Genomic DNA, 72,089 nt, shown 5'->3' with positions numbered 1-72,089 from the left:
ATGAGCTGCATTGTCTTATTTTTTCTTAAAAATTAATGCAAAACATTTGTTGATGATGCAACCCTGACACAAATTTTTTGTAAATCTGGGACTACATGTGTTTAAGTTCCTGATTCAAAAAATTAACAAGTTAAAATCTCTTAGCGGTTTTGAAGAAAGAATGACATAAATATGACAGACCCGACTCAGGGCCCCCAGACCGAGCTACAAAACCACTATCACTCCTGGAAATGAGAGACAAGTAGAAGAGTCACACATATAATGGTTAATTAAATGTCAGACCATCAGCGCTTGCATTTGCATTTATGTATTACTCCATTTTGCACTGCTGCCTATCAATCAGTGAGAGCTGACTAAGAGGCTGGTCAGGACAATTGCAGTAAAATCTGCATAGCTCTTACTACAATGCTACTCTCTAAATGTCCAGGGATATATAAGCAATTGGTCAGAATAAACCTGAAAACCAGCGCTCCTTTTTCTGTTTGTACCTCTCTCTCTCTCTCTCTCTCTCTCTCTCTCTCTCTCTCTCTCTCTCTCTCTCTGCATACCTCCCTCTTCTTCTCTCACGCGCTCTTTCAGACAAACACTGTCTTCTCTCTATTTTTTTACTCCCGGTTTCGAATGCACGGTTTTAGGCTCATAGTGTGTGTGTGTGGAGTAAGTACAGGATATGTCGGATCTTGCTTCTATTAGTAAACATGGGGCATCTATCACACAGAATTCGCTGTATAAACTATCCTTTGCTGTAAATGGTGAACACAGCAGGCCCGTGTCTCCACATTTGCAGTCTGGTGTGGGGGATCAATATGTGAGGAGGGTAACTATGATTTGTGACCGTTCAGTGCTATATATCGCCATGTAACTTGACAGAAGCAATAGTGTGTGTGAAACCATGGTTCAGCAACATGACATCATGTAATACCGAGTGTCACACCGTGTCCTTTGATTTAGTGTTCGGAGTGTGTGTTTGTGGTCATTTAATACCTATATGAAAGAAATAATTTGGAGGTGGCGCATAGGAGAAACATTGATGGAGATTTACAAGATACTAATCTAGCTGTTTGCAGTTACCCAAAAACAAATAGGTGTGGACAGTGTAAACAGTCATTTTCTTTTGACACCTTTTACTACATTTGTACAGTTTTTGTTGCAGGAGAGAAGAAATGTTTAACATTTTTAAAGGACATATATACACACTCGAGGAGTGATGCATAATTGAGTAGTGATGCCTCCAGTATTCAGCATCAAAAATGAGATACAATAAACTGCATGTAGACTGTCTTAGAAACGTGTTTTCGTTGGCATTTCAGCAGAAGCGAAGAAAAATGCAGGACAGACCCGAAATCACGGTGTTTCGAAGAGAGGTCCGGTGCCCTCCAGAGTTCACGCAGGCACAGCTGTTGTTGTTTAACCGAGCTGTCTCATCACCAGCGAGGCAGCGCGTATTGATCCGCGCAGTGACATTGCTACAGCCGTGTCGTCCAAGTGAAGAAACTTCCCAAATTAGCCAATAATAAAGTGCGGGGAGTTGTAGGGAATGCCTCCCGGGACTTGTTTCAGGAAAGGTTGGATTCCTTTCCCACGAGGCCATCAATTCCGCTTCAAGGACCCAGAGAGTCACTACACTGTCCAAAGGCCATAAACAAACCCAGGAAAAGCGCAAAGCTGAGGGTAGACCATTTGGAGCACAGTGAAGTTTCTCAAACATTTCACAATCATTGCCTATAAAAGGCATGGGGGGCTACACCTGCATAGAATCAAAAGAACTTCTTTTGAAATACTACTGCTTACCATTTTTGTTTGCAGTATGTTTTTTAAGTGGTTAAAATAGTTTTTGTGGGAATCCAGCAAACGAAAAATGGCTGCTTTTGTTTGACTTTCCTGAGGATCAATGTTTTCTTGCTTCGCCCACATAGTTGTATTTAATATTGTTTGTGTTAATTAGTATGTAACTAATGTTTTGTACTGTACCCCACTATATGCCTGAGTAGTCACCTAATCTTTCACCTACATTTTCCCTGCCATTGTGCTACGTAACGGTTTTTGACATTTACCTTTTACCTAGTTAGGTGCTGCATAAATATTGTGTGGTTTTCCCAGAAACCTAACCTCATTAATTTTGCAGAAATCAGAATCACAGTATTACCATCTTCTGCAAAACAACTATGAATAAGGGTCATCCCTTCTGTCACCCTCGGCCGACATGACACAGCAAGGGCTCCTTTTGGGTATGTATATATTCACCATATCTTTTCTGGGGCAGTCAGAGGGGAAATACTTCCATGCTGATGCACTGACGCGAGACGCTGTGGTTCCTGCACATAGACACCCCAGCACCCTGTGGTCTGATATCCCTTGCCGGGTGTCCATCTCGAGACCAAGAAGGGGTCCTTCATTCTCTCACACCAGGTAATGGAATTGGCTACATCCTTGGGGGATTCTTGGCTCTACTCCTACATACATATTAAGTACACTTAGGTATCTCTAGTTAGGGTTGCATTGTAGGAGCGGGCATTATTACTGGCATGTATTTATAGGCTTGCGTATATTCATTGTTTTAGTACTATTCTAGAAATCTAACATCCATTTACTCGGTTGGTGCTTATAATCATTTATATCTGTTTCTGACTTATCGTTGTTTCAGCACACCTATTTTACACTAGAATAACACTGGTTCATGACTGCTTATTGAAAAGCGCCCTCACCTTTTATTCTGTGTATCTCTCTGAAACAAAGTGAGCATGAGTGACTGAGCAAAAAGTACTGTACTGTTTACACGATCCCTGATGGGACAGGGTTGTCATGTTTGATAGTTGCCAGGAACTACTCTCCTTGGTAAGACGAGTTCATAGTGGCACTCTGAGCTAGTTAATATACAGGCGAACATTCCCCAGTGTACAATTTCCATGTCTTTGCACAAAGGGGCCCGCAACGGGCCCCAAAAGTCAATTTCCACCAGCTTTTGAATTCAATGCTGGTGGGATGAAGCATCCTAATGTGGCGGACGGTGCCTGCTAGGCACCGTCACCATTCTAGGTATGCTTTCCGGGTCCGACAGACAATCGTAATGATTGCCTGTGTTCGGCTCGTGGCTGACGGGCTCTCCGTCCGCCAGCACTCTGTCCGCCATCCTTTTCTGCCAGGCAGAGAATAGTCTCACGATGGCAGTGAACCTGCCACCGGCAGGCTTCCAGTGGCAGGTTCACTGCCACTGTAATGAGCCCATATAGTTCTTACCTTCAAATCCATATTCTTGACCACAATATTCTTGCTGTCGATATTTCTCACTGACAATATTTAGAACTCGATATTCTTGTAGTTCAAAATTTCCAACTCAATATTTTGTCTGCAGACTCTTTTATTACTTATAAGTCACCCCTAAGGTAGGCCCTAGGTTATCCTATGGGCAGGGAGGAATGTACTCAAAGGTTAGGATATGTACTTTTGAGTTTTACATACCTGCTAGTGAAAAACTATTATATTTGTTTTTCTTTTCCATAGGTTAATATTGGAGTTACCAAGTTATACTTTACAAGTGTAATTTTAAATTGGGAAAATATGGAAATTTGGAGTGTGGTGTCTCAGCATTCACAATTTAAAATGACAACTGATGGTGAAGTCAGATTTCAATTGTAAGTCTGAAAATGCCTCTTTTAGAAAGTTGACATTTTCTTACTTTAACTATTCTGTGCCTCAACCTGTCTCCTAATACAAGTATAGGGTGGGTGACAGCTGGGCACTGTGCAGAGGTGTGACATTCAAATCCTGATGACCAATCACTAGGCTGATGGGTTCCTGAGCTAGATTTGGAGGGAAGAGCTGACACTTGCATCTGAATGGGGCTGTGCCTGTCCTCACACAAAGAGCTGCATACCCCCTTGTAGTTAGTCCGGAGCCAAGGCAGAAAAGACAGGGACCTTGGGTACTTCAAAAGCCTGCCTTTGAAGTTCCCCCACTTCAAAGGTACAACAGGGAATACATACTGGACCCCTGACACCACCAACTCAGTACACCTCTGGATCTGAGGACATTGTACTATGAAGAAAGACTGCTTTGCTCTGTTGACCTGCTGCCTGTTGCCTCGTAAATGGGAGTCAGATGGACTGGACCTGCATCTCTACATCCTCCAAGATTCTAAGTGACTCCAAGGGCTTTCTTCCTGTTTTGAAGTCTTAGGGCCATCAAAGACTTCCTTCAACTCTGCTTCCGGTGCTGGACTCTGCCAACTCGGAGTTCTGCCCTGCCAGGAGGTGCCATCCAGTTCTGAGCCTCAAAATTGGGTTCTACAGATGTTTTTTCTTCAAAATCATACGCTTTGCCTGCTTTGTGCTGGCCATAACCTATGAATGTGCCTTTGAAGCTGATGCAGCACCACTACAAGGACATCCGTGTGCAACTCCATGATGACACAGGACTGCGAGGCTCAACGACGAGGCAGCACCTTCATTGTACAGTATTCAACGACGACACAGGTTCTGACTGTGAAGCTCAGAAATGATACAGCTCCTTCCTCCTAAGGGGTTTGACAATGACGGCGGGCCCAACTGCATGACTCGGAATTAAAATATCTTGCTCTCAACATTGATGCATTATCGGAAAGCTAATGTTTGCAGCAGGGACTGCGTGGTTCCTGGACCCGACCCACACACTACTCCAGTCGGCCTAAACTTTTGGAGATCCCCCAGGCAAGTTGACCAGATGTCCCTGCTTGGCTCTTTAAGCATGTAAGCACTAAACTTCAGTTTAGTCTTTAAAAATTCTTATCTCAAGTTTTACTTTGGGGATTTTTATCGTTTTGGTTTTGTTTTACTCATAAAAATATTCTCTATTGTTCTAAACTGGCATGGAGTCTTTTTGTGGTATTTTCACTGTGTTACTGTAATTTAAGAATTGTACAAATACTTTACACAATGCCTCTTAAGTTACCTGACTGTTCTGTGCCAAGCTACAAGGGGGTGAGCACAGGTTAATTTGGGTTGTGTATCTGACTTACCCGGACTAGGATTGCGGTCCCCACTTGGACAGGGTGCGAACGTCGGCCAACTTGAGACCCAGTTTCTAACATTGGTTGTGCCCCTCAGAGAGGTTGGTGCACCACCAAACATTTTTGTAATGTTGTAGGGGGATGTAGGAAATGCAAAAGTCCACCAGCAACTTAAAAAAACAGTAAGTGTCCTGGATCATTAAATCTATGGCCCCAGAAGAACTTCTTATATTTTTCTAAAGCACTCCTAGATAGAGCTCTATGTTCTTCAGCTGGAGTGCAAAGCCCTTTCATGGTTCCTTTTCTGATTGCATTTTATGAGCTGAAAAATGTAAAAAGAAAGACTCCGACTCAGAATGTGGATTTTTTAAGAACATGATTAAACATTTTTACAGCAATCACTTATATTAAACATTGCTTTGTGTGAACTAGTGAAATATACATTTGAGTAAAGTTACTTGTGACTTTTGAACAAAGATGATAGATCTGCTTTCTATATGTTGATATGATCATCTGTTGATAAGGGTAATAGGGCCACTTCTTATACTTTAATTTTGTGACCCTTTGACAAAATCAGTAAGCTTGCCTAACTATGGCCAGGCCTGGCACCCAATCACATGTAGTACACTGTCAACGCCCAGGCTCTATGGGGGATAGGGGGCTTGCAGGAGGCTGGGCCCTGCACCCAAACCATTGCTGTGCATGCATTGTGGGGTTGGATGCCAGCAAGGGGTTTGGCACAGTGTCTGGCAGCAGGACAAGCCCTGCCCTCAAACACACACTGGGCAAGCCGAAAGGCTGTGCTCAGAGAGGTGTAGGGAGCTCTCAGGTGGTTGGGCCCTATGCCCAACCCCATACCGCACACTGTGATGGGCATCCTACCTTAAGTTAAAAAATCCAAAGGACTTTATTGAAAAGAAATAAAGGCTAAAGTGGCGTTATAAGTAGGTATGGTAATACATCTTATTTTACATTTACAAAAACCTTTAGAAATTCACTGAAATATCCAAAGGTTTACCATTTTAAACTAACAAAACCACTTAAATTCACCAGTTATAGTTATCTCACATAACAATAATTCATGTAAATGTAACTCCCTCCCTCACCATGCTCTGCTAATTGCCCCCCATACAATGTCACTCATAACATGTTCTGTGCATCATTGAAAACATCCCTGCAACTTCTGAAATGACATCTTTGATGGTAACAGTATACATGGGGGTGTAAGTTATAATTACTTTTGGGCACAAATTTGCTTGAAGTTGAGCCGTATCAGTCATGCACCATCATATATTGTTGAGGAAACCCATGTGAAGGGGGATGAATTTGACTACCTGTGGTCTGGATCATACAGAATTTACTATTCAGAAAAAAAGACTGTTACACCCGAAAATCGACTACATTGGCAAACACGTTTTGTCTATGTCTATTTCATTTTATACCTTTAAATGTAATTGTAAGTTATCTCTTTACAAAGTGCAACTTTGAAGATGATCTCCAATGAATCAGCTGAATAAAAGAAAATGTCATTGTTTTAACTGGAGTACCAAGATTGTGTGGATTTATTTAGATATTTTGTTTTCTCATAATTTCATGATTGCTTTCATTCATTAAGTCACTGGCTGGGAAACCAGTGATCTGGGAGTAGTATTGCTTGGCAGTTGTCTTGTTATGCCTTGTGTGTGTTTTGTAATATATATAATTATATTATGTACTGGCAGTCACCAGTAGGTAGTTATAGTTTGGACCTAGTATCTAGAGATGAAGTGTTTTTTTTGTTTTTCGAATAATTTTGGCTCTGTTTGGTGAATCTTCAGGATATTTTCAAAACTAGTTTTCCACTCACTTCAGCTGCTGTGTGGAATGTTTCAGAGTGATTTGTGATAAAGTGTGTGCTTATAAAAATGGGGGTCCCAAATTGCGTTTTAACCATAGGGATTTTAGACACAACTAAATCCCAAACTGCTGAATGGAATTACACCAAGTTTGGCAGAAAGCTAGATCTTGGTCCAGAAAGAATGCTTTTTGTAATTTTGTGTAAATCTGTTCAGTAGCTTTGGAGTGCTTAAGGACAAAAGATATATACCTAGAGATGCATTTCCACGTGCCAACAGCAAAGCCATGATTGGCTGCCACCACTTCAACCAGGCAGTGGTGGCAGCCATCTTGAGACTTGGACTCTGCTGAGTCCCATTAAAAAAGGCAAAACACTGCACCAGAGGGCAGGGTAGCAATACCCTGACCCCCCAGGCTGGTGGTGGGCGTCCCTGGTTATGGGCCCCAATTTTTTGTTTTTATTTTGCAGCAAATTTGGGGAGGGTCCACGGCAAAAAAAAATTATGCCCCCAACCCCGGATGGGCCAGGTCCCAGGATCAAATACTTGATTACAATATGAGGAATGAGAGGCACCTGTGTCTTCCCTCTCAGGGCTACTTTCCGCCCCAGGGACCACATCCCCTGGGGCCCGGCTACTAAATGCAAAGAGGGAGGGTGGCACGTGACACCCTCCGTAGGTCAATTTCAGCCTGGGGGCTCCATCCACTGGGGTCTGGCTGCTAAATAAAGGAGAAGCGTGGCACATAGCCCCGTCCTTGGGCCTATTTTGTACCCAGAGACATCATCTCCGGGGTCCGGCCACTAAATATGGAGATGTAGAGGGCAGGCTGGCCATCTGCCCTGGGCCGATTTTGGCCCAGGGCCGCTAAACAAAAGGGGAGAAGGCATGTAGTTCCCTCCCCAGGTCAATTTCAGACCCAGGCATTCCATACCTGGGGCCCCACCAGATACGTAAAGGGGAGAGGGGTACCTATCCCCTCTCCCCAGGCTGTGTTCTGCTCTGGGAACCACACCCCAGGGGGCCAGGCTGTGCATGAAATGGTAAGAGGGGTAAGAGGGGCTGCACAGCCATCCTCCCTGAGCCATTAATGGTCCTTGTGACCCCATCCTCAAGGGACCGCTCAGGCCCAGGGTCCTAGGCAATTTCATGACTCTCACCAAGCGAGAGCAAACACCAAGTCCTTTCCCAGTGGACGGGAGCACGAAGAATGCTCTTGTCAGGTGGGAGCTGACTTTTAATCTCTTTCCCTGCCCACAGTGGAGTAGGCAGGGAAACAGATGAAAAGATTGCTTCTGCCTGTAGGTAGCAGAATTTTTAGTTACTCACTGTGGATGGAAGTAATTCTGGCTCCTGTGGAGGTGGGAAGGCTGCTGGTGCCAAATGGGACTTAGGGCTCCCCCCATGGCCCCCAACTATAGAGTGGTGGGTGCCTGGGTATACAACAGTGCAACAGTGCACCCACCCTTTTAGGCTTGGCCCCAGGGGGTCCCTGAGGCAGAGATCGCATGGGGAGGGGGCTGCATGCCGTCTCCACCTTTGGACATTGGCGAGATCCATACGATGGGGTCCCAGAGCCAAAATTGGTCTGGATAGTGGGCTGCATTCCCCACCACACGTGGAGCATTGTCGGCCCATTGAGATTGGAGGCTGCTATTCTTCCTGCCATACCTGCTATCTCGCTGCCAGGAGGGGAACGCTGCTATCTCACTGCCAGGAGGGGAAACGCTGATGCCTCCCTTATCGCCCAGAGAAGTAAACATCTCATTGATTCTAAGATTGCCTTCTCCAGAGAAGTAAACATCTGATTGATTCTAAGAGCAAGCATCCAGCTACAGAGTGATTGAGAGGCAACGCGCAGCGGACGCTGCGAGCAGTGGGGGGCAGCCGTTGACTTGACGGAGGCACAGCTGCCCATACATACAGGTCCCGCACGTTGAGCGGCTGCTTCTTTGTATAATCCTTTGAATGACACAGTCACATACAGAATTTTTGAACAATTAACCTTGATGACTAAAGATAGTTGTTGGTCCTGAGGAGAACCCGTTATTCAGCCGGGTTCGAAACGCGTCGACCGACCCGGTCCCGGGTCATTTAGAAATTAGCATTGTAAATAGGAAGGCAATTTTCTCCATAGTAGGCTGAAAGTTGATACAAAAACTGTATAAACTGTTTAGGTGCTTTTCAATACGTTTTTTTCTGTTTTCAGTATTGACACTGGGACCGTTGTGTGTTGAGTGAATGTGGTTTGTTTGAATACTGAATGAATGTTTGCTGTCCAATCGTATGGGTAAAATGATGGTGTGTCATGTTGTAATTGGTTGAAGCTTATTACATATTTATGTTCTGTGTTTTTGTGTATGTTCTTTATTTATTGTTATGCACAAGGAATTACAATTTCTGTAAAATTAAATGAAGAAAAAATTAAGACAATGAAATTGGATGGTTGCAATTGCTAAAGTCGATTATCATGTTATGTTCATGAAGTCAGATTCAAATAGTGTTAGGAATCAGTCTCAGTATTGGCATTTGTGTTTATCTGTAGACAAAGTCGCGCCACCAAGTGGTTTGCTGTTGGTAAATAAGTTTTGTAAACTGAAGTGAGCGTGATAACCTAGGCAATGAGTAAGAACTCACGCAAGGGGGTAATGGGGCAGGAGTTGCTGGCACCTTAGATGCCTTTCTCTCTAGGGCTGAGTCCATGCTAATGCACGAGATCCAACTTACAGAGCAGAGGCTCTCCCTAGAACCAACAAATCCATTTTCATTACAAGCTCATTTTCCAGAGCCCAATGCAGTTGTAGCTATGAGTCCTAGAGTATCACAAAATATTGCATCCAACTCACAGCAGGGTACCCCAGAACCACTAACATCGGTCAATTCTCCCTGCTCAACCCTACCTCCCTCTCCACCACATACCGGCACTAGGCAACTGAAGTTTATGCAAGCCCCAAAAGGGAAAGATCAGTCAAAGAAGAGAAAAGCGCGTAGCGCCCCCAAAACGAGTCATCAGACCTCCAAGCAGGCTAAGAATAGGAATGTTGCACATGAGCAGGGAGGGCCTGTGGTGATGTCTATAGCCTCAGATAGCCCTAAGGGGGGGCGAGAATAGTTCTAGTACACTTGTGGTAGCGCAGGGCCATAATTGTTCCCAGATGACATTGGATTTATTGAAACAGCTTGAAGAGAGATTATTAGTACTGATCAACCCTGTATGGTAAAACTTGACGCAATTGCTCAAAGGTTAAGTACACCAGAGAAGCACCTATTTAAAGATCTACCCGCTATCCAGACAAGCAACTGAGCCAAATGATAGAGAATCAAGATTTCCACCCAGCTCCCAGGGAAGCGGGTTGGCAAGTCTTCCCCCAATTCCAATGGCGATGCCACGGAATCACTTATTACCGCCTGAACAAAATGGTAGTGTAGGACCACAGGGCCCTACGGGTAGAATTCAGGGCCGCGGAAATGTGCTGCCACTGGGAGCCTCTTTACACCTCCCACCTGAGGCGACCCCGTATACCATCATCCTAGCCAACGTACCGAAACTTCCACATCACGAAGAGGAGCATTGGTCCTCTCCCAAAAACAAGGCACTCCACTTCCTGAATAGTAGAACAGGGCTAGGAAACCACCTTTTTCGGGAATTTATGATTGTTAGAAGGGTACCCTGGGTTGGGCACTCACAAAAAGACTCAGATGGTGACTGTGTTGTGCTTAGCTTTAGGTCACCAAATATGGTCCGGTTTATACTGGATCAGGCAGTTTACTTTAGGCCAAGTAATGAGGATATCAATGTCCTCCCACTGGGTTTTTTCTACTGACCCGATATACACCAACGACTAATAAGTGATAGGCCAACAAGCAATTGGCCAAGAGATACTAACAGTGCAATCTTGGTGTCTTAATGATTTGATGTGCTTAGCACATTAGACTCCAATGATTGACTGCCCCTCTCAACAGACTTTAAGACTCCTGGAGCGGGGTTGTCACAAGGGCATGGTGATGCTGAAACCATAAGTCCCAACCATAGAGAGGAAATCATTGCTCTACCGTTCACTGGCCTATATGAGTGCAACAGTGAAACTAATATCATTGATAACAGGGTAGACCACATAGGGATAAGTAGCTCTTACCTTACGCCAAGGTCAGCTGTTGGCCCAGCATCAGGTCCAATGACCTTTAATGCAATTCCCAGAGATAGTGGGTCCCAGCTACGTGGTCACCCTAGCCCGGGTCTTATAGCACAATCTTTGCTTTCTTGGAACATCGCAGGGCTGAAGAATAAACTAAAGTCCCAAGATTGGCTAACATTTATAGATAATCATGATGTTTTACTATTCCAGGAAACCTGGCAAACAGAACCTCAGTATAGACTAGGATACCTAACTTTTTACAACTTAGCCACCCCGAGTTTGAGGGGTAGACCAATGGGGGCTTGACCATTTGGGTTAGACAGGATGACAGCTACCATGTCAGCCAGCTGGACTCTAAGAAAAGCAATATCCTAAATATTAAAATCCAAATCTCCAAATTTTAGGATCTCTATATTTTTAATATCTATGCAAGGGGTAAGCCTGGGGGTAAAGCCTCAGAGACTATTTCCTTGCTTGATTCGTATCTTGATCAGTATAATGGCAAGGGGATTACACTTGTAGCAGGAGACTTTAATTGTTGTTTCGAACCACTAGATAATAACGATATTGAACTAACATTGTAGGAAGAGCTTGTTTGGGATATTCCGCAATTGACCATACCTCCAATTAAGAAGTGGTCAGAAGCTGCATTACAGCTTAAAATTCTTTGCCTGGAATGGGGGCTTAGGGCGGCAAATGGAAGAAAAAAGTCAGATAAGCAGGGCGATCCCACTTTTAGCAATGGGATATGTAGCAGTCGCATAGACTATATCCTTTTTAACAAAGAGAATTGGTCCTCTATTAAGGATATGGTTGTATCAAAACGTGTGGAAAGTGACCATAATCCGCTTATATTATCCGCTGAGTTGTATGAAAGCAAATTGTCAGAATTTAGTACTGACACAATTGACACTTATCTTTCAAACGATACCAGGAGGGTAAAATGGACAGACTGTCTTCTTAAAGAGGACCATATAGCAGCAATGAGTGAGATGGCGGTAGAGGCCACATTAGAGCTTCAGAATTGTGTCACTGAGCAGGATATGATGTCAAAAGTTATTCCAATACACACTAATCTTTTTAATAAGCTTAGGGCTTTTTTTATTACGGAGGTACAAAAATCGAAGTGTAGGCCTAAAGCCAGGGTGGAAACATGGTATGGCAAAACATGTAGGGATGCCTATAAAACTTTGGCTTCAGCAATAAGATCAAAAGCCAGGGACCGGATTCAAAATGCAAGGGTGATGTACAAGAAAGTACAACAAGAATCAAAGTGGTCTTGGGACGAACAGTACTGGTCGGAATTGTATAATGTTAGTAGAGACAGGAACATGGGTGTATTTTGGGACGTGGTGAAATGGGGGAAGGGGTGCCCTAGGGACCAACCACAAAACTATGTTCCCCCCGATTTGTGGGTCTCGCACTTTACGACTCAGTTTGCCTGCCCGCCTTTTGATAAGGTGTTGTGCTCTGACATTCCGAACATTCCCCTAGACATTACTCCACTACATTTTAGTTTAAATGAGGTTGATAGAAAACTTAATTCTGTCCCAAAGGGTAGAGCGCCCGGGTTGTACAGTGTTCCTGCTGACCTGTTTATACATGGGAGGGGAGTGTGGGCACCCTATATCCAGTCCCTCGCAAATGCTATTGCAAAAGGCTCCTCCATACCAGACACTTGGAAGGGGGCCAATATAATCCCGATTTATAAGAAGGGGGATCGCTCAAATCCAGCCAACTACAGGCCTATAAGCCTGGTAGACTGCATCCAGAAGGTGATAGCTAGGCTCGTGCTGTCTAGGATCCAAGCCTGGATGAGGAGGGAGATATTCTGTCCCCTCTCCAGGCCGTGTTCCGTACCCACACGAGCATTTTAGATCAGGTTTTTAGATTTGTTTTAATTTACTGGCGGGTGGTGATCCTTAGAGGTGGCACTCTTTTCGCGGCATTTGTCGACCTTAAGTCGGCATTCGACTTGGTACCGCGTTCTAAGATGTGGAGTGTTTTTGTAGAACAAGATATGCCACTGGATGTACTTGCTTTTTTAATTAAACTCCAAGACGCAAATTTTGCACAAGTCCGGTGGGGACAGCAAGGCAAAGTTACAGACAGGTTTCCGATTCGTAGAAGGGTACAGCAAGGGTGTGTCCTGGCCCTAACACTGTTCACATTGTATATTAACAGGGTTATCGAGTACTTTAAGAGCCACCCTACCAATGCTCCCAAATTGGATGGAATACCGATCCCCCCGCTAATGTTTGCAGATGACACTCTGTTAATATCCAAAACGCAGCAAGGCCTACAGACGGCTATTTTGCGCTTTGAAGTGTTCTGAAAAGATTATGGCCTTACTATCAATGTGACCAAGTCAAAGTTTATGGTCATGCACAAGCAAAAGCTTGTGAGAGGGAGGTTTGCTATCAATGGTTAATTGCTAGAACAGACCCAACTCTTCTCTTATCTTGGTATTACATTGGGTTCCAAGTTAGAATGGAAACCCCACATTAACCAGTTGGCTACCAAACACGCTCAGTTAGCAGGTACTCTAATAAGGGAACTGCGTCTCTCGGCCACCAAACCTATTGCCCCAGCGATGAAAATGTATAGCACCAAAATAAGCGCATCCATACTTTATGGGGCAGAACTATGGGGGTTTAGTAATCTAGCGCAACTCATGAGCTCTCAAAACAAGTTTGTGAGGGGATTAGCTGGTCTTCCTCCATCTATGCCACTTTTGCCCCTCTTCTATGATCTGGGCCGCCAATGACTAGAGGATGTGGCACGTTTTAGACCTGTGGCCTATTGGAGGAGGCTCTGGGTTACACCGGAACTCTCCCAGTACGCCCAGGCCCTCCTCGAAGTCCGAGATGCAGATACGGCCAATAGAATTCCATGGTTGAGAGAGGTTAAGGCTGCTTACACCGCCATGGGTCTGAGCTTATTGTGGGAGAACCCTTCTGTTAATCCTTTTCTGCCTCGAAAGGCTTTCAGGGAGCTATATTGGTCAATGGTGTCAATGCGAAATTTCATAACTTGTATTGGCCCATCACTTACAAGAAACTTCTTGAGCTCAAACAAGAATCTGTCTATGAGGGCTATTAGGATATTATCACACTTCCCGAAGACCGGAAACGGAACCACCAATATAGGGTGGACACCCTTCCTGTTAATTTTTTCACCGGCAAATGGCAAGCTAAGAATAATATATTCTGCCCATTGTGTCGTTCTCAGCTGGAAAGCATAGCCCATATCTGGTTTATCTGCCCAGAGTATAAACATCCCCGGCACAAGTGGCTGAAGCCCATTTGTTTGCTGAAGGGTATTACTACTGGGGCAGAGGCATTAAGGATTCTCCAAACTGACTGCTCAGAATGTATTGTAATTGCTGTCGCAAAATTCTTACACTGGATGTGGGCAATTCGGAGGAGAAAGCTACGCCAGAACTAAAATGGTTTTACCTAAATTCCGTGTATAATCAATTCTGTGATGCCAATCGATTTCTGACCTCGGACCTTTTTATACTTAATTTATTGTATAGGCTTTTATATCTTGTCTTAAGAATAACTTATTCTTACTGTATGGATTAACTTGAAGACATAATTCTTTGGTAGCGATGCCCTGTCACTGATAATGTATTGTTTATGACCCTTTTAATATGTATAGTTTTTTTTTAATGTATAGTCTTTCATGATATGTGTATCGAAATAAAGATTTATTTGAATTGAATTGAATTGGATTCCTGTTACAGAAATTGGCCCAGAGTGGGGGTGCTGTGGGCCGCCCTCCCCCATAATTATAGTGGTGGTGGGCCACGGGAGATGGGGTGTCTGCCATCCAAAAGTAGCCTGTGGAGGGAGGTAACATACTGCCTCCCTTAAAAAATTTTACTGGCCCCGGGGTTTGAGTTACATCCCCTCCACAAAATGTACCAGCCCTGAGGGCCAACATTTGCCTGGGCCCGGTGGGATGGGGTCCCCAGAGCCAAAATCGTCCTGGGGAGGGGAGCCTTTTGTCTAACTCCCTGCAGCACATGGTTAAAAGCAATGTGCAACATAGGGTTAGCTGCATATGGGGAGTTGGTTGCAGGGTCTGGTCGCTGCCCATGCCCTGTGGCCAACCCCTGGCCACACCCCAGCCAGTCCCTGTAGCCAACCCTCCGCTATGTACTGCCAAAAGCTGTGCATTGCGGAGTTGGATTATTGTATGGTAATTAAATATCACTTTATGTTAAAAACATAGAAATTCACTGAAAAAACTAAGCTTGGGCGAAGTTGGTGGAGTGCCACTACGCGGAGTTCCAAAGAGTTAAAAAAAAACCTATGTGGAACTCCGCCCACTCCGCTCCTCTCCACTCTCCCTAAGAAAGCAATCGAAAAATCACTTACATGAAGTGGCATCACAGGGCTGCACTCCTCCTTGCCTTGGTCACTCTTTCCTCCTTGTCCTCACCGTCGCCCTCCCAAACCCCTACATTGTATGTCGTGCAAGAACTACACTTCTGGATCAAGAGTAGACTCTGCCAAGAGGAAAAACTGGAGCACTGTCAGGAGGAGTACTGGCTCTTCACTGTGTTGTTTTGCTGGGTTTTCCTGCAGTGCTGCTTCTGTCTTGGAGAGGACAAAACTGGACTTTGCTTTGGTATCCTGCTTAAGAAGATTCTCCAAAGGCTTGTGTGTGCTTGTCTCCTGTTAAGAAGACTTAGGGCTATGAAAGACTTCACCTGTAGCACCTCTGGACTCCCCTTCTGGGAGTTCTGACCTGCCAAGTGGTGCCAATTCCAGTTCTGGGCAATTGGAGGTCGTTCCTTCTGCAAAAGACTCAAAAATGGACTCATTGCCTTTCCAGATCCTCCTTTTCGGATGCAGCACTGCTGTGCCAGAGAATTTTCATGTACCACCACTGTACGGCTGAAGAAATTGGCACAGTGCCTATCTGTGGCTGAAAGAACCACCGCAACCTGAGTCCGCAGCTGACAGAATCTCTGACGTCCAAGACTACCGTGCTGACTCCGACATAAGCCCTGCTGTGTGGCTGAAAGAATCAACACATCGCTAGTCCGCAGCTAAAAGAATTGACACAGCTCCTGTTTTGCAAGTGCTGCATCATCCTCCCGGGTGGCTCGATTTTCACGCATCGCACCTGTGAGCCCAAGTTTCCAATGCATCCCAGAAAAGAGTTGCCTATAAAAATCGACGTATCACTTCTCCTTCATGCAGCAGAACTGATGCATCCATTCTTCAGGAACTCCAGAACTGACACATCGCTGTGTTTTCAGGCACTTCCCTCCTTTGCAGTTATTTTTTTACTTGGATTTTGACTCATCAAAGGTACTTTGTGCTAAAATCACTGCATCCTTAGAGTTCTATGGACAGAGTTGCTTAAACCTTTTTCAAGTGATATCTTGAGTACTGTATGTTGAATTTTAGGTGTTTTGGTCTTGTTTGGTTTAAATAAAGATTGTTTATTTTTCTACACTGGTGTGGTGTCCATTTGTAGTGTTTTCACTGTGCTACTGTGTGTGTTAGGTACAAATACTTTACACATTGCCTCTGAGATATGCCTAACTGCTCGTGGCAAGCTACCAGGGAAGTGAGCAAAGGTATCTTGGGTGTGTACCCTTACCCTGACTAGAAGGATGGGTCCCTACTTGGTCAGGGTACTCGCAGGTGGTCTTCCCCTCCACCTGCGATCAGAGCCCAATCTAATCTCCTTCCGCAAACAGCTAAAAACCCTGCTTTTTTAATAAATCAGACTAATAGCCAGCTGCTCATTATACGCCTGTAGCGCTAGGATGCCTCAGGGTAGCTACCACGCTCTACAAATGATCTTTTCATTTCATTTCATTTCAACTAGAGACACCCATTTCTAACATGAATTTTTAAAGATTGATGTAAAAACATATCCCCAATAGATCAAAGCACCAACCGCAGAGAAACTGGGTCAAAGTTGAAAAGTATGGCAAACTGCAATGGAGCGTGAGTCTGAAACAAGAAGTGGATTGGGCCTGGTTGGTGCTAACCTTTAGACGTAGAAGAAATTCTGAGAAAATGTTCTGAAATGGTGAATTTCAGTTGGGTAAGTCTGCAATCAGTGTCCAAGGAGGGAGCGTCAGCGTCAGGGACTCACTTGACAAAGTCGCAGTGAAAACGTCTACGTTTGGCCTTAGTCTCTTTTTTGGAAGCTGAAAATCTCCAGAGGGACGTGGCAGGAGGCTGTAGCCAACATTAATGCGACTTGAGTGGATAGACAAGTAGGTTATTCCCTGTCTTTTCCCAGATCTTAGAGCAGTTTTAGCCCAAAATAAAATCCAAAGTTTTGGATTTTGGTTATCTGAGCACCTTTAACACCACAACCAAAGGTCAAGGACTGGAGGTGTATGACTTGGTTATGACTTACTCAGGCTGGGTCCAGATAAGGGTTCAAGATGGTTGGCGCATTTCCTGTTCATGATCTCTTATCAGAAGGCCAGCCAACTAACCCTTACAGTCACTCTGGTTCTTCTGGATTCAAGTGATGAAACAGGGTTCAAGCAGCAGGGCAGGCCTCTCAGGGTTCAATGAAGTTTCCAGGCAGCATAGTAATCCTTTAAGGTACAGGAAATCTTACAGAGTACACAGCAGACAACAACAACAGGCAGTCCTCTGGGAGTCCTTCTGCAGGTCCAGAAAGAGATATGGAGTGGATCTGAGAGTCCGATTTTTATATGTGGTGCCATCTTTGATTTAGGAGAAGGTTCTAGAGAATTCCCATTGACGAATTTGAAGTTTCCTGACTGCCCTTCCCTGGCTCAAAGCTGGCTTCATGAACAATGTATGGGTGACAAGTCCTTTATGTGATGGCAGAGCACAGCCTATTCACTTGCAAGTGGGGCTGTGCCTAGTTCTTCCCGCCCCATCCTGCCAGTTGATGACCCATCCAGGCTCACCCAATACCTCTATTGTGTGGCTGAATGGGGGAATAAACAAAGTCCAACTGCCAACCACTCCCACTCTTGTGACTTAGGACAGGCTGCAGGCACCAAAAAGCTTGGGACAAAGCTTTCTAAAAGCGTCATTTTCAAAATTGTAACTTAAAATCCAACTTTACAATTAAACAGGAATTTTATTTACAATTTCTCAGACACCAAAAATGAAATGTTCACCTGTTACCAATCAAAAGTTAGCACTTATACTGAGGCAACCCAATTCTATCCTATGGGGGAGGTAGGCCTCACAGTGATGAAAAGCAAAGTTAGGAGTTGTTCACTACCAAGACATGTAAAACTTAAAATTATGTTTAACCTTTCAATAACTGTGCACCTTGTCCTATGGGCTACCAAGGGCCTATCTTAGGAGTGACGAAATTCAATATAAGGGGAGTATAAAGCTTGGCAACGGGGTTATAGTGCCAAGTCGTATGTGCAGCTTAAAACTGTAATCAACCTGCAATGGCAAGCCTAGGTTATGTTTGAAAAGGCTGCCTAAGTGTGTGGCACAATAAATTCTTCAGCCTCATTAGTAGCATTTAATTTACAGTCCCTGGGTATGTGATATACCACTCTCCAAAGAACTTATAGGTACATTAAATGTGTCAATCAGGTGTAAGCCAATGTTACTATGTTTTAGGGAGTGATAACAAGCACTCTAGTACTGGGTAGCAGTGGTAAAGGGCACAGAGTCCAGCAAAATGAATTTCAACAAAAAAATGGTGGGCAAGGCAAAACGTTTAGGAGAAGACCACCTTAAGGCTGACAGGCCTAACAATGAGAGACCACCCTAGGCCGGTGAACCTACACATCCTAGCACACATCAATATAGGGAATACATTGACAGTTGTTGATTCATATATCACATGAACAGCTATCCCATGCCCACTCCCCTGTTAGCGGGCCTGTTAACTCAAAAGCAATTTCTAATAAGGTTATACTGGTGAGACCTATTATCCGACAGAACACTTCCTCTACGAACCCTTAGATGGAAGGTAGTATGTCTGGGGAGTGGGGGTAGGGGTAAAGTTCTCAGAGAATTACTTGAATGTCTGAAGGTTACAACCATGATGCTAAATTATGATGAAATGATGACAAATGTATGCCAATACCTACTGATGTTTTACCAAACATGATGCTGCAGAAAATCCCTGTTGTTGTATTTGAAAAAGAATTAAAAATAATAGTTGCAGAATTTTCTTTTTTTGAGGAGTGACTTCCCATACTGCCAGTTTTTCCTTTTCTGTTTAATGGGGTAAGCCCCCAAATGTTCCTTTTTTAAATGCACTTACCTTCCTGTACCTAAACCCACTCATAAACTCTAAAATCACCCTTACCTCTACCCACTTCTTAACCCTTAACTTCCTTTATCACTACACATCCTTAAACTGTATAATCATGATTTACTCCCTTCACCTCTAGTAACCCTAACCCTAGATTCACCATTTCTTCCCTTTACCACTACCCATCCCTTAATCCTAAAATCCCCTTTAACTCCCTCTACCCAGGCATAAACATAAAAATCACTGTAACCTCCTTTTACCTCTACCTACCCATTAACCCTAAAACCACTATTAACCACCTTTACTCTTCCCATTCCTTAATCCTAAAATACCAGTTTGCTCCTTTTACTTATATCCAACCCTTATCCCTAAAATAACCTCTAACCCTTTTAACTCTACCCACACCTAAACCCTCCTTTTTATATAACATAACAATGTATGTTATTTAAGAAAAATACATACTTACCTGCATGGTAAAGTATATTGAGGTAAAGGATGTGTTGTAAAGGTAGAAAATGAATAGTTATACTTACCTGTCCAGTAAAGGCAACGCTGACTAAAACCTCCGGAGTAAAGTTAACAGAAAGGCTGCTCACCCACAGAATATACCATTAGCACATACACTTACCTTACAATTCAGAATTCCAAAAAGGGTCATTGAAAAGCGCTGTCTAGGTTATTGCAATTACACAACAAGTATTTAATATTATTACACATCAAGTACCTTTACCCACATAGGTATCACACTGCTCAGTATAAAAAGTTCCAACACGTTTATGCTCATGTACATCAATAAACTCCCAGAGTCTTTGCCTCAAACACAAAAAATAGAGAAATGTGGGTCCCGAGTTACATGTTGGCGGTAAGGATACTCCATTGCAATGGCAACAGAGTATCCTTACCCCTAACATAATTGTCCACTCGCCCGATTTAAATATGGGCGGATTTGGTGTAACCAAAGCGGAGACTACTCTGTCTCCACCATGGTTAGACCCCTCCAACAGAGTAAGGGCCATCAGAGGTTGATCTCTATATCTGCCTCCCACGGTGAGAGGGGCTTTTTTTATTTCAAAAAGAATATCATGTTTTCTACTCTGCGTGCTATTGCTTCAGATCAGTAGCTCTGACCCTTTTCCTTTCTAACATTGACAAAGTCAATGCTCTACTAGCTAACCTGCCTAAATCTGTCTTCTCTGAAAGCTGTTCTTCATGCTCCAGGGTCTCTTGAGATGAAAACAAGGAAATTTAACTATAGCGCCTCCATTATGAAAGACTTTCCCTGTTTCCCCTTTCGATAGTGACTTACCAAATGTGCCATGAGCCCTAATGCAAGCAAGGTAAATGGTGTCTCACAGTCCCATGCTGAGTAGTAAAAAATAACTCATTGTTAGCCCTTGGTGTCACTGCACCTGCTGGACTATTGCTAGACATGCCACTATCTTTGAAGCCAGAGCCAAAAAACGGGTGCTTTACACATAAAGGGGGTCTCTTACAGTTTGACAGTCTGTTGTCAATATGACAGGGCAACGGAGGTATGCGCGACCCCCATGGCTCCTCAGAAGGCATTCTAGGTTTGCTTAGCGGTTCATGCGATCATTCAGCAAACATTTTTGTTTCTAAGAAACAAACTCCTACAGTAGTATCAATTGAACCTACAGGCTTTTCGTGTCAGTTCTGAAAAAAATGTCAAACTATCTACCTTAAATAGAGGAATAGTCAGAGGTCTTAGATCGCCCAATGTCTGTGGGGCTTATGTGCTCTGCAAAGCCAGCAGGGGCTTCGCTGGTGGAAACATGATGATTCATCGAATTCTAAATTGAGAGGGCCTGCCATAGGTTTGGTGGACAGGCTACTTTCTCAAACTTTGACTAGCCCTAAAAAGGACGTTACATCGTCTTATCTATTTGAGAAAAATTGCACATCACATGGAAGAGTCACTAGGAGTAAACCAAACCTCAATTGAAAAGATTTAAAATCTAAACCAATCCTTTAACACCTTGACCGCGGCGCCGTAGCCGCGCCCTGTGCTGGACATTCCAGAACAGGGCGCGGTCGTGACGGAACCGTTCCGTCATCAGCACAGCGCAGCCGTGACTGATGACGGAACGGTTCCGTCATCAGCATCGAAGGGGTTAATGTATAGTGAGTGGCAGGAACACCTAACCTGAAAAACCAAGACTCAATCCAAAGTTAGTATTCAGGAGACACTTGAGACCCCACATTTCCAGATGCCTAAAGACTGATACTTGTAACTCTTTTTTTCACTTCCTGATCCCTGTTTTCTTCCGAATGTTATGTCAATTTTTCACTGGATTTTAAGTGATCAGCTGACCATCGGGGTAAGTCAGCGCTTTGCAAATAACCTTAATAAAATATACATTTTACATTTAAAAAGTTGGAGTAGTTTGTGCACACCTTGAAGCTTACATACAAAGAGATCAGTATGACATTTTAGAAGCCAAAATGGTATAATGTTTTAGAGATTGGCCATGGCACCTGGAATTTGTTGGGTACACACAGACTATGCAGACTTTAAATCCACATCCACAGAACTCAGAAATTGGAGGAGAATGAGGTCAACATTATGGATTCTCTACTAGAATCTTGAACCCAATAATATAAGTTATCTGGAATGTTCTGTTCTGATGTAAACTTTGCAAAGGTGGAATTGTTTCACACAGGGGAATTCAGTTTCAGTTTCGAGATCAGTGTTGTAGTTGTATTTGACTGGGCAAAATTCCTGAAAAAAGGGAATATTGCAGCAATTGGTGAAAAGCTGCCATGATATCCAAAGGAATGTACAAAACCTTTGCAAACACTCAGAAAATTGTACAATACTGTAAAAACAATATGAGAAAACTAGTACAACTTCTTAAGTGAGTTTTGGTGGCACATTGGAAGGCTGAGAGATCAATTTACGGAGAGGTGTTGAGCAAAAGTTAATTGATGGGCAGATTTATCAATATTTCATGCAATACCGCAAGATACCTCGATGTGATGTGCTGCACTGTGTGAAAAGAAGAGGGCAGGAATGTACAATATTTAACATAATATGGTGCATTACTGTTTTCTCCTTCTGCTGGTGCAGTTTTGGCCGCCTAGCGCCAACCCACTCACCCTTGCATCAACAACTTTCTGCACAAAAACACTCCTTTGAAGCTTTTTCAATGTGTGCTGCAGAATGCAGCATTTGTAGAAAGAGGAAAAAACAAGGAGAAATAAAGATATTTCTCCTTGGTCCATCTCCCCTGGAAGGTGTAGCATTTTGACGTATTTCTAGGCCAATCACTCATGGTAAATCTGGGAATGTACCAAAATCCATGAATCAGTGCATGGGAACAGCCACGCTCCACATATGGAACACATCATTGGGGCAGAGTAATGCAAGGAAGCAATTTGTACTGCCTTGCGTTATTCTGGATTTATCAAGCACCGCAGATCTACAGAAGGTAGCCATGCGTTGCTTGATAAATCAGTCTTTACAGTTGTATAGCCCTTGCATTACCTTGCTAAATCTGGTCCTTAATCTGTGGCCTATTTCTGTTATAAGATGAAACACACCATATTCAAAGTACTCCCACACATGTCATTGAACATTGGGATGAAAGCAAACAGTCAACATTGTTAGTCTACTATTCTTTTGGAATTTTATAAATTTTTCGGACATAATTGTAAGACAAGGTAAATAGCTTGAAAGCACAAAAAGGTTATTCACCTCATTTAGAAGCAGAGATTGTGCAGATTTGCTCTTGGTAAAACATCACTGGAATTTCTTTTGGAGGCGTTAACATGCAAAAGGGGAGTACACCAAGGGGTATATTCACAAGAACGTGTGATAACTACCGCAAGAGTAGTGTAATGCAACTTTCAACATCGCAGCCTATCGCGGTAAAATAACCCTGTGTCAATGTGGAATTCACAACAAGGCGATAGCATGCGATAGTCTGCCGAAACTGCGGACAATGTCCGCGATACAACCACCTCGATGGACACAAAAACACAGACCACAACGCCAAAAAACATGCGATGGGCCAAAGCACAATGAGGAAACCAGTGATAAGCAGCACCGGGCCTGCATCACACACCTGGCAGGCGGGAAAAATCACCATAAATGTAGAAAAAACACCCAAACACAAACTGACCAACCCCCAAGCACCGTGGAGGCATGGACGAGCACAACCCCACAAGCACCCCGGACGACCAGCCCAGGACCTTGGGGACAGGTAAGGGCAAGGACATGAGGAAGAGGAAGACAAAGTTCAGTCCGCAGGCGAACAGGAACATAGTCACGGAGGTGATGGAACACCATCAACAACTGTTCGTCACCTTCAACGTGTCATTGGCCAGCAAAAATAGAATATGGCGGGACAACGTGGACAAGGTGAATGCCGTTGGGAGCACAAGAAGACAATGGACGAGGTCAAGAGGCGATGGAATGACATCAAGCGGCGGACCAAGGAGAAACTCTCCGCCAACCAGAAGGCAGCAACACAGACTGGAGGGGGGGCCCAGTGCCACAGCTCATGCTGGATGACATGGAGGAGCTGTTGTCAACAGTCATCAGTGTGGATACTGTGGCCAAAGTCTGGGGATCGGAAACTGCTCTACAGGACACAACACAACCGCAACAGGGTGAGTAACCACCAGGTACTGGGGGGACGGGTGGAAATGGGCACAATGGCACACATGCACAATCAAGCAGAGCACATTGCACACCCACAATGACTCTGGATCCTCACCCAGATTTACAGACTGTCACAATGTACAATGCCAAGCTGTCTGAATGTCAACATGTACCATGCGGTGACATACATGTGGACACATTGGAATACACCATCTCCCCTTCACTTTGCAGGGGCACCGTCAACACCTTCTACAGAGTGCCCCAGACACTTTTCACTGATGATGAGGAGGCAACACCAGCATCAACACCCAAGCCATCCAAGACATCATTGACCTCATCCGCCACTCACCTCCAGGATCAGGGCAGGCCAGCTACATCGAGGAGACCCCACTCACTACCCAAAGTACCCAGCTGGAGGCACCCACAGCCCCGGCACTACCCCAAGACCCCCAGGAACAACACATGGCCTCCCAACGCCATGTGCTGGAGTGCCACAGGGAGACCGCAAAGCAGGTTCGTTTGGGCCTTGGCAACATGGCAACCAAACTTGACGCCATCCTTGGGTGTGTAGCCCCACTTAATGGTCCCCAATGAGCCCTGACTGACATCGCTGGAGTCATGACGCGGAGAGAAGAACACCTGTCCGTTCAGAGTGGCTCCAAGGATACCAGCCGTGAGCTGGCACACATTCGGAGGCTCATGGAGGACAGGGTGTGGATAGAGGTGGAAAGGATGGCAGCCACCGCTGCACATCAGCGGAATGTAGCTGGGGTCTACTATGCCCTGCTGATCCTCATCATGGGATTGCTGTACAAGGCGTGGTGATGGAGTTGTCATTGGCACACAGTGCTGCAGCTGGTACAGCACACATCCAGGGACAAGGATGGGATTGTGATCAGAAGGGCTCAGTAGCATTCATTTCCGCCACCTGGCCTGTTCCTCGTCGGTCCCGCTTATGGCCTCATGACTTTCCACTGACCCCCGATTCACTCAGATGCACTCACCTTGGACAGCGACATGGACCACCACATCCTGTTTGATGACCAATGACATGGCGACCAGACTGCAGACTGCAACCCTCCTCTTCCGCAGTACTTGTCTCCCATGGATGGACTGACCTGGCCCTCCATGGGCCTAATGTGTGGTGTATTCGGCAGTGCCCTGTACCACTCCAGCTGCGGAACTGCACTGGATGTGCAATAAACATCCAGTGACGCACTGCTGTGTCATGTCTTTCATCATTCATGTATGTATGTGTGGATGAATGTAGGGACAGTGATTTCCCTTCGTCAATGATGCTCATCCTGTGTGATTCCAGTCAGAGGGTGCTTCATATCGATGTGTACACGAGTCCCATGGACACCACAACAGGGACACACGCACCAGCCACTTTCTTGTCCGGACATGGACTGAACCATGCCCAATGCCCACAAGTCATTTTTGCAAGCCCTGCACTGTTCTGACATATGGCAGGCCAGACCACTATGCTCACGCTCCCAGGGGGGGGCTCATTGCTACCCATCGCAGGCGTACTCGCTGGTGTTGTGCTGGTCACTGGTCTAGTTGTCAGCATGTTACAGCCACAACCTGAGGGCAGGTTTGCATGCACATCACACCCACACGGCACATGTGTCGCAGGCCATGTGACCCCACAAATATAAGGGGCAGACGACATCACATACCCCTCTGCTGGTGTTGTCTGGATGACAGAACCGAGGCCTACCACCATGTGGTGCTGACTGGGTTTGAACAGGGTTTATGGCACACGCTGCATTGCGGCCGGCACAGGCACCCCGCCACGGGAGGCTGACTGGGCTTGAACATGGTTTGTGGCATACGCTGCATTGCTGCTGGCACAGGCACCTCGCCACGGGACAGTGACTTAGGGTGCACTGAGTCATTGACACCTTGAGCTGCTGAACGGGTCTGCATCCTGCGATGATGGCCCGTCCAGGCGGTCCGGACTGCTCAGGATTAGTGTGCCTTGCTGGACCGCAGTGTAGGCTGCGCCAGTGGGCTGAGAGGGCCTACCGCCACATGGCTTCACTTCCAGGATCACTGAGTTAGTATCACCCATTGGGCTGAGCGGCTGTGCAGGCTGCAATGTTGCCAGGTGCCCTGGTATGTCCCATCCCATGTTGTAATCAAGACCTAGCACCAAACGTGAGACCTGGTGGCCTGCCCAGCATGGCTGCATGGTGTGGAGGGTGCCATGTCCGTGGGGCTCAGGCTTGTGGCTTGCAGCGGCACATGGTGGGAACTTCGGTCTACACGCCGGTGGCAGAAGGTGAGCAGTGAGGCCTGTGTTTGCATGGGTGGGCATGCTCCGATGGGTGATGGGAGGGGCTGGGAGGCCTCTGCCTGGGTGTGCATGGACGGACTGGTGATGTTATTTTGTGCAAGTGTGTGTACTGTGCCAGTCATGTCTCTGGACTCTGTTTCAGATGACGGCTCCATCTCAGATGTGTGACCTGGTGTACTGCTCTACGTACCTGCACGTGGTTGGAGACACACTGGTAGCAGCAGGTGAGCAGTGTGGCCTTGGTGCGCAGGGTCGTCTCTCTCTCTCTCTCCCCTTCTCCTCTTCTCTTTCTCTCTCTCACTCTCTCTCCCCCTCTCTTCTCTCTCTCTCTCTCTCTCTCTCTCTCCCCCTCTCCTCTTCTCTCTCTCTCTCTATCTCTGTCTCTCCCCCTCTCCTCTCTCTCTCCCTCCCTCCCCCTCCCCTCTTCTCTCTCTCTCTCTCACCCCCTTTCCTCTTCCCTCTCTCCCTCCCCCCACTCTTCCCTCTCTCTCTCTCTCCATATCTCTTCTCTCTCTCTCTCTTCTCTCTCTCTCTCCTTCGCTCTCTTGCTATCATCATTTGATGTATGCAGGACACACTTTCTCATCATGTTTTTTGTCTTGCAGGCTGTGATTTACGGATTATGTTGAGGGGAGCCGCCATTTATGTCTTCATTTGATTTCTGTGTTAATTTCAATAAAGTTTCATAGTTTGCTTCGAAAAGTGAATGTGTGATGCTCATTTCTGTGACGACACAGGCATGTCACCAGTTGTGATTGTGCAACATCAGGCGGATTATTTTGTACATGTTCCGGTGTAGCTGATGTGGCATGTCTTTGGTCGGGGGGTGCCAGGGAGGGGTGGTCCTGGGTGTGGTGTCGGTGTGTGTTGTGGCCCTCCTGGGTGTCCGTGCTGCATGTTCAGATGCTCTATGGCATCTGTTTGTCTTCAAGTGTGGATGTGGGCTGTGCTCCCTTTTGTGTTGCAGGGTGTGGTACGACTTTACAACAGGTCAGAGCAGGTGTAAATTTCCTACTGCTAATGCGCCTTATTGCGTGTTTTGTGGTCTTATCGCCAGTCTGGCTGATCATTGTGAATGTTGAGGTGTGGTGTTGTCGCGGGTTTTGTCACAGGAATGCCTACTCTGCATCTCATTAGCGATAGTTGTGGGGGTCCTCAGTGGCGACGTTTTTTGTGCCTGCTATCGCGGGAAAACTGGTGCTGTGGGCTGTTTGCACCAGCTTGTGAATGGTGTGGTAAATTTATCACAACTTTGGCTGCGATAAAGTGCCATTGATTCAGTGATAGCTCCTTGAGAATATGCCTCTAAGTAGGGGCTGATTCACCAAGGCATTTAAGGGTATGTAAAAAAGCGCCCCTGTAGTACTACTTTCCATATTAATAAGTCGTTTTTTAATAAGGCCCATAAAGTGCACAGGGCGCACTGTCAATATGTCTTCAGGGCGAGTAGATGGGGTTATACGCTTGAGATGTTTAATGAATTATTAGATTATGCAAGTCAGTGAATTGTGTGCCCACATCGTGATAACTGTTTTTTTTGTCTATTTGACTCCAATCATTTTCCAGTCACTCGTATACCAATCCATCCACCCACCCCCACACCCAAAACAGGTATTTACAGACATATTATAATGGTACATTTAAGGTTTCTCGGTCTATTTGACTACAGTTTTTTTCAAACTACTCGTGTACAAGCCATCCACAGACATTTACAGACATGTTACTAAGGTAAATTTAAGGTTTCTCAGTCTGCTTAACTACAGTTATTTTCCATCCATGTGTATGCCGTCATCCATCTGCATTTATTGACCTAATCTTAAGCTAAATGTGTATGATTTGTCGCAACAAATAAAATGTGTTCATGGTAATCCTCCTCGTTATTGTTTTAGTAAACTGTTTTGGACTATTGCTATTAAACCTGCACACTCTTGTGTCCGTTTATTTGCGAGGCCTCTGTTAACAGTATCAAAACTCTTTCCTATGCTACTTTTGGAATTAAATGCTGAAGAAAGCTAGGTGACTTCGAAATGCGCAATGCAGCGGGAATGCACCCAACCTTAATGGGTATTGTTTGAACAAGCTAAAAATATCAGCACGAGGAGCAGCCCGTGCAGTCAAGGTCTCTAATTGATTTGGTGATTTTTCATTCCAATAATGACCTTGAAGTCGGTAATGCCCGGATTGCCCCCAGACCATGTCATCGGTTTCCAAGTCAAGATATATTGTCTGATCAATTACAAGAAAGCAATGGAACATCTGATCCTACCCTTGAAATGAACCAAGAGTACAGGTCAGCACACCTTCCTCTGACACTTTGACATATAGTTGTGTGCTTCAATGAGAAGGCGAGGAAAGCAGCAACGATTTATGGGATCAGATATTCAAATGGGAAAATTCAAATCATTTTAATAAGAATGGCAGAGGCATTCTGCCATTCATCTTTCGGCAGAAGGTAGATGTCGCAACATCCGACTTCTAAACTCTGTAAGCACGGGTTTCACACAAAAAGCAAACGCGCATTTTGACTGCTTTAAAAGAACATATGAAATCTTAAAGCCGCAATACATCTATAGCGATATGCATTGCATTGTTTTTTTAGGATACTGGACATCTGTACAGAAATAATTGCATTGTTTACATCGACAAGAATGAGGGTCCTGCAGTGTCCTAAAAATATATCATATCTTTCCAGGAAAATGACGGAGAAGGTTCACTGGCAGTCCCAAGTATTAATCTATACATTTAAATATTCATAATTAAGATGATTAGACAATCTTTCAATTCGGTTTCATGGGCTCTTTTCGTTTTCGGTTACAAAAAGCAAGAAGGTGAACTGGATTGCTATATAATGTGCTGTTGAATATTTAAAGTAGGCATTAGTGTTGTGTAATTCGTGCTGGATGACGAACTCAGAGAAGTTTTACCTAAATTTAAGACCAGGGCATTTTCAATTTTTTTTTCATATATTGTGTGCAATTGTACAGCAGCCATATAATTAAAAAAAATCATTTAAAAAAATAATAATTTCAGACTCAAACCGTTCCCGTTTAAGTGTGAAAAAACCATAGTATAACCGGAGAAATAAGAAATGAATATCTCAATGAAAGGACAATAGGCGTCTGATTTAAATACATATATTACTACGAGTGTTAGATTAGACTGTGGAGAAAGGAAAATGCTCTTTCAATGATCGAAACAGAACTGAACATGCCAATACAAACTTGACCTAGTGCTGTTCATATGATGACGGAAGCAGGATAATTCTACTTACTAAATTGCTGTTCTTAATAAGGTTCTCAACAGCTAGCCGAGAATGTGTATTTGAATTTAAGAGTTAATAAAAAAAAATTAAAAATGTGTGCAATCTGTTCTGCTTCGAGGCATTTTGACACAAGATGGACAATGGTCTCTAAGGGTAGTAAGTGACTGGAGTTTGAAAGGGAAAGGTATTAGTTGGCTGGTGCGAATGGAAGGGACCCACATGGGTTTGTTATGTGCAATGAGCGGGATTGTAAATAATGTGTCTATTTCTATGCTATCCATGAAGGCCTACTTTGAAATGTACACCCGTAATAAGTGTAATTCAAAATTAATAAATAAAGTTCATTAAAAAAAAGATGGAAAATGGTCCAATAAGAAAATATCATGTAGAGATTGAAGAAGTCTCAGGGCCTTATTTATGAAAAGTGACGCACCGCTGCGTGAAAACAGCGATGCGTCACTTTTCACTGCGCCCTGCTTGCTACACCAATGATGCGTCATATTTACAGTATGAAGCATCATTGCGCAAGGAGTTACAGATACGTCAGTATTTCTGACGTATCTGTATGGCGCATTGCTGCAGTGTGTCACAAAAGTGACGCAAATCCAGCAATGTATCCTTTCACATGGGGCAAGCCCCATGTGAAAGGGCCTGCGTCAGTCTTACGCCTGCTGTGAGGCAGGCGTAAGAAATTGACACATTTGATGTGTCCTAGAAGTGGCGCTTTCACGGCATCACTTCTACGACCCTTTCTTGCGACAAAATGCCCCCCCTTGCATACATTATACCTGGCACAGGTATAATGTGGCGCAGGGGTTAATATGGCGCAACAAGACTGGTGCGTCACAAAAAGTGACGCACTAGTTGCGTAAAAGTGACGCACAGCCTCATAAATGAGGCCCTCAGGGAGCCAAATAGCAAGGCATCCAGGAGTAGTATACCACGTGCATGAAAGAAAGGTAGGCTCATATTGCACAATCTCTTAGTGACAGAACAAGACCTACTGGCATTTTGGGAAAGTCAACGATACCAACTGTGACACATACTGAGGAGGGAGGGAGGTAGCTAATTTGATCAATCTTTAACACCTTCACTGCGGCGGCTATTCCGCTTCAGCGCTAAGGGGGCGGGGGAACGCGCAGCGCTTACAAGCTGGTGACGGAACCGTTCCGTCACCAGCCTTGCGTGAGCTGTGCTGATGACGGAGCGGTTCCGTCATGGCCCCGCCCACTCAATAGAACGCGCCACGCAGGCACGAAATCAGCGCAGGGCAGGCGCGTCAGGCGGGCCATGACGCCACCGTGGCTGATGACGGAGCGGTTCCGTCATCAGCGTCGAAGAGGTTAAAATGGAGGCTTGGGATGCACCATTCATAGAAAGGAGTAGATGTTTATGAAAACCTGGGGGCCAATAATGAGATACATCGCTAGAGACATTCGAGAGGTGAGCTGCCACAAACAATTGCAAATTCTACATATAATCTAAGAGGCCCCTGTTGGGAATGCTAACAAGTATTGATCACGAAAGAATACAGGAAGGGATAGAAAGGGGAACCTTCTGGGAAATAAAGGCAAAGCAACACTGACTTGCTGAAAACAGCCAAAGGGTGGGAGCGCATGGGGGTACTGAGCAGGGGAGGAGCTGTTTTCAGAGTTCTTTGTTATCTTGCTCCTTTTGTACGAGATTAACCTGGCAGTAATGTCTGCGTATTGCTGTACTTTTAATGCTAAAAGGAAAACATATTGAAAATAAAAAAAATTACGTTTGGAGTAACATTCAGACAACTTCATGAAGTTGGTTTGATATGCTTGCAAATATGTTTCGTTCAAATACTTTGACACTATGCCAGAAGATCTGAAACATTGCCATATGATGCAATATTTAAAAATTGTGTGCCATTCCCATATTTAATAAAAAATTCATGTTATTTTCGTTTCTGATATTCATTCAGTTTTTGTGCTTATATACAGCTCGTTTTGTGATAAGTTTTAACTTTCTTATTGTCCCGTAGTCATTTCTAAACAGCTTTCTACTTTCTGGTGCAAGAAAGGCAGTTCACTTATGGGAAGTTGTTATAACTAAATCATGTAACTTAAAACTTCAAAGTAGCTGTTGTGGGAAGACCTCGCTTGGCAACCCATCAGGACTTTGCAGTCAACTAGCAACCCCTATATCCATTATCTGTTGTAGTACGTCTTTGTGGAAAAGGAACCCACTTTACTTTATTGTAAAGGACTATAAAGGAGTCCTTGTTTCACATGAGTTTTTTTTTTGTTTTTTTTTAAGTAGCTCAAGTTGCATGTCTCTTCTGCTTCTCTCTCTCTCATATACAGGGTGCTGTGAAAGAGGGACCTGACATTTTATTTTCCCAAGTCTCTTGTGTGGAAAATGTGGATTTGTTTAGTCATGTTCCTGAATCACAAGATCTGAAAGTATGGACAAGAGGCTTGTGGTTTCCACATACTCCAGAAAAAATAATCTTAAAGAAACCTTAGAGAAATTGCAGGATGTGTGTTGAAATTTTGCACAAAAATTACGGTTTCTTTATGCCCAGTTACAAAGACATATGTGTATGAGGATGGAAAACCATATAATTATTTCTTTAGGTCTCATGAGTATATTTATAGAGACATATTTAATTTCCCAATTAGTATGAGACAGGACAGTCAATCGATTTTTCAACAATGTCTTTTAAATTGGACCATCTGATGCAGATCACTTTTGGTAAAATAAATCTTTTTATAGTGGAATATTGCAGAAATCTATACATTTCATTGTTTTTGTATGGATAAGGAAAGTGTTTATGGGTGGTGGATGACCCTCACCTTGAATAGAACAAAATTTCACAGTAATGACTCTCTGATTTTATGAATTTTATCACAGGATTGTACATCCGTCAGCCTGTATCACTGAGGGATGAGTATTCTCTTGAAATGTCTGAGCATAGGCATGTATAACATTTAAATTCATGTATATCAGTGCTAAAACAGACCTGGCATAAGCAAGTTTTGTACAACAGCTTTTATTGGTAGTCCTGTTTTGGTCACTGAATCTAACTCGAAAACTATACCAACTAATAAATGTAAACAATGTTACTTATTTTCAGGGGCTATAGGATGCTTGGACCCTTTTTCTTCAAAGAAAACACTGTGCGAGGCTGCATTAAACATAGCCAATTCTCATACTATAGATTAGTTTATCTTAAAAACCTTCAATCAGTTCAGTAAGACTTTATTTCGACGATTAAAAATCATCATAAAAATTCATCATAAAAATTCATTACACAAAATCATCGATTACATTTCTGAACCATAGAACATTAAAAAACATGGTTTTGTACATGATAGCTCAACCTCTCGTGTTTCTTAATTTTACGGAAATTTTTAGAAAACTCGTAATAGAGCATAGGGTACGCATATCAGTTGCTCTTTGCAGAAAAAGTATGCAGTTTTGGCGTGGCGAAATGTTAACTCTTTTAAAATATCTACAAGGAATCTACGACGAGGGGTTCGATAAAAAGAACATAAAAGCACAAAATGAAGGGTGTCCTGCGGAGACCTATTGTCGCAGCCGCAGGCACCCTTCTGCTCAATTGTTGAAGTGAAACCAAGTGGATAAGCTAAAATAATAGGTAACAAATTGAGCCTAAAACGGCACATTAAAAATCTATCTTGCTGGTTGTACATCAGAAATAGATAGGGTTCCATACCCTCCCCATTACTTGCTGAGCGGTGTGCCACTACTGATGTTTTTGTTAAGTCAGAGTATTGTCTGCCCAGTTCATACTTTTCGAATAACAATTTTTTGATCCGATATCTACAAGAGGTGTTAATCGAGGTCGGATCCCTGAACAATGGCTGGTGGTCTATACTCCCTAATGTGTCCTTCTCATACTTTAACCATGGGATTTGAAGGCACTTGTCTTTTTGTAAGCAGTCTCTGGCTATTATCCTGCTTAGCTCTGCTTCCGGATTTACCCAGATTCGGAGCCAGGTCAAAATAGGTCTCACCTGTACCTGGTCAGTGATATATGGGATCCCAAGTTCCGTGTGTAAAATTCCTGCTGGAATACTCTGTGGGGTCTTCAAGATCCTACGTAGGAATTTATCTTCCTCTACTTGTAGTTGTTTTACATCCCTGAAACCCCGGACCTCTGCCCCATACATGGCCTTTGCAGTGCTTACAGCTCTGTATAAATTAATTATTTGTTCAGGTGACCAGCGACCCAGCCTGTGGGCAAAATTTAATATGTCACCGTTTGCAGAAACCAATTTTCTACATCTCTCCTCCATTAAGGGAGCAAACTTCATCTCCCCATCGAATAGTAGACCCAAATATGAAAAGGTGGTTACGGATTCTAGAATATGGGCCCCTATTTAAAATACATATTTCTTAGGGGGTTTTTTCCCCGCCACCATTACAAAGGATTTGCTCAGGTTCACGGAGAGATCTAAATTCTCCATGAACTTCACAAAACCATCCACAAGATGTTGCAAACTCAGTGCTGTTCGTGCAAGCAGGACCGCGTCATCCGCGTACAGCAGTACTGGTATGTGACGCAATCCTGCTTTGGGGCAGTCAGTCTCCAGGGCAACCAAAGTCCTTTCTAGGTCATTTATATACAGTGAGAATAAAAAGGGAGCAAGGATACACCCCTGCCTCACTCCGCTAGTGCACGGGAAGGGATCAGTACTCCCCCCTCCGCGCTATAGCGGACCTTAGCAGTGGTGTTCCAGTGTAATTCTTTTAGAATGTTTATAAGTGCAGGATCAATTCCCAAGTTACTCATCAGGACCCAGAGTTTAATCCTATTTACATTGTCAAAGGCCGCAGCCAGGTCCATAAATCCCATGTAAACTGTTCCGTTGCTAGCCTTTGTGTATTTGGCGACTAATAGGTAGAGGTTGAGGCATTCATCACTGGTTGATTTACCCGACCTAAATCCATATTGTGTATCTACTAGGGTGTGATGCTCTTCTGTCCATGCAGTCAGGCGGTTTAAAACTGCCCTACCCAATAGTTTAGCTGACACGTCTATCAGTGATATCGGTCTAAAGCATTGAGGATTGTCCCTACTCCCCTTCTTGAAGATAGGGATAATCAATGCTGTAGACCAAGATCGCGGGAGCCCAGATTTTATCGCTGCATTTAGCACCCTAGTCATAATGGGAACCCAGAGTTCGATATTGCTTAAGTAAAGGTCTGGTGGCGTGCCGTCAGGCCCTGGTGCCTTATTTCTAGTTAGACCTTGAATGGCCGCGGTGATTTCTTGTAAGGAAAATTCTAATTCAATGGGACGTGCCCCGTCCCAATCCTCGGCCGGAACCGTATCGCAGGGGTGGTTGTAAAGGCCCTTAAAGTGAGTCACCCACTGTTCGGGGAGTATGTTAGTACTAATCACCGGGGCACTGCTGTCTTGAAAGCAGGACCTGTTGATGATTTTCCAGAATTCAGTGTAGTCCCTGTTTTCCCCTGCTTCCCTCAGGTCGGCCCAAACTTCCTTTTGCAGCAAGATCTTCCTCTGTTTGATCTGGGTATTGTAAATACGTCTACAGTGGGCTACTTTCTGCTTGTCCCTCGGGAGGGTCTTAAGGCAGAGTTTTAAATCTCTCAATGCCCAGGAACAATTAGTGTCAAACCAACGTTGGTGAGTTATTTCTTTTGTAGGGCCTTTGGTTTTCAATAGTCCATCAGCCACTTTGGTTAGGGACTCGAATGCTGAAACCACCTCCCTACCCCCTACTGTGGATTCCAAACAGACATCTATTTCTTTTTTTCCTCTTTCTATTAAGGTTTTATAAAATTCTTGGGCATTAACTTTTGACCATCTTAAACGTCTCCCCTGGTCCGTTGGCCGCATCTCAATGTTAGCCCGATCGCTCCTTGTTGAGAGACCATTATACAGGATCTCAAGAATTAGGGGATTGTGGTCACTAAATGGGCTCCAGTCCGTTCTCACCACTCTAACCTGCTCTTTTGCAAAAGTAGATATTGTCATAAAGTCTATAATGGATGAGCAACCTCTGCCCTTAAATGTTGATGTGAGCGTACCATCTTGTTTCGGGGTCACTAAGTCTATTGTACGCGTGAGAGCATAGTTGTCTAACAACTTCATTAGTAATTTTCCCTCCTTATTGTGCTCGAAGTGCGGTTCGCTTTCTATTGGGCAAGATGACCAATCAGGGGTTACAGGGAGGAGCTTTGGGCAAAGGTGGCAATTGAAGTCACCCATGATCACGACAATTGGTTCCGCACCCCCTTTCCTTTGCTCGATTTCCTCATTTAATCTAGTCTCAAGCTCCTGGATAACTACATAATCCCCATCTACAGGCCCTGAATTGTAAAAATTTAAGATCAGCAACCTCAACCCTTGCCCTTGGAATACCACTGCCTGGAGTGTGTGTGATGCCCAGGGAGGTTGTGTCCATGTGCCATTTAAATCAAGATCAACAAACAGGGCTAACCCTCCCTTTGCCCTGCCCGACCTGCCTTCTTGTGCTGGCACAAAAAAACATTTATAACCATCTAACTGGTATGGAGAGGGATCAACTGCCCACGTCTCCTGAAGTGCTATTATGTGGGACCCACTGATGTGCTTTCTCCAGTCCTCATTATCAAATTTCCCCCCCAGGCCCGCTATATTCCAAGACAGTAGAGAAAGCCCTGCCCTAGTTACTTTTGCTCCCTTTAGATCCAGATCCTTAGGGCTGTACTCAGCCTTCTGGGTCAACTTGACCCCATTGTCGCCCTCTCCGATTGGTATTAGGGATTCCTCTGTCCTCTCTACTTTTTGATTTTCCCTAGCCCCCTTTCCAGTATGTTTAGTTCCCACCCTTGTGGTCATCTTCTCTAGATCGATCCCTACTGGGGGTAGTCAGTCATTCTCATCGAGGGACTGTAAGGGACTGAATCTATTTGCCCACTGTTGGTAATCGCGAGATGGTATAAGCTGACCTGGTTGATTGTGGATTCTGTCCCATTGTCTAGGTGCTGCCCTTCCTGTACTCCAGTTGGGGTAAGTCGGAGAATGGGTGATCCGTCTCCTAGGGTAGAAGTAGCCCAATGGTAAGGTGCGTATGGTACTGGTCTGGTTTCTGTTTGGATTGCCTAGTATGTACTCCACTAGGTTCGGGTCTCTAAAGTTCGCCACAATACAGTCCCCTGTGATGTCGTTTCTTCTGCCACCTACCCAGTTTACTCGTCTTACGTGGAGGATCTCCCCGCATTCCCCCCCCCCGTTCAAGGGCCTATGTATATTCAGCCATTTGGTTATATTGTTTCTTAGTTCTATGTGAGAATCTTTTTCTACAGCCCTAAGTTCAGGTACCCCAGCAAAGACAATAACATAAGGGCATGCTTCCGGAGGCAAATTTATGAGTGGTAGAGGGTTTTCTACTCTATCATTCCGCGGGTGGTCTTTATAGTTTGCATTAGTTGGGCCTTGAGAAGTGAGATTCCCTGTTTGCCCCATTTGCGTGCGTGTTCGCTGTTGAGCCGCATCTATATCCTTGGTTCCATCCTTCTGGTTGTTTCCCCTCTCTGGGTATACTAAAGGTGAGGGTGAATCATGTACCTGTGCGATCGTACATTGCATATTACTGACAAAATTGTTTTTACATTGATCAGTTGTCGTATTGGTAATTGGGTTGGGGTCTGGTATAGGGTTACTACTTGTGGGGTCCTTAGGCTTTCCCTGTTTGATCAATTTGTTTGCTATTTTGTCTATCCTGCTAACAATCGGTTTTAATTGGCTGGTAATAAAAACTTCCAGATGTTGTTTTAGGTCTCCGATTACCTCATCCATCCATCGTGGTGGTCCTAAGTGGTGTGGGACTACTTCTACTGTGATTGACTCTTCGCTATCTTTTGAGCGGTGTGCCATTGTGCTTGATTTATTTTTTCGTGATTGGCCCTTCCTGCACCCCCGTTGTTTAGGTTTTTTACGTGTGATTTCATTGCTGTTCCTGGTGACGTCTGACCCTGTTTGTACTACCAGCTGTGCACAAGGGATACCCTCGATTGAATTAACCAGTGTGTCCGTATGGGAAATTACAGATGTATTTATATCCCTAGCTTGTGTGGGTGTGTCTAGGATAGGTAATGGAGAAGTGGACAGACTCCTCTTCATACGCTCAATCTCCCCAGTAACTTTCCTCAGCATCAAATCAATTGCAGTAGGTTTTGTTTGGAGAGATTGTGCTACATTTTGCTTTAAACTTAAAGAGTTTGGTGTACCAGATAAATGTGCTTTACTTGTAGCCGAACGCGTTTTTAGAAGTTTAGACATAGTGAGACATGGAGGGAAGTCCTAGAGCTTATATTATCACCTGACACTGACCCTCCTTAGAAGAACAATTAAGTACTTTCTCTATATTTAGTAACAGAGTGTAAAAAGTATTTAGCTCCTACCCTTCCCCTCAGTATTTGTATTGGCCTGATCAAGTATTTCAGCAATATGTAGGCATCATGGTGTCCTGCCGGAAACAAAAGGAATCGATTTAAAGTAACTTGGGGGGAATCAAGAGTCAAGGGGGGTGGCCCAGCCCGGCCTCTTCTGGCCCCTGACGGCCACAGACGGCCCGCCCTCTGCCCGGGCTCAGCCCGGCGCCACCCGCGCGCATCCCATGACGCCGAGGTAGCCGGAGACTTTAGGAGGGAAGTCCTGGGCGTCAGGTGGTGTCCGGGTCAGCAGGGAATGCTGGGAGTGGTAGTTGTTCCCCACTCGGCAGCCGTGACAATGACTACGGCGGCGGGGGAAAGTGTAGCAGGCTGTGGGTCCCCTGGGCGGCTGCTCTGCAGAGCACAAAGGTGAGTGCCCAGAAAGCCCAGTGCTGGTCCCAAATGGCCGGTTACCCCCGCTCCACCGAGGTAGCCGGAGGCTTTAGGAGGTGTCCGGGTGGAAGTCCTGGGCGTCAGGTGGTGTCCGGATCAGCAGGGAATGCTGGGAGTGGTAGTTGTTCCCCCCTCGGCGGCCGTGACAATGACTACGGCGCCGGGGGAAAGTGTAGCAGGCTGTGGGTCCCCTGGGCGGCTGCTCTGCCAAGCACGAAGGTGAGTGCCCACAAAGCCCAGTGCTGGTCCCAAATGGCCGGTTATTAGTATGAGACAGGACAGTCAATCGATTTTTCAACAATGTCTTTTAAATTGGACCATCTGATGAAGATCACTTTTGGTAAAATAAATCTTTTTATAGTGGAATATTGCAGAAATCTATACATTTCATTGTTTTTGTATGGATAAGGAAAGTGTTTATGGGTGGTGGATGACCCTCACCTTGAATAGAACAAAATTTCACAGTAATGACTCTCTGATTTCATGAATTTTATCACAGGATTGTACATCCGTCAGCCTGTATCACTGAGGGATGAGTATTCTCTTGAAATGTCTGAGCATAGGCATGTATAACATTTAAATTCATGTATATCAGTGCTAAAATAGACCTGGCATAAGCAAGTTTTGTACAACAGCTTTTAGTGGTAGTCCTGTTTTGGTCACTGAATCTAACTCGAAAACTATACCAACTAATAAATGTAAACAATGTTACTTATTTTCAGGGGCTATAGGATGCTTGGACCCTTTTCCTTCAAAGAAAACACTGTGCGAGGCTGCATTAAACATAGCCAATTCTCATACTATAGATTAGTTTATCTTAAAAACCTTCAATCAGTTCAGTAAGACTTTATTTCGACGATTAAAAACCATCATAAAAATTCATCATAAAAATTCATTACACAAAATCATCGATTACATTTCTGAACCATAGAACATTAAAAAACATGGTTTTGTACATGATAGCTCAACCTCTCGTGTTTCTTAATTTTACGGAAATTTTTAGAAAACTCGTAATAGAGCATACGGTACGCATATCAGTTGCTCTGTGCAGAAAAAGTAATGCAGTTTTGGCGTGGCGAAATTTTAACTCTTTTAAAATATCTACAAGGAATCTACGACGATGGGTTCGATAAAAAGAACATAAAAGCACAAAATGAAGGGTGTCCTGCGGAGACCTATTGTCGCAGCCGCAGGCACCCTTCTGCTCAATTGTTGAAGTGAAACCAAGCGGATAAGCTAAAATAATAGGTAACAAATTGAGCCTAAAACGGCACATTAAAAATCTATCTTGCTGGTTGTACATCAGAAATAGATAGGCTTCCATACCCTCCCCATTACTTGCTGAGCGGTGTGCCACTACTGATATTTTTGTTAAGTCAGAGTATTGTCTGCCCAGTTTATACTTTTCGAATAATAATTTTTTGATCCGATATCTACAAGAGGTGTTAATCGAGGTTGGATCCCTGAACAATGGCTGGTGGTCTATACTCCCTAATGTGTCCTTCTCATACTTTAACCATGGGATTTTGAAGGCACTTATCTTTTTGTAAGCAGTCTCTGGCTATTATCCTGCTTAGCTCTGCTTCCGGATTTACCCAGATTCGGAGCCAGGTCAAAATAGGTCTCACCTTTACCTGGTCAGTGATATATGGGATCCCAAGTTCTGTGTGTACAATTCCTGCTGGAATACTCTGTGGGGTCTTCAAGATCCTACGTAGGAATTTATCTTCCTCTACTTGTAGTTGTTTTACATCCCTGAAACCCCGGACCTCTGCCCCATACATGGCCTTTGCGGTGCTTACAGCTCTGTATAAATTCATTATTTGTTCAGGTGACCAGCGACCCAGCCTGTGGGCAAAATTTAATATGGCACAGTTTGCAGAAACCAATTTTCTACATCTCTCCTCGATTAAGGGAGCAAACTTCATCTCCCCATCGAATAGTAGACTCAAATATGAAAAGGTGGTTACGGATTCTAGAATATGGGCCCCTATTTAAAATACATATTTCTTAGGGGGTTTTTTCCCCGCCACCATTACAAAGGATTTGCTCAGGTTCACGGAGAGATCTAAATTCTCCATGAACTTCACAAAACCATCCACAAGATGTTGCAAACTCAGTGCTGTTCGTGCAAGCAGGACCGCGTCATCCGCGTACAGCAGTACTGGTATGTGACGCGATCCTGCTTTGGGGCAGTCAGTCTCCAGGGCAGCCAAAGTCCTTTCTAGGTCATTTATATACAGTGAGAATAAAAAGGGAGCAAGGATACACCCCTGCCTCACTCCGCTAGTGCACGGGAAGGGATCAGTACTCCCCCCCGCGCTATAGCGGACCTTAGCAGTGGTGTTCCAGTGTAATTCTTTTAGAATGTTTATAAGTGCAGGATCAATTCCCAAGTTGCTCATCAGGACCCAGAGTTTATTCCTATTTAACATTGTCAAAGGCCGCAGCCAGGTCCATAAATCCCATGTAAACTGTTCCGTTGCTAGCCTTTGTGTATTTGGCGACTAATAGGTAGAGGTTGAGGCATTGATCACTGGTTGATTTACCCGACCTAAATCCATATTGTGTATCTACTAGGGTGTGATGCTCTTCTGTCCATGCAGTCAGGCGGTTTAAAATCGCCCTACCCAATAGTTTAGCTGACACGTCTATCAGTGATATCGGTCTAAAGCATTGAGGATTGTCCCTACTCCCCTTCTTGAAGATAGGGACAATCAATGCTGTAGACCAAGATCGCGGGAGCCCAGATTTTATCGCTGCATTTAGCACCCTAGTCATAATGGGAACCCAGAGTTCGATATTGCTTAATTAAAGGTCTGGTGGCGTGCCGTCAGGCCCTGGTGCCTTATTTCTAGTTAGACCTTGAATGGCCGCGGTGATTTCTTGTAAGGAAAATTCTAATTCAATGGGACGTGCCCCGTCCCAATCCTCGGCCGGAACCGTATCGCAGGGTTGGTTGTAAAGGCCCTTAAAGTGAGTCACCCACTGTTCGGGGAGTATGTTAGTACTAATCACCGGGGCACTGCTGTCTTGAAAGCAGGACCTGTTGATGATTTTCCAGAATTCAGTGTAGTCCCTGTTTTCCTCTGCTTCCCTCAGGTCGGCCCAAACTTCCTTTTGCAGCGAGATCTCCCTCTGTTTGATCTGGGTATTGTAAATACGTCTACAGTGGGCTACTTTCTGCTTGTCCCTCGGGAGAGTCTTAAGGCAGAGTTTTAAATCTCTCAATGCCCAGGAACAATTAGTGTCAAACCAACGTGGGTGAGTTATTTCTTTTGTAGGGCCTTTGGTTTTCAATAGTCCATCAGCCACTTTGGTTAGGGACTCGAATGCTGAAACCACCTCCCTACCCCCTACTGTGGATTCCAAACAGACATCTATTTCTTTTTTTCCTCTTTCTATTAAGGTTTTATAAAATTGTTGGGCATTATCTTTTGACCATCTTAAACGTCTCCCCTGGTCCGTTGGCCGCATCTCAATGTTAGCCCGACCGCTCCTTGTTGAGAGACCATTATACAGGATCTCAAGAATTAGGGGATTGTGGTCACTAAATGGGCTCCAGTCCGTTCTCACCACTCTAACCTGCTCTTTTGCAAAAGTAGATATTGTCATAAAGTCTATAATGGATGAGCAACCTCTGCCCTTAAATGTTGATGTGAGCGTACCATCTTGTTTCGGGGTCACTAAGTCTATTGTACGCATGAGAGCATAGTTGTCTAACAAGTTCATTAGTAATTTTCCCTCCTTATTGTACTCGAAGTGCGGTTCGCTTTCTATTGGGCAAGATGACCAATCAGGGGTTACAGGGAGGAGCTTTGGGCAAAGGTGGCAATTGAAGTCACCCATGATCACGACAATTGGTTCCGCACCCCCTTTCCTTTGCTCAATTTCCTCATTTAATCTAGTCTCAAGCTCCTGGATAACTACATAATCCCTATCTACAGGCCCTGAATTGTAAAAATTTAATATCAGCAACCTCAACCCTTGCCCTTGGAATACCACTGCCTAGAGTGTGTCTGATGCCCAGGGAGGTTGTGTCCATGTGCCATTTAAATCAAGATCAACAAACAGGGCTAACCCTCCCTTTGCCCTGCCCGACCTGCCTTCTTGTGCTGGCACAAAAAAACATTTATAACCATCTAACTGGTATGGAGAGGGATCAACTGCCCACGTCTCCTGAAGTGCTATTATGTGGGACCCACTGATGTGCTTTCTCCAGTACTCATTATCAAATTTCCCCCCCAGGCCCGCTATATTCCAAGACAGTAGAGAAAGCCCTGCCCTAGTTACTTTTGCTCCCTTTAGATCCAGATCCTTAGGGCTGTACTCAGCCTTCTGGGTCAACTTGACCCCATTGTCGCCCTCTCCGATTGGTATTAGGGATTCCTCTGTCCTCTCTACTTTTTGATTTTCCCTAGCCCCCTTTCCAGTATGTTTAGTTCCCACCCTTGTGGTCATCTTCTCTAGATCGATCCCTACTGGGGGTAGTCAGTCATTCTCATCGAGGGACTGTAAGGGACTGAATCTATTTGCCCACTGTTGGTAATCGCGAGATGGTATAAGCTGACCTGGTTGATTGTGGATTCTGTCCCATTGTCTAGGTGCTGCCCTTCCTGTACTCCAGTTGGGGTAAGTCGGAGAATGGGTGATCCGTCTCCTAGGGTAGAAGTAGCCCAATGGTAAGGTGCGTATGGTACTGGTCTGGTTTCTGTTTGGATTGCCTAGTATGTACTCCACTATGTTCGGGTCTCTAAAGTTCGCCACAATACAGTCCCCTGTGATGTCGTTTGTTCTGCCACCTACCCAGTTTACTCGTCTTACGTGGAGGATCTCCCCGCATTCCCCCCCCTTTCAAGGGCCTATGTATATTCAGCCATTTGGTTCTATTGTTTCTTAGTTCTATGTGAGAATCTTTTTCTACAGCCCTAAGTTTGGGTACCCCAGCAAAGACAATAACGTAAGGGCATGCTTCCGGAGGAAAATTTATGAGTGGTAGAGGGTTTTCTACTCTATCATTCTGCGGGTGGCCTTTATAGTTTGCATTAGTTGGGCCTTGAGAAGTGAGATTCCCTGTTTGCCCCATTTGCGTGCGTGTTCGCTGTTGAGGCGCATCTATATCCTTGGTTCCCTCCTTCTGGTTGTTTCCCCTCTCTGGATATACTAAAGGTGAGGGTGAATCATGTACCTGTGTGATCGTACATTGCATATTACTGACACAATTGTTTTTACATTGATCAGTTGTCGTATTGGTAATTGGGTTGGGTCTGGTATTGGGTTACTACTTGTGGGGTCCTTAGGCTTTCCCTGTTTGATCAATTTGTTTGCTATTTTGTCTATCCTGCTAACAATCGGTTTTAATTGGCTGGTAATAAAAACTTCCAGATGTTGTTTTAGGTCTCCGATTACCTCATCCATCCATCGTGGTGGTCCTAAGTGGTGTGGGACTACTTCTACTGTGATTGACTCTTCGCTATCTTTTGAGCGGTGTGCCATTGTGCTTGATTTATTTTTTCTTGATTGGCCCTTCCTGCACCCCCGTTGTTTAGGTTTTTACGTGTGATTTCATTGCTGTCCCTGGTGACGTCTGACCCTGTTTGTACTACCAGCTGTGCACAAGGGATACCCTCGATTGAATTACCCAGTGTCTCCGTATGGGAAATTACAGATGTATTTATATCCCTAGCTTGTGTGGGTGTGTCTAGGATAGGTAATGGAGAAGTGGACAGACTCCTCTTCATACGCTCAATCTCCCCAGTAACTTTCCTCAGCATCAAATCAATTGCAGTAGGTTTTGTTTGGAGAGATCGTGCTACATTTTGCTTTAAACTTAAAGAGTTTGGTGTACCAGATAAATGTGCTTTACTTGTAGCCGAACGCGTTTTTAGAAGTTTAGACATAGTGAGACATGGAGGGAAGTCCTAGAGCTTATATTATCACCTGACACTGACCCTCCTTAGAAGAACAATTAAGTACTTTCTCTATATTTAGTAACAGAGTGTAAAAAGTATTTAGCTCCTACCCTTCCACTCAGTATTTGTATTGGCCTGATCAAGTATTTCAGCAATATGTAGGCATCATGGTGTCCTCCCGGAAACAAAAGGAATCGATTTAAAGTACCTTGGGGGGAATCAAGAGTCAAGGGGGGTTGCCCAGCCCGGCCTCTTCTGGCCCCTGACGGCCACAGACGGCCCGCCCTCTGCCCGGGCTCAGCCCGGCGCCACCCGCGCGCATCCCGTGACGCCGAGGTAGCCGGATACTTTAGGAGGGAAGTCCTGGGCGTCAGGTGGTGTCCGGGTCAGCAGGGAATGTTGGGAGTGGTAGTTGTTCCCCACTCGGCAGCCGTGACAATGACTACGGCGGCGGGGGAAAGTGTAGCAGGCTGTGGGTCCCCTGGGCAGCTGCTCTGCCGAGCACGAAGGTGAGTGCCCAGAAAGCCCAGTGCTGGTCCCAAATGGCCGGTTACCCCCGCTCCACCGAGGTAGCCGGAGGCTTTAGGAGGTGTCCGGGCGGAAGTCCTGGGCGTCAGGTGGTGTCCGGGTCAGCAGGGAATGCTGGGAGTGGTAGTTGTTCCCCCCTCGGCGGCCGTGACAATGACTACGGCGCCGGGGGAAAGTGTAGCAGGCTGTGGGTCCCCTGGGCGGCTGCTCTGCCGAGCACGAAGGTGAGTGCCCACAAAGCCCAGTGCTGGTCCCAAATGGCCGGTTATTAATATGAGACAGGACAGTCAATCGATTTTTCAACAATGTCTTTTAAATTGGACCATCTGATGCAGATCACTTTTGGTAAAATAAATCTTTTTATAGTGCAATATTGCAGAAATCTATACATTTCATTGTTTTTGTATGGATAAGGAAAGTGTTTATGGGTGGTGGATGACCCTCACCTTGAATAGAACAAAATTTCACAGTAATGACTCTCTGATTTCATGAATTTTATCACAGGATTGTACATCCGTCAGCCTGTATCACTGAGGGATGAGTATTCTCTTGAAATGTCTGAGCATAGGCATGTATAACATTTGAATTCATGTATATCAGTGCTAAAACAGACCTGGCATAAGCAAGTTGTGTACAACAACTTTTATTGGTAGTCCTGTTTTGGTCACTGAATCTAACTCGAAAACTATACCAACTAATAAATGTAAACAATGTTACTTATTTTCAGGGGCTATAAGATGCTTGGACCCTTTTCCTTCAAAGAAAACACTGTGCAATGCTGCATTAAACATAGCCAATTCTCATACTATAGATTAGTTTATCTTAAAAACCTTCAATCACATTAACATTACGAAGCTTAGTTAACGCATATCGCAAGTCAGTCTGTAACGACATATTATACACATGGTTCGGCTGTACCCCAATTTTAGGGGAATCCTATTTATTTCTTAGAAGCACGGATAGAGGGGGTGTTACACCTGGCATCTTTGGCGTGGTTTCCCCTGACTTTTTGCCTCTACCTCCTGTATTTTTGACGCTGTGCTGTATTTCGTTTTTGCTGGTTTAGATGCTTTGGGCACTTTACAAATGCTGATCAGAGCTCCCTGGGTAAATTGTTAGTGTGATTGGTTATCCATGATTGGCATATTTGTGTTACCAGGAAGTCCCTAGTAAAGTGCACTGAGTGTGTCAGGGCTGGTGATTCAAATGCTTCTAGTGGGCCTGCAGCACTGATTGTGCCACCCACATGAGTAGCCCTAAAATGGTGTCTCAGGCCTGCCACCGCAGAGCCTGTGGGCAGTTGCTAGCTGCCATGCTGACCTGGCCAGTGCCCACACTGACCAGGCCTAACCCCTCCCTTTCTATACACATTGGTCACCCCTATGGAAGGCCCAAGGTACCCCCAGGGCAGGGTGCAGTTTATGTGAAAGGTAGCGCATGTACTAGTGTGTGTAACATGCTCTGGTAGTGAATTACAGCCATTTTCGTTTTTTATTATTGAGAGGGCTAGCTTGCACATAGGCTATAATGTTTACCTGCATATCTTCCCATAGGAGCAAGTTAGAAAATTAAAGTCTGGTATCCCTGAACTCAGAATTTAACAACATATCTTTAGGAAGGATGTTTTTTAAATCCTGTGTTTGAGAACAGCACTTTTAGAAAGTGGCTGTTCTCTTGTCTGACCTATCTGTGTGCCTTGGCCTGTTTTTGAATTGACTGTCTGGTTTGTGAGTGACGGCGGCTGGGGAGCCCCCAGGAGGCTGCATCAGTCAGCCCTAGGCTGAATAGCTACATCTGCATCTTGAGTGGTGGGAGGGGATAACACCTGGGCCTGAATAGGGCTGTGCCCGCCTTTCACAATGCTGGTTCCACCTCCTGCTGGGCGGCTGATGACCCTACCTCCCTCTCTGAAAGGAAAGAAGAAGTCATGAAAACAAAGTGCTCCAGGACTGACCAGAACTGGTTCTGACTACGCCAAGGCCTCTCTGCCTCCAGAGAACAAAGGAAAGACTGGTATAAAAAGGGCTATCCAGACTACAGAAGATTAGATCATCCTGGAATCAAGAAGGAATCTCTGCCAAGGAGAAAGCTGGAAGACTGAAGAGGAAGGACTGTCCTGCTGTGTGCTTGTGGACTGACCTGCAGTTGCTTTGCTGCCAAGGAGAGGGGAAGGACTTTGCTGTGTGCTGTGTCCCCTTGCTTGAAGAGATCTCCAAGGGCCTGAGGAGAGCTGACCTCCTGTTAAGAAGTCCCAGGAACAAAAGTACTTCACCCCCAGCTTCCCCCCTGAATTCTGCTGAGTGAGTTCTGCCCTTCCTAGAGTGCTTGATCCAAATGTGGGGCCTCTGGAAGTTGTTGCCTGCTGTTTGGGAAGCTGAACAAGGAGAAATGAAGACAATCTGTAATTTTCACGCATCGCTTGCTTGCGGAGCGCACCGTCCACAGTGCGAAGAAATTCCCATCGCCGCGAGGATCGAAATTGTCGAGCCAACACATCGTTCACATGCAGAACGCATCGCACATGTGCAGGAAGATTCTTGTTGCTGCGAGTATCGTCGCAGAGCCTGTCATCGCTGGGTGAGATCACCACTTACTTGCGGACCACATCACATCGCTGCGAACATCGTCGCAGGGCCATCACATTGAGGGGCCGCGAGATGAGAAGATCGACACTGAGCCGCGCATCGCCGCCGCAAGTGAGATCTTCGCCGTCCCGAAAATCGCCGCATTGTGCCTGTGCGAGACGCTTCCTACCGAACCTGCACACCGGAATCCATACAAGGTATCGCATCCCTCCCCATACAGACCGGATTTGTCACAACACGCCCGCTGCATCCAGTGGGGCTGTCGCATCGTCTCCCCAGGTTCTCAGGAGTGACGCATCGCTTGTTTTTCAATGCTGCAACTTCCACTTGGAACTTTTGTCGCATCTACAGGTACTTTGGGCTAAACATGACGCAACTGTGGATTATTTTGATGCAAACCCTAGAACTCTTTTAAAATCATATTCTTGAACTGTGTATGGTGGATTTTTGTCGTTTTGGTCTTGTGTAGTTTAGATAAAGATAATTTATTTTTCTAAACTGGTGTGAAGTCCATTTGCGGTGATTTCACTGTGTTACTGTCAGTGTTGGTAGAAATACTTTACACATTGCCTTTGATAAGCCTGTCTGCTCTTGCCAAGCTACCAAGGGAGTGAGCAGGAGTTATCAAAAGAGTGTATCCCCCTTGCCCTGACTAGAAACAAGGGTCCCTATTTGGACATTGGTACCTACCTCTGCCAACTAGAGACCCCCAGATCTAACAGGGGGGATTTGTCTATGTCTTTTAATTGTGAAGTGTACTATTTTTCATAATTGCATACACTGCCCACTGATCATAAATCCTCACCATACATTTTTGAAAATCCCTTTTAAAAATACAGACTATACAGGAGAGACATCTCTGCAGAACATTTGTCTAATAGGACGTTACTATCAGTTTGGGTCAATTTTTAACAGCTCTGAGAAACTTAGAAAGTTATTAATGTGGATGGAATATATTCAGGATAAAATGAACATTATTACATTTTGTCAACTGTCTTATTGAGCGATGTCTTAATAAAAGTATTGTTTTCTTCGGCAAATTAGAGTAAAATTGTATATTCACTTATTCTGCATTTTCAAAGCAATCCATTATTGCATGGTGGCAACTCCTCCTTATTTTCTGTGCATAAAATTGCTTTTGTCAGATTTGTGATGGATCTGATATCAATAAGATAGGCCCTACTAGTGAAAATTGGAGTGGGGATACTGACTAGATTTTCTGAACTCCTTGTATTGAGATACTTGGCTACCATCAAAAGCCTGCAGATGTGTCAGTCCTTGTTGGGATGCAACTACCTCACCAACACATTCTGGTGGCATCAACATAGGGGCCTAAGTGCCAGAGGTCCCTCTGGCTTAATAAGAAAGGCGAGTCCCTAAGCTAGCTGAACTACCAGTGTGGCTAGCACAGAACGTGTGCTGAATTTCGATGGGCACAGATGGGCTTTCCTTTGGTGCAGATTAGGATGCATGTCTTTGCCCCAGTGTGCATTAAATAGTCAAGGCTAGCTATGAAGCATGCCTTCTCATAACACTAGAGAGTGTATAACCAAAATGGCTCCTCTAGGTTGCGTCAGTCAAAATAAGGAAAATATGGCATCTGATTCTCTCTGCAAGAGGCAGACCAGGGAACTCAATCAGAGCGCCACATAACAATGATAAAATGTAAACAAACTACTTTAAAAAATTCACCCCCTTGTCCTGGTATAAAAATAAATATTCCCCATATTTAGGTCAAGTCAAAAACATCAGGTGTTTTCAATTCTTAACAGGACTGAAACTATGCCCAGTCGTGCATCAAATAGTCAAGGCCAGACCTTCCACCAACACTGGAGTGCGTCTAACTAAAAAAAACTCCTCTGGGTTGGGCCAGTCAAGAAAAGTGAAAATGGTGTCTAAATCCCTCTGCAACAGGCATTTTGGGTTGGTCAACCAGTACCACATACATTTTTTTCAAAAATCTAATTACACAGATATTAAACAAAAAAGAAAAATGCCCAAATCATATGGTGATTTCCATATTGACATTACCATGTCTACAATTGCGAAAAAGAGTTCTGCCTTTGCTCTATTGCTCTCAGTGAACCACCCTCATCCTCACTATGGCTATATCCTCTTGGAATATTGTAGCAGCCACTAAACAGCCTCTTGAGCTGATCTCTCTCAAAACTCTAGATAGTTTAAAACTGTGCAGCTAGTGAGTTGGTTGGTATGAGATGACAACTTCCTATCAGGTTGGCTCTGAAATCGCTGTTCTGGCTCCTTGTGGCAGAAAGATCGACGGTCACAACTCTTTTTCCCTATACACAAGGTGCTCACTGGTTGCCGCGGGACAATATTGTACATCAAATTGTACCTTATCTAAGACTCAGGTTGGTCAATTGGTGTCTTTTGTGTTCCGGACCATTTATGTCCAGGTAATTCTGTGATTAATCCTTCCCTGTTCACAGTGCCTTGCTGTGGAATTTCTGACCTTTGCTTCTGGGAACCAGTAAATAATGATCTCCATTTCAGATGTTCCTTAATGTCCCACTTCTTCAGCTTGACATTTGGTTATCCAGTTGTCTTTTCTACAGACCCTTGCAATCTCTACATCCTTACTGTTCAAATGCCTTATCTCTCACCTGACTGCTATGACTCTTGATCTTTTCATGGATTTTGCCTTCGTTTGGAACACATTCAATCACAAGTATGTACTGGAATAATCCATTCTTGCGGATTGAGTGACTGGTTTCACAGTACCACAGTCTTGCAAATGTACTATTGTGCCCCCTCCTACACACCCCTATGCAACAAAAGTGCACTGTGGTGGTTAAGTTAGTAGTGCTTTACCACAAAGTCACATCTGTTCCGATATGATTCTTCCCAAGATGGTGAGTGACAGAGCTTCTTCTTCCTGGCTATGGTATGGCGCATTCATGCTCTCCCTCTGCACTGGTGCACTAGTCATTGCAAAGCACCACGGCCGGCAACCTTATGCCATGGGTGCATGGTGGGTGCATGGGTGACTGTTGGCAAGGAGGTTTGCTTTTGTGCAGGAAGGGCACCTTTCTGCTCAAAAACAACCACCTGAGGCTATTTCTCCTTTCTTTATGTGCTGCAGAACGTAGTGCACAAAGAAAGATGAAAAAGCGAGAAGAAATAAACATATTTCTTCTCATTACTTCCCCTGGAAAGTCATAGCATTTTGACATTATCCCAGGTTTACTAGTGTTAGCAAATCTATGAAGGCACCAACAACTATGGTTGCATGTGTGGGAACACCTATGCTCCACCAATGGAATGCATTTACTGGGCAGAGCACAAGACAGCAACTTGCTCTGCCTTGCATTAATCCAGATTTACTATACCACACAGGGCCACACAAGGTGGCTCTGCATGGGAAAGTAAATTTCACTTAGGGGCTTGTGTTGTCCTTGTGTCTAGGAAGTTGAACCAAGTGCAATGGAACCCCTTGATAAATCTGACCCTGGGTTTCTGGTATACTGTCCAAATGCAGTCCTTCTGTGTTTTGCATGGATCTGCTCATTTTGTTTACCCTAATCACACTCCTAATATCTGTTATACTCATGTTCTCTCTCTCTCTCTCTCTCTCTCTTTCTCTCTCTCTCTCTCTCTCTCTCTCTCTCTCTCTCTCTCTCCCTCTCTCTCTCTCTCTCAAATGTTTATTACATCTTACATTTTATCCCTTACTTTATCCTCTAGTATTGTTTTGGGATTTTAAAATTAAATGTTTTTTATGAGGCAATTACTTTTGCAGAGTTTTTTCTCATATTCTCCCCATATTAATATATAATTTTGGGGATTCTGCAATCCCTGTAAAAAAAAAAACCCTCTCTAATTTCTTTATATTCAGTGACTTGTGATGCACCCAGCTGCAGATTATAAAAAAAGAGACATCCGAATTCAACTGTATTAAATTACTGCAGTTGAGTTCTGATGTCACAATGCCTGCTGCCAGAGCCAGCAGCCGAGGAAAATGGCAGGTGAGGGTGATTAAAGGAGCTGTTCAAAGTAACCAAAACAAAACATTGTTTTAGCTTACAGTGATAAGAAGAAAGAGCATGCGTATGTGTTGTACTCCTTAGTTAACAATAGAAAATCTAGAATCTGTTTACATGTTTCCACACATTCCAAACTACTACAGCTTTTTGGTTTAAAAAAAACCCTGACTTGTATTGAACTGTCTATAATATATTTTTGCAACAAATATATAACAGGTTTCTGATGTGTTTAATTTTGCACTAATGGTTCTATTTACATGTTCATGTTTGCAAACATGCTCTCTCGTTCTTTACACACAAACATTTTAAGTGTTTTTTGGAAAGTTGATGTGCGACCATGTATTATATGGGATTAAGTACACCTGCGTAGATGAAAAGGACACTGCAAGTCACCTTGGAGTTCCAGGACCTTATAAAGGAGCTCAGCCTGAGGCCTTGTCATCTATATGGTTATGGAATTTCTCAGTGACCCGCAATCTTCTTAAAATGTGTGTCAGGGAGTACATCATCCCTTATATAATTTGTTGCAGTTGTCACTACTTTTTTAAGATGTTACCTTGTGCAATATTTAATCTTCTCAGTTGTACCAGAATATGTCCTTACCCATAAACACCTGAAACCTGAGTCCTTGAGCGTTCATCCACTAGATTTCGGCAGTCTATGCAAGTCCTCGTGTGCGTGGTGCTGCTAATATGTATTTTTTTTCATCAGGCGTTATAACTCCGAGCATTGCAACCAACATCACACTGAATTCTGAAACTTGTACTTTGGATTTTGCAAATATTGTTAACAATCAAAGTGTTGTTGGTGAGCAGGCCAGGACAGCTTAAATGCATAGCCTTTAATTTGGACCGTTTGGCAGGTATGGCTCAAGTTTGTTTTGATATGAGGAAATATTTGTTTTAGTCTTTAACGAGTCTCTCTCTCATCTTGTACTCACACACTTCTCACACGTACAGGTCACTCACACTTGCGTTGGGATGCTTAGCATATTTTTTATTATGGATACTTACTTAGGAACAGAGTTTATTGTTAAGTAACATTTTAGAGATATTCCTAAAAATGCAGTCAGTTACTGATCTTTGACAATTCTTGCTAACTGATGTCTTCTTTAATAGCAACACATTGTGCTGAGTCCATCAGACACAAATAGATAAAATGCATATTCTTTTTCAATTAATGATCTTTTAGTGCATCATTAGTCCGTTTCCAAAGCATTAATAAAACATTAATGAAGGTCATGAAAGGTGGTGGCAGCCTTTCGACCTTGAAATCTGTGCTCGAGGGAAAATAGCATGCATTGACGGCACAGAGTCCCTGTTTGAAAGCCGTAGCTGACCCGGAGATTCACAGTTCGGCAGCCATCTTGCCGTGCTCCTCTATAATTATGTTCGTTTAGAAAGAACACTCCATTCCAGGGCACTTTTTGCCCCTGGTGAGTCAGACGCCGCCATGAGTCACGCAGACAAAAAGACTTGCAACCTTCAAGAAGCAAATATTCATTTAATCGCCCCATCCCTTCCCATTCCATTCTCCATGAGCAAGAGCCTATGACGTAACTGCAGTGGGTAGAAGAGGAAGTGAGGGACTTCGCTCAGAACCACTTGAGAAGTGTCCTGCGTGCCCTCGCATGCCCTTGGCAGTCCCCCATACCGGCCCAAGCAAAGCAATGAGCACAGCTGGAACGTCAAGGGCATGTATCTAAAAAGGCAAATGTAAGGCCACACTTTTAAAGAGAACCCCCCATATTACCTGGAATCGAATCTAGACTAAGCATACTGCCTCACGTGTAAAATAGAAACAATTGGAGGAGTAAGATACATGCAGATGATAAGGTATGAAGGCGAGGCGTTTTAAAATATATAATATTATTTTCAGTCAAATAAATTAAATTCGGTCAATTTCTGGCAGGACACTCTATTCCAATGCAATATGTACTGAGGCGTGGAAGGCAGGCAAAATGGTGATAATTTTGCGCATGTCTCGTCAACTGAAGTGCATTGTAAGTATAGTTCTTTGGGCCACCAATTTCCTCTTAACACCCAATGGCAGGGTCAATAAACCAAGTAAGTTGTAACACATCCAACTGTCTTCCATGTTTTTAATGAAAACAACTCCCTCACATCGAAAGCAGTGCCAGATGTGACCACTTGTCTCTTTCTTCTTAGATTAACACCAATTACCGCATTTGACATTATCTATAACACTTACAAATAAACTTCATGAATTATTCGTGATTTCTGTAGACAGTAAAGGTCAGCTTGTTGTGGGTGTACCTAGCGTTAAGGCATGGACTTCGGTAGCGGGACAGGTGGAGGCATGTACTGGGGAAGACAGACTTTAATGGATTTGCGTTAATGCGCATCTCTGTTCGTTAATAAGAATCTCCCTAAAATTGTTGGAATCTCCAACATTGACCAATAATCTCAACCAATCTGGTTTCAGCTCAAAACACCAGGTAATTGCTACAACTCCTATAAGTGGTCATCTAATGAACTTTTCTGCATTGTGTTTTTAAAAATACTACGAGTTAACTTCAAGGTGTATAAAGGTGGTTACTGAGAGAGGTAAACAAGATGTTTTTATCATAGTTCCTGCTTTCATACCAAGAAGATAAACTGACCTTTATGTCAAAATATTTCCTAGAATAAGCGGTATGCTTTTTACTGCCACATAGGTGATCACGTTGCAATTAAGACTCGAGTGTTTTGAGTGCCGATTAATTTCAGGTAATGATTTTCTGGATCACCAGAGGCATTGGGCCATTTTAGCATAATTATACTTTGAATGCCAAGGTCAGGATCGATAGGAGTTAAAAGACCATCTGAAAATGCTTTATTTATGGAACCCATATAGGCACACAGACTTCCCTCTTTCAAATGTCAGAGCTTCATACCCTCAAGGGCACGTTATTATCACCTTCTGTAGCGCACAATAGTTTAATATGTTAACATTGACAATGGCTTCAAATCTAAATTAAAAACAAAGCTTGCTTGATCTTAGTTTTAGAAGCAGTCATTGTATTAGGAAGTGAAGCAGATCACATTCCAGCCTTGTGATAATGGATGAAAGCCTTTGAATTTGTAAACTCTTTGCTGTTATAAGTACTTGTCGAGGTTCACACTTGGGCACTAATTAAGAAATTGTGTAATTCGATGCTACTGGTAATTAGCCCTTGCATATTGCATAATCCGCAGTGTGGTCAGTGGTGGCTCCTCGAGGGAGTGCTGCGGGGCAGTGGGCGGGGTGGGGGGTAGTTAACTCCGGATTTGAGCCAAACAGAGTTAAGTAAAGAAATAAATTAATAAAGCAAATTACATTGCGCGCTGCATCGCCGATTTGGCGTTGCATCACGTTCAATGTAATTCATTTTATTTATGTATTTATTTACTCAAATCTGTTAGGCCCAATTCCGGAGTTTACTACCCCTAACACTGCCCTTCCCCCGCCCCGCCTCACCAGCCTGCAGCACTCCCTCGAGGAGCCGCCACTGTGTGTTGTACTGCAGTGCATTTTGGCAGTCTGGAGTTCAAATTTACAAATCTTCCAATCGCACACAACCTGGATTCTTCAGGCCTAAATCACATATCTAGTTTAAGGATTTCCTTATAACTAGTGATGTTTTCATGTAAAGTCTGGCAAAAATGTCACATATATGACAGCCTAAAAAAAGGATAGCATACTATTAGAATGCTAGTGCCTAATTTGAGTCAGTGGTTGCAGGGTGGGTCCACCCTGCACTCATTTTTCAGGACCGGCCCTTTTTTCCTTCATCAGACTTTGACTTAGAGGAAGAGAGAGAATAACAAAATGGAGAGTGGAGGAACAAGTAAAAGATAGAAAACCCATGACAAATGGAGAAAGCAGGAACCTGCAAGAGTCAATTAAAGGTGCCGGGAGTGTACATTGATGGATTAAAGAGGAATGAGGTGGAATCAAGGCTACGCATCCCTGACCTGTCACATTTTCTTTCACAAATTAAGCACTGCAGAATACTGTCAACATATTATTGAGTTTTAAAACTTTGCAGCCAGAATATCAACTTGAAAAATGTTGTGATGGTATGCATACAGAGGTAGGTATGGATTTATTATTCTTACCCTCTTATATATGTACAATAACTATATATATCCTTTGTAGTGGTGGTTGCTGGTTTTATTTGAAATTGATGGGGCAGAAAAAATCATTGTTGTGCTTCTAGATGGCTTTAGAAATTATTTGTTACATAAATATCTCTTAATACTTAAAATTGTTGTATTTCACATCTTTCCTTGAAATGTTAACTTTACACTGTTTTACTTATTATTCATTACTAAAACTATGTCTGTCTAAAACATAGTTATAATCCACATATGAGTTCCCTTCTTTCAGTTGTTCTCAGAGATGTGGAGATGATCATATTAGGTTCAGTAATTTTTTTTCTTTTTTTAAATTCATATATGTCTTTTTCTCTTTGGCATCTAGTGAGCCAGACCTTTTTTCGATGTGAACTGTGATGTAAAGTGAGTCAATAAGTTAATGGCAGGTAGTAAAGCAACATTAACATAGCAGTAGGGACAAGTCTTGGCCTTGCTGGACTCAGCACCATATGTGGTGGGTAGCGGACTGATAGTTGGAAAAGCAATAGTCTAGGAATGGTCATGAAGAAAGTACATTAACCATATCAGCAATATTTGATTTATGCCTGCTAGTTTCAATTTGGTGTTTTGGCTAATGGTGTAAAAGAATACCAAAAGGTCGGATAGAATCAGGGACCCAACATCATGACCATCATCACCATCACCATCATCAACTTCAACTTCTTACTCAAGTCATACAGAACTGACATGACCACTGTCTTTATGCTATAATCTGCACACTTTCCATCAAGTGTGCCTTTCGAATTTAATAGATGGATAAAGCTGGCTCTTCACAAATTATTGTAACGCCATTTCGACCATTGATATGTTGCACACTGAAAGATTTTGTGTGGATTTTCTTGAGTTATAGTTTTTTATCACTACTTCTTTTAATCTCGACCAAATGTGGCTAGTTTCAACAGACCCAATATTTAATTCTTTAAACATTCGTAGAATTTGAGGTCGCTAGGCTAATGATTTAAAGATAATTTGAGAATAAAAACCAATCACTGAACCAGAGAGTTAACTTTTATCAATAATGGGCATCATTTGTTCTCATGAGAATAGCACACAATCTGAGACGTTATCTAGAGCCTTTTAATTTCTTCCCAAATTCTCCTTAATCCATTATTTGGAGAGCTATCTTACTCTATTCATTTATAGAAAACACGATTCTGTTCCGCTCCATTTTCATATTTACATTTGTAGATTTTTTGCAAATAACCACTTTTGCACCAATGACATGGCTGTCATCCCACTTCTTAAAAGATCTCTTTTTGGATGTTTCAACTTGAGGAGTTTGGCTGTGACCTAGGTCTTGTATATATTTCAAGGATTGAGTTTCACCAGTTTCATGGAGTGCTGTTGATCTGTGTTCTTTTCTTTAGGAGCTGTGTGAACCTGTCACCAAGATTGCTGGTAGAAAGTTTCCAGTTATGAACTGATTCTAGTAGGTTTTTTGATTCAATACATTTCCAATGCCTCTTTTTAATCTAATAGGCACTTAGGGGCTCATTACGATGGCGGGCGGACATCAGTCTGCCCGCCATCGTTGCGTTGCTGTGACTGTCCGCCAGATGTGTGGCGGTCCCACCACACATATTAGGATGCACCCGCCATACTGGTGGACGCATCCAGGGCCTTCAACATTGCAGACGGTGCTGCAGGCTGCAGCATCGTTTGCAATGTGAAAATGGCATGCACTGCATTTCCCTGCACTGTTTTGCAGGCACCACGCGATGCCTGCCACACAGTGCAGGGAAATGCAGAGTGTACAATGGGTACCCCCCCCCCCCCGACTGCAGCAACACCCACCCCTACAAGGGGGGCCCGCAATGGGCCCCCAAACCCAATCTCTGCCTGCCCGATGCTGCCATGGAAAGGCCCTTGTTTACCCACATCCTAATTTGGTGGATGGTGCCTGCTAGGCACCGCCACCATTTTAGGTACCCTGCCCCCTCTGCCAGACAATCAGGATGATTGGCTTTGGTGGTGAAGCAGCAAAAGAAATTTGCGTCTGTGGCAGTACTCACCGCCATCCTAATTGGGCGGTGCGTAAAATGCTTAGTGATGGCGAAGGACCGCCACTGCCAGGCTATGCGGTGGCGGTCCTTCGCCATCCTAATGACCCCCTTAGTGCTTTATCAAATTGAATCGATGGTTAAACACAACTTTTACTAAACAGTGAATTGATCATACTGTTAGTAGGAAATGGTCAACATACACCTGCGATGTTATCTGTCAATATAGGAACTAATGGGTGATGAATATTATGGAACAGCCCTTTTGCACCAACAGCCCTACTAATTTGTCTGGCAGGTATCTCACTTCAGCTGATTCAGAGAACAATATAGTCTGCAAAGTTATCTTGCTAATCAGATCTTAAAGTAATTTAAAAAACTCTTTGTGAAACTGTTACATCATTGTAAGAAAACAAATTCAGCTTTCAATACAATTGACAATATGTATTTGTAATAAATAGTTTGCAATCACTGCACCCTATTGTCCTGTTAACCTTTACAATCAGCCTTACAATACAGAGGGACCAAATACTCCTATTGATTCCTTCATTCACAAGAATGTTCCACTGTTAGAAATTGGGTTTCTGGTTGGCTCGGGTATGCAGCTAAGCCAGGCAGAACCCACCACTCCACACTGGGTGAGGGAGTTACGCACCCAAGATAACACCTGCTGACCCCATTGGTAGCATGGCAGAACAGGCAGGTTTATCCCTGAGGCAAAGTGTAAAGCGTTTGCGCAACACAAACACACCAGTGACACACAAAATACACCCCAAAAGAGACTCCACGCCAGGTTATATAAACATATCTCATATACTGTCTATAAAAGACATAGACCACAATCACAGATAGCTTTGCCATTAGGCAATGGTCATAACATCATGAAACTGTTCATATTATGAAGATCCTGAAATAGTACTTGTTATTCCAACATTGCATGGTACAAAATGACTTACATCCATATATCAGGGCATGAAAAACATCAGTTAGGTTAGGCACAATACATACATCGCCAAACATCCCCAATATTTCAAGCGGGACATACATCAAAAGAAATCACCATCTCAGTACCAAGCAAGCCTAGCGTAGAGCGGGCCGTGTTTATACTATACATTATATGATAACCTCCTTTATCCCCAGTGGAGCACTGAAGCAGTTGCGCTCCTACTATCGGTAATACTGGGATGATGGCTGTTTTCCTGCAATGGGGCCACTTGCCAAGTGGGGGCCTCTGTCGTGGCTCCACCCTACAATGCTCCAACATGGAACACATGCCCCCAGGGAAGCGTGCACATGGGAGGGGGGCACAAACAAGGTACCTGCCAGCCAATGCGCAGGACAGATGCTGAACTTGAAGGTGTATAGAAAAAGAAGAGTTGGCAAAAGGAAGAACAGATAAGAACACATTTTCACAATAGATGACAGTAAATTCTCCTATTGGTCCTGTGGCAAAGGTCCACTGCGAAATTATTCAAATGTTTTCTAATATCATCACACCCACAGGAGGAAAAGATTACACTTTTTATTTTTAGTAATCTGTTCAAATTATACTTTTTTCATTTCTTTTATATATATCACAAAACACAGGCGCAAAATCCTCTAAAAAATGTATACATTATACGCAACAAATAAACCTACCTATGTACAAACCTATATACAACAAATGTACACAATGGAAAAACATGTGCACTTTATACAGCAAAACCATATAACAAAACAATATATGACAGAGAAGGGAAGGGTCTAATTAATATATATATCTCTCTTAAGTACTTCCTATCTTACACCCTAAAGAACAGTACTACAAAAGTGTCCTCCTATTAAATCTAGGTGGTACACTGGGAGGTAGTCGAACACACCGGTTCCAAACGGAAACTTTGTGGAACCCCACTCTTCACATGTGTCCAGTGAAGTATCTTTCACAAACAAATTGAGAACAAAAGGACTCCTCCAATGGGAAAGTGTCGACGCGGTCGCGTTTCGACCTTCCAAAGAATTATGCCTCCTCAGGACAGGGCGACAAAAATAGGGGGAAACAAACCTAGAAATACATATAATACAATACATTAACTTGCAGGCAGATGATCAACACTCCGCGTGCCACCGCGCCCCACTCCACACCCGTCACCGTCCTACTTCAACTATGATCATGTGTCTCTACCAACCAGGATTACATCCAAATAACAAGCTCAAAAAGGGGGGGGGGGGGGGGAAGCCGAGGAAAACACCAAGGCCGACCTGTGCAACTGTAACATCCCCAAAGGGTAAAGAGAATAAGGGTCAGGGACACTGTGCTCTAGGTCCACATAATGCAGAAACCATCGTGGTGGTTATCTAAATGGGTCGGTGCTCAAAGTAAGAAAAGGTGCGCACAATCAGTGATCACCGCGTGCCATAGATTATTAGCAAAGACTACTGAAATCACAGAGCTAAACCCGATTACTTACTTGAGCTTCACGGTGGCAAGCCACCTGCTGTATCGACAAACGCCAATTATTTCTACAAAATGAAAGCACACGTAAGTCGGGCGCATCCCTAGGGACCTAAACGGACTAAGGGGACAAAAACAACTTCACGGTGCACAGACACCCCATACCCTGGTATCCTACCTTGCGATGTCCTATCTTTTACTCAAGGGGGTCAATCGCAGGGTTCTGGAGTCTTCCTATGTGCACTGAAATAAAGGAAGGGGAAATGGAATCGCGTTAATGTGGAGACCAGCTAGATCCAATCCACACCCGCGTAGAATCTGGGACCAGTTTCCCTCGTCACACGCGCTACGGAACTCACCGTACAATCCAATGTCGGCAGTCCAAAATACTGCAGCAACACGTCGCCATTAAGGTCTGATCAAGTACTGACTCTGCTATCGCGGCATAAATCCACAGGTGCCGTCCTCGCCGTGACCCCCCACGTGACCGGGAAGTGCCGAGTGCACGCAATAGGAATAGAAAGGGGACTACAATATGTCCCTTCTCTGCTCCCTTCTCCCTCCTAACTCGAAAATACAACTACCCAAGTCAACGTACTGGGGTACATTTAACCCTATATAAGATAATATAAATGAAGGTTATTAACAAAGGTGTGTCGTTGGGCTGACAGGCCTGCCCACTTGTGCAGCCACTTCAATGTTGCCGGGCAATGTGTCTGGAAGACTGGTGTAGGATAGCAGCTGCAAGCTGGCCCGCTTGTCACTGGTGCACTCTAGTAGCACATCACTCTCCTGCAAAGAGGAGTAATTGCCTTGTAGAACGAGGCCACAAATGCCCTTCCACCACCACTGAAAATTGGCTGTGACCACCCTCAGTGTGCTCCTTTCTTTGGTCTTCCCTGGAGGCTTCCCCCCTTCTCACTGGTGACATCAGCATTGCTCAGCAACATGGGGGCTCTGGCCCAGGGCTTCCTTTGTCTTCTTTGCCCAGAGGGCACACGTACCAGCTGTTAAGGAGGGTGAGAGCCCTTCCACACCCAAGCACTCCCCTTCTGCTGTCCCTAGCACCAGGGACAGTGTGGCACTCACCACACAATGCTCAAAGCCAGAGAGATGGAGGGACCCTTTTCACTAATAAGCTCTCTCCTCATGATGCTCTGAGCGCAAAGATCAGTGCAATGCTCAAAGCATGCTGGATTTGAGTACTTCTACATGACGGAAGGAGCACTCTCCACACATTTACTTTACCAAAAGGTAGAAGGACAGTCCAGTCCTTCTCTTTCTTCAGACAGGAGCAGCAACTACAGGCCAAGCCACCCCTTACACCATGGAAAAAGGTAGTGTTCCTCACACAGCTCCTCAGCTCTCCTTCCAGGCAGGTTACTTTGTATCTAGCAAGGATCTTTTCTTGAAGTCTTTTATCTCCCTGACACCTCCAGCAGGAGGCAAGCACACGCATTCCCTTGGAGATTCTTCACTAGCAGGATACCACAAGAGGGCAAAAAGAGTAAGTCTTTTTCATCTGCCACAGATATAAGCAGCATCTGCTGGCCAACATACCCCACACACAGAAAAGGTAGCCCTCCTCTTATGGCTCTTCTTCTTGGCAGGGGCCTCTTGTTTTCAGAAGTAATCTAAAGTCTTGAGGTTTAAGGTCTCATACTCATACTCCATTTTCTCATTGTTCTCTTTGCTTCAGAGGAGTGACTGAGCTTAGTCCAAACCAGTGCTGTCCTCACTGATACAGTTTGACGACAGAGGATGGAGACTGCATTGTGCAAAAGAGACAGAGCCTAGTCAGGTGCTAGTAAAACTCCTCTCAACACTCTAAATGCAGACCAGATCTTTTCGGCTTAGCAATGAGTCACTCAGGCAAGGTAGAACACACCTCAACCCTCCTTGTGAGTGTCTAGGGTGAATGCACATCCTCAACTCCTGGCAGTTCAAAACCAGATAGTGAATACACAAAGAGGTAGAGGCACACAATATTAAACTCTGAGTTAAGAGAGCCTAAACTCCATTTCTCTATCTTGTCCCAATTGAAATTTACACATGTAAAATGTTACAGAGCAGCTCCAATGATAGACTATGGGACAACCACCCTTTCAACAGTGAAAAACGAAATACACAGTATTTCACTGTCAACACACCAGCACATTTTATACCTTCCACATAAGCTGAACCCAGCCCATGGGGGTACCTTGGGCCTAACTGAGGAGTGCCTTACTTGTAGGAAAAGGGAAGGTTTGGGCCTGACAAGTTGGTGCGCTTGCCAGGTCAATATTTCAGTTTAAAGCTGTGTGAGCAGACACTGTAGTGGCAGGACCGTGATACATTTAAAGGGCTACTCATGTGGGTGGTACAATCTGTTCTGCAAGCCCACTAGTAGCATTTGCTTTACACACCCTGGCACACTCACTGCACTTTTAAGAAGGGTGTACCAGTATCAAATATGTCAATCATGGATAGCCTATTATAATCACAATTTACAGAGAGAGAGATATGCACTTTAGCACTTATCAGCAGTGGTAAGGTGCCCAGAATCTTATAGCCAACAAAAACAGGGGCAGAAAAGAAAGGAGGCAAAAGGTAGAAAGTTGGGGATAAACCTTCAAAAAGTGCAAGGTCACAAATATTTGTTCTACTAATAATGTATGATTTTTATGGCTAAGCCTTGCCTCTTTCTTGGATTTAAGAACTCCCTTTAACTTTCCCGCAGTTTTCATTTCAACATAGTACTGACAGGGCACAGTCACTTTACAATCCTTCATCAGTATTTCTTTTTATCATTCACTTTTTTAGTCTATTAATCCTTTGCAATGTGCAAAGATCCTGTTCTTCACATTTCCCTTTTCTTGTACATTTTGGTGCTTGGTGAAGTCCAAAGCATTTGCTAAATCTGTGCCTGACATGAGTTGCCTGAATTGCTGTGCAAGTTTTTTAGTGCTACCATCAGTTATCATTCTACGATCCAAAGACTTCTGTGCTCTATGCTTGTGTTTATATTTGAGAAGATGTTGGTGAAGCAAAGCAAATTATGTCGACAGAATAACAGTCTGTTTGTTTTAGGAATACGAATATCTTTGACTACTTTTGCTGGCATAACTATTTAAAATAAAGTGAGAAGATACCGATAGAGTTATATATATATACTAACCACATGCTGACTCTTTTGTTGGAAGATTAATGTCAAATTTACTTAGCAGGCAGTATCAACGGCAGTATTTAGGAACAAATGTGATGAGTTTTTAGTGTTGACAGTTCAATTGTGACTGCCGGTCAGTGTGCCATGTTGAAAAAAATGCCTTAAACAAAACGATAGCTAGATAATGTCTAGTTAGATGGTCAATGACGTTTCATCTCTTCTAACATATAAGAAATCATCAGGATGGTAACAATTATTATAGCCAACTTCTGGAAGAGTGAAGGGCAATTCACTGATATCAGATCTCTAACACAAGACCACATTGTCAAGTACAGATTGGCATGTAGTTAAATAGTCTTAGTCACCAACAGTTTGGGGTGCAAGGTGTGCCAATGTCCTTCAAGAGATGTGCAGCTCTCGTTGATCACCTGAGTGGCCGAGATTCATAATTTAACTATCCAGCATGAAGGTTGTTAATTTGTTCACTGTGTGAGAGACTGCATGATTCATAATGTTATATTACTCTGTCAATTGGATTATTTAAATTTGTCACACTAAATTGCATCTTTATCACTAGTGTCATTTGCGATCACTATGCATGCTTAGTACAACTGAAAACATCTGCAATTTAATTATTTGTTGCTTCGAACAAAAATACAACTAATATAAATGTTGGCATACTAGTGCAATGCTTAATTGCTTCTGTTCTTTTCATTCTGAAAGGATAAAATCACAGAATGAAGACATCTGTCTGAAAAAATACCATTAATTATGTAAAGAAATGTTCGCTAGATCCAGACCTTTAGCGTTTTTCACGAATACTAATCTAACTTACTATTCCCAATGTCATACCCACATGTAATAAGGTCGTTGATGATTCTAACAACTCTTACAAAGAATCTGCCAAGAATCATACCTTATCCTCTTCCTCCCTCACACAGTAGATGTTGCACAATACGAACCCAATGAACAAATATTTTGCAAGTGAAGCAAATTCTTGCTCAAGATCTTAAGAGTTTTTAGTTTTCTTGGAAATTAATATAATACTAAATCAGATGTAAGGAGCAAGGCCCTGCCTCTATTCCTCTGTTGTTATTTTTTTGCCTCATAATACTAACCTTCTAACATCAATAGATTCCTTATCCTCGATGGAGGCCAAATTGTGTGGTGAAATAATAGTGATGGCTGTACTGAACCTACAACAGAATCCATGTGCATTTTGTTAATTGATCAAATGAAAGGTAGATGGGCACAACCTAAAATAGAGAATCGATCGTCTGCACCTATGCATCACTGATATGTATACAGAAACATTTTAGCATGAGAACTTATGGTGGAATTTTGAAAGCACTAATTTTCAGCATTGGAGAACTGCATTCAAATGTTGCTGGTAGGCAGGGGACTTCAAGTATTTGTGTCTACTGTAATGTACACAACAATGTGTTGTATTATTTGCTATTGTTTGAGTTGACTATGTGAAGAGCACTTTCTGGGAAGCAGTTAACATATCTAGAGTTGAAATTGAAGAACGTTGTAGTCAGCTAACATTACAACTCCAGTTGATTGTAGTTTGTATCCCTGCGTGTTGCTGTCCTTCTGCAATTTAGTGTGATGTAATGTCATCTTTTGTGTTCTATTTTGCACCATCACAATTATCCTGCTGCAGATTCAGGTTGAATGTGTTGTCTGATAAAACCGAGGGGTCTATGTACAAGCCCCTATCGCCACTGGAACGCCAATTTGTGTGAGGTTCTTGTGGGGATAGGGACCTTGCCTTATGGTCAAAGCAGCATCAAGCCACTTAACGTGGCTTAACGCTGCCTTGTTCACAAGGCACCCTTTCATGCTAACTTAGAGTGACAGGGGTGTGCAGTGGGTGTTGTGGTGGGCGTTTCCACTGCAACTCCTATTGTATTTGAACCTGCCTCCAATGTACAAGGATGGCGTACATAGGAGGCAGCACCAAAATTAAGACCAGGAAAATCCTGGTCTTAAATTGGTGAAACGAGGAGAAATTAATTATTTCTCCTTGTTTTTGCTTTTTCCATGTGTTACCTTGTGCAGCACCCATGGAAAAAGCGAAATGCCATGGTTTGTTTATGTACATGAAGGGGTCCCTTCCTGTACATGAACAAATCTTTTAAAGAAATGCCATTTTGTAACTTTCATGTGTGCTGCACCAAGCAGCACACATGAAAGTTACAAAATGGCATTTTAGGATTGTTTACCTAAACACATAAACAATCCTCCCCTGCACACAGACACCCTTGCACTCTGGTGCAAGGGTGCCTGGATTGGCACTAAGTTGTTAAACTTAGCGTCATTGCAGGGGAAAATGCAGGGCTGCACGAAATCCTTGTAAATATGGTGCAGCCTTGCGCTTCCGAAGTGGCGGAGTGTGTCTTTAAGCCAAGGAGGCTAACGACACGCTCCGCCACTTCATTGTACATATCACCCTGAGTTTTTTCAGCAGGTGATTCTTTCCTGCATCAATGGTAATTACCCTTACCAAAGGTGAATATTAGATTTAATATTTTACTCCTATTTTTGTACTATTCAAAGACTATAGTTAGGGCCTAATCTTGGTGGACGGGTTACACCATCACAACAGTGACAGATATCCCATCCGCCGAAATAAAAATCCTGTTATATCCTATGGGATTATTTTTCGGGAGACAGGATCTCCATCACTGTTGTGACGGAGTAACCCATCGACCAAAGATCTAAATCAGGTCCTTAGTCTTTTTGAGTAATACATAGCTGTTTTAATATGAATAATAGTGCCTCACTATTTTCTTTTCTTGATTTTTTTGTCCTCATTTGTGCAATAAACATTCTGGAAGAAAGCAAAGGGGTCTCACTCTCACACTAGGCTGGTGGATTGACAGAGAATGAGTCCCCGATCCTCCTGTCTCATAGGGTCCAAAAGGGAAACGTTCTGGGGGTACCAGTCCTACTCCCACATACCCGAGAGTTATTGCGATATCGCTTAATCATCGAACTTCCAGGCCAATGATCAGTCTTATGTCATTATACCCCAAAACTAGAGTTATGTTCCCATATATCCCAAAACTCAAGCCTCTTAATTACCCCCCCTGCTCCGACTCAGAAGACGTACCCTTTGGATCGAGTCCAACCACTCCCTCCTCATAGGGGGTACTGGGATACCCACTAAATAGAGATCTCACGTCTGGCTAATAATATCAACATGAACAACAAATTCCTTTGTTTACTTTTCAGATTAGCCCTTAACCCTTCCTCATTCTCAACCTCAAACATGACCAGACTTATGCTTAGCTCCAGGTTCATGCCCAACACTGACGAAAGGACCTCACTTATGTCGGGCCAGAACACCTGGAAGTTGGGACATTGACAAAACATGTGTCGGTTGTCGGCTTCTTTCTCCCCACACTTAGGACAGCTCTCAACCATTTGCTTATTCATTCTTGTCAGCCTTTTCGGTGATCAAAATGCCCTATGTATCATAAATAAATGTTTTTTTTCTGAATGGGGCTGCACTGACAACGTACCACAACAGATCTTTTCCCCAGATCTCTATAGGGAGAGTAAACTCCCATTCCCTGGCAAGTACAAGAATCCATTACCAGTCCAAGACCTCCTCTCTCTGTGTTGGACTCTTTAAAAACGTTGCTACAAGTTCATTGTTACCCACATCTTCCTTCTCCAAAGATTTTGACCAGCTAGCCAATTTATAGTACTTGAATCTAGAGATATCCCGATTCACCATCGATGACAACTGTTCCCAGCCTACTAAGGTCTTTCCATCAAATAGCTGTCCCCATCCTGTTATCCCCCCTTCTGCTGGTGGGCCTGAAAGTTTATGCTTCAAACATTCGGGGGTCCCCTGAGAGGCCCATATTGGGGCCTAACCGCTGATTTTAAACCAGAGTTTACATGCCAGTAGTAGTACCTTCAGCTTCACTTTTTGAAAATATTTTGGGTGCCCAAACGTATACTGAAAAACAATCCCCCTCTAGCTGTGTCATGGTGATACGGGGCATACACCTGTTATTCTTGAAGCAAAGTTCTCAATACATCTAAATTGAAATGCTTTAAAGCATTGAAGCAAGTCTGGACGAGCAATGCCTCCCTGTTGTTTCCTCCTTCGGAGTTTCCTCCTGGCAATTTTAGTTGCCTTGTAGGTCCAAATAAACCTACTTAACACTCCTTGTAGTTTATCAAACCAAACTTTTTTTAATTCTATGGGGGATATTCTCAAGAACGTGTGATAACCATCGCAAAAGTAACTTAACACAACCTTCAACATTGCAGTCTATCGCAGGAAGATTATGCAGTGTTAACCAAGTATTCACAACACGGTGGTACCATACGATAGTCTCCAGATAACGCATCAACTGACCGCATTAAAATCAATGCCACGCCGCAAAAATGTGAAACACAAATGCAAAAAATCTTGCGTAGAGGCCGATCGTGATCCAAAAAGCAGCAAAAACCCACGACAGGTCTGCAAATCCCACGCCTCTGGTGGGAAAATGCCCCATAAAAGCAGGGTAAATAAGCGGTGAGATGACAACGTACGAGCACAACCCCACAGCTGTGACTTAGAGAAAATGACCATTGTCCAAATCAGATAGGCATTTCCCCACAAACAGCCACAATGTACATTGACATGCATTCAATATGTAAGCTGCACCAATTCGGAAACAAACATGGAACAAACTGTGAAACTGCATCTCCTCTTCACATTGCAGAGGGCCAAACAACACCCCCTGCACACCAACATGCCATGTCAATGATCAAACAGTAATGAAAGCATGGACCAATGTAGGGGCAGTGACTCCCCCTTACTTACATGTCACCCATATCATGGGACTTCAGTCACAGGGTGCATCCGGCATCATGGCGGCACATATCAGAGTCCAAAAGAATCCCCGTTGTCACTTGTAGGCCACAAATGACAGCCAAAATGGAATGAATTGAGACACATGTGAAACGCCGAATATTGGGATACCATAACAACTGTGACACACAGAACAGGCAGTTTGAATACGTGACATCCTAAACAGTCTCACTGTACAGAGGTGACACACCCACCATCCATTAACAAATTCCTAAATTGTGAGCACAACATGTTGCACCCATACTTGTCTGAATGAAGTGTCTGTACAGATGAGTGACTTGCACGCAAGGAATATGCATTGGAATATATTTATTTAGCACAATTTGTGCCTGTGGTTAGTCATTGTACTGTCCCATTACTGTTAAGGATCCTCACAATGTGACGTCAACCAGAGAAGAAATTGTCAATGATGTAGTCCCTATGGGCTATTCCTGCTGCAGATGCAGTGGGGTGTGGTCCACCTGCCTCATCTTCATCACCATCATCTGGTGCATCTGGCAGTCATATCCATAGGGCTTTGCTGCGTACACATATGTTGTGCAACACACAACATGTAACGATCATCATGCACACGAGGTCTGAACTGTACAGGAGCCTTCCACCTGTGACGTCCAGGCACCTGAAATGTGACTTCAACACGCCAAAGGTGTGCTCCACGATGCCCCTGGTGCGTTTGTGGACCAAAAATTAAATATACTGCCTCTGGGCCTGTGTGTTAGGGGCTCGGAGGGGTGTCATCATCCAAGCGCAGAGTGCATAACCTTGGTCACCTATGACAGTGCAGAGAGACATGAGTCAAGACTACGTACTGCATGATGTGTTGGTAGGCTCACTGGTTCATTGGTGTGTGATATGTGTGACTTAGTGATTCCTGTATGACATGTACTGCATGTTGCAAATGAGCCGCATCACTGTGTATTACGTAGCCTCACTGCTGCATCTCCCCTCGACCACATTCACTAATGTGCACAGCGCTATTGCATCACATGCACCCCTACGGCACAGCATTGTCATGCCTGTCTGTGCATGTCCACAAGCCTGACTACAACACAGTGATGATGCTGCACAGAATGTGGCCGGCCACGTGTGTGTAGGTTCATTGCAAGGACAGGGCTGACACAGATGTAGAGCACCTGCCTGGCTGAACTCGACATGCAACACACACAACAGTTGGCATGCGTGATCCCGGACTCCGAGCGGGCATGCCCTCCCCATGTACATCTTCAGCCGAGAACGCACACCGCGGGCATGCCACACAGCAACATTGTCGATTGCGTGACGGGTGGTGCAGACACTACAACAGAGACACACGCATCAGCCACATCCTTAGCAAGGCCCACACTAAACCACATCCAGATCCACGTGTGGGGGAGCCATACCCCTACACAGTACTGTTGTACGCCTGTCCACCCTGCTTATGCTCACATGGACATATACCACAGTTACATGTCCCTGGTGTACACCACTGCCTGCGGTGACATGGTTGCACACGCTGTACACAGCACAATGTAATGTGGAATGTCCCCGGTCCCTCATGCAAACACACTGACCACACTGACACACTGAGTGAGTTTGTGGGACTGGCTACGGGCATGTGCACCCAGCCCCTTTTATTGCAATATCCACACGACTTTGGAATGGCAAATGGATTAGATTTGTGGCTGAAGGAGGTAGTGGCACCAGAGCTGAGCAGGTGTGGAGGCCGTGCCCTGCCTGGGATGGACTGCTTTGGATTGGTGTATGGCCTGTAGGATCACAGTGTAGGCTGAAGGCCGCAGTCAGCAAGGGCCCACAGACAGTGAGTTCTATGCACAGACTTGGTGGCATCACATCGAAGGGAGTATAGTGACATATACTCAGCCTTAAATAATGTACTCTGCCGTGGTGTAATCAAGACTCAGTTCCAAACGTGTGACCTACTTGTCCGCTGTGTGTGCCCGTGGAGTACGTCAGCGAGAAAGTAGGTCTGCGGGCCTGTGTCGTGGAGGCCGTGGTGGTCCGAGGAGGCTGCCAAAGTCAGGGGCCTCGGGCTTGAAGCTTGAAGCGGCAAGTGGTGGGTCCTCTTTGACACACGCCGGTGTCGGCAGGTGAGCAGTGATGCCTGGATGCACAAGGGAGGCCATGATAGCTTCGGGGACCATCAGCCCGGGGGGCAGCAGGCGCACAGGATCCCAGGCAACACCGCTCACTGCGTAGGCCTCGTGGTGGAGTGAGAGGCACCACCCTATCAGGGATGTTAGGCATTCCGGAAGGGAACCACACCTAGGGCTACTTGCTTTTTATTCACACCCCTTCGCTGACCTGGCATACGCCAGGCCAGCCCACTCCGCACATGCTTACAGGGGGGGACATAACAAGCTACATTTCCTTGATCGTACCGACTGGCTGGAGTGACATGGTTGTATCCACTGTCCACTACACTCCAAACACCAGCTGTGTGTCGCGACATGGATATGTCTGTGAGCTGCATACTGCAGTCTGTCCAACACATCCACGCGACACTTGGCATTTTGTACATTCTCATTCATGGGTCACTTGCCTCCTTCGCACATGCCTGGTTCCCACCTCTCCCCACAATCTGCTATTGTGTAGCTGATGTGCCATGACATTGATGGCTCATGTACATGGCTAGGCCAGGTTAACACAGTGAGCTGTGCTGTCATGTCTGGTGTGTGGGCATGTTGTTTGGCATGTTGTATGTGACTTTGTGATGTGTGCATTCCCAGAGTCGTGGATTGCATGATTGTGTTTTTGAGATGTGTGGTGTGTTCATTTGGTACTTACAAACGTGCAGTGCATTCTCATAGGTGCCAGCCTTGAAGGGCTGGTTGATGATGGACTGTATGAAGATGTAGGAATCATGCACACTGCCTGGGTAGTTGGCGATGACGTTGGTGAAGAATCCCCGGTGCCCTCTATTGCCTGCACATTGATGGAATGCGTGTGCTTTCTGTTGCAGTAATTGTGTGCAGTGTCGGCAGGGGGCACAAGTAGGGCATGTGTGCAATCGATTGCCCCCAACACGTGCCGGAAGCCAGCTATGGCGTAGAAGCCTTGCTTGGTCTCCAGCTGTTCCTACGCAGTGTGGGGGAAGTATAGGTACTGGGGTACCAAGCTGATGATAGCATTCAAGACAGGTTTGAGGAACTTTGATAGGGCTGGCTGTGAGACTCCTCCAACTCTGGCTGTTGTTGGTTGGAAGGTACCAGAGGTCAACAGATGCAGCACGGCCAGCAGCTTTGCCTGCGGAGGGATGTTGGTTGTCTGCTGTGTTGGTACCATGAGACTATGAGCAATGATGTTCAGGATGCGGAGGATGGTTGTCCTTTTGAGCCTGTAGTGAGCAGTGACATACTCTGGTATTAAGTCTGTGAGGCTGGTCTGCGGTCTCTGTCTGTGCTGCCTATGTGGTGGGCCAGGGGGTTGGTATGGGGCGGGGTCCGGGGGGGGGGGGTGGTGGCGGTGGATGTTGTGGGCCTGTTGGGGCTCCGAGCTGCATGATCAGTAGCTCCATGGCATCTGTTGCCCTTCAGGTGTGGCTCTGGGCTGGGCTCCCCTGTCTGGTGCCAGCTGCCCTCCGACTTTACACCAGCTCAGATCAGGTGTTAATTTCCTGCTGCTAACATGCCTTATCGCCTGTATGAGTTCTTATCATGCCATATCACCAATCTGGCTGGTCGTTGAGAATGTTGCAGAGTGGTGTTGTTGCGACTTTTTTACACGGAAACACCTACTCTGCATCTCATTAGCGATAGTTGCCGGTGTCATCTGTGTCAATGTTTTGTGCAGCTGCTATCACAGGTAAACTGGCGCTATGGGCTGTTAACACCAGCTTGTGAATGGGGTGATAGATTTATTGTGACTTTGGCTGCGATAAAGTGCCAATAACTAAGTGATAACTCCTTCAGAATCTGCCCCTAGGGGTATTAAAGCAAACAAAAAAGGGAATTTTGGTAATATGGACATTTTTAAAATGTTGGTTCTTTCCAAAAATGAAAGTAGAAGCCCTGCCCAAGATTTTAATAATTTCTTGGATTAATTTGCTGCCTTCTCAAAATGTATCCGTGCAAGATCCTCTAGGTTCTTTGTTACCATAATATCCAATTACATTATCTTTTCCTTTACCAGGGTGTTATTGCTCTGGGAGTTCCATTCCATAACTTCTGTTTTCTGCCAATTTACTTGGTAACCTGAGACGTCCTCAAATTTATCCAGAATGTCTGATATCACTGGAATTGAGA

The sequence above is a fragment of the Lissotriton helveticus genome, chromosome 4_1 (genome assembly GCF_964261635.1).
Source record: "Lissotriton helveticus chromosome 4_1, aLisHel1.1, whole genome shotgun sequence".
Classification (NCBI taxonomy): domain Eukaryota; kingdom Metazoa; phylum Chordata; class Amphibia; order Caudata; family Salamandridae; genus Lissotriton; species Lissotriton helveticus.
The sequence above is the reverse complement of the archived record's forward strand: the minus strand, read 5'-3'. Positions refer to the sequence as shown.